General features: G+C 38.7%; 1 protein-coding gene across 1 annotated transcript; it reads right to left on the bottom strand.

Annotated features, from left to right (window-relative positions):
• Window positions 1–31,653: 31,653 nt before the first annotated feature.
• Window positions 31,654–60,028, bottom strand: LOC114085856 (uncharacterized). The gene is made up of 5 exons (XM_027927178.1): window positions 59,834–60,028; window positions 57,801–57,891; window positions 57,161–57,251; window positions 32,153–32,255; window positions 31,654–31,931 (listed from the first exon to the last, which is right to left on the bottom strand). Exons 1-5 carry the CDS (start codon window positions 60,026–60,028, stop codon window positions 31,785–31,787), a joined length of 627 nt encoding a protein of 208 aa, XP_027782979.1. The 3' UTR covers window positions 31,654–31,784.
• Window positions 60,029–60,948: the final 920 nt, after the last annotated feature.

Here is a 60,948-nt window from a genome sequence, read left to right on the forward strand (position 1 = left end):
AATACATAGACCTTCTCAATTACTAATTACCATAGTTTATTATTATCCATGCATTTAGGGTTATGTCACTGTACACAAATTAAGTATAATGGTATGCTACTGCGTGTTGGTAGCTTGAAATTGCCCAGGTGGAAATATTAATACTACAGAAATTAGTAAACACCACAAATCAGTGATTGATTTACTGTTTGTGGATTATCCAGACGTAAGAATATGATAGAGAAATGTTGATAATGAAGACTTAAAGTAAATTGTGACAATTGCCATTCACTGTAAATAGCACAGAAATTGAGTAGTAGCCTTTCAAACTTGTGATAAATTTGGCCAGAAAGTTACTCGTGTCACTTGAGAAAGAAGTGAAGTTCTGAACTACAAGTTCATTATTTCATTTCATTTTACTGGTCAGAGTAAGTGAAAATATCAACTAATATTTATTCATAGCAGAATTGTACTAGGAGAGTGTTATGGTTTGGATGTGAGGTGTCCCCTAAAATCTCATATGTGAGACAATGCAAGGTTTAGAGGACAAATGACTGTGTTATAAGAGTTTTAATCCAATCTGTGAATTAATCTCCTAATGGGATTAACTGAGTGGTAATGGAAGATGGATAGGGTGTGGCTGGAGGAAGTGGGTCCCAGGGAGTCATGCCTTTGGTGTATATATATTTTGTATCTGGCAGGTGGAGTTTCTCTCTGCTTCCTGATTATGATGTAACCTGCTTCCCTTCACCACACTCTTCCACCATGTCCTGCCTCACCTTGATCCCCGAGGAATGGAGCCTATTGTCCATGGACTGAGATCTCTGAAACTGTGAGCCCCCAAATAAACTTTTCCTCTATTGCAGTTTTTTTTAAATCAGGTCTTCTAGTTTCAGCAGCAAAAATGTTGACTAAAACAGAGAGCAAATGGTTAAATATTTGCTACACAACATTGGTCCTAATCTAGGGTCTGCAAACTGCCCCCCCATCATCTTTGTTCGTGGATCCTTTTCAGAATGTTAAAATATATGTAACTATTAGCAGCTAGCTTTCTTTTCTGAGAGATGGCCCATGGCATTCAGCAGATTCTCAAAAAATATAAACAAAAAAAAAATTTTTTTTTTAAGAAATCACTGAGTGTAAGAGATAATGTATCCAATTGGACACTTTTTAAAGAGACATGTATTCTAAAATCCAACTGTATCCATTATTAGTCCTAAGTTTGGGCTAGTTATTTGGCTCCTCTGGGACCCATTTTTCACATGTATGAACTACCTCTTATGAGAAATAGGGAAGAATACACAGACAGCGAATTCAGAAGCCTAGGTTCCCTGCCCAACTACTTACTGTGTAGCCTTGAACAATCGTTTAAGACAACCATTAGGTCTCTCTTTCCTCCTGATTAGCCTACCTATCTCCACGATCTCTTGGACTCTAGAAGACACAGAGTAACGGCCCATTCAAGTCATGCCTGCATTTCTGGAGGCCCCAAGATGTGGGGACTGATACAGGCCCCCAACTTCACTCGTTGCTACTGTTGGGTAGGTGAGCTGTGCTGACCAGCTTCCACGCAGAGTTTTATGTTTCACTCTTGGAGTCAGAGTTTTAACCTGTATTAATCATGTTTTTGTTTTTTATATTTTATAATGATTTCACATCTTGGGGCCTCACAGACTCCACAAATGGCAGCCTTAGCTAATTCCTAAGGGTGGGAAACAATATACCTATGAGCACGCTTTTCATATGCAAGCCTAAGCAATCCTGGTCTAAATCCCTGGTCTAACACATCACAGACCTTAACCCGTGGTGCCCGACCTCCAGGAGCTACTGCTGCAAATGGTGATGAAATCCTGGTGTAGGGCAAGGCTATGAGAGTTGCTTTAATCCACAAAGGCAATTCTAGGATGGCTCCTAGGATCAGGTTAGGATACAACAGGTGGTGTGGGCCACATGGTAGGTTGAGAGAAGGAATGGATTGGACAGCTGTGAGCAGGTGCTGATTTGAATATGGTTTGTCCCTTCTGAAACTCAGGTTGAAGTTTTCTGTAGTGAATAGGCTGAGAGCTGATTAGGCCTTTAAGAGATGATCACGTTAATAGGAATTAATCCCTTTCTCCTGGGAGTGAGTTTTGGTTTTTTTTGAAAGTGGATTATCATAAAGTAAGACCACAGCTTTCATGGGTATTTTTGCCCACTATGATTTCTTCCACGTTGGGAAGCAGCACATGCAGCTGCCCAATCTTGGATTTCTTAAAGGTAGAGGCTTCAGAAATTTATGAAGACCCAGATTAATATTAGGTATTGCTCCTGTCTTAGGAGAACTCTAGTTTCAGGTGTGATATGAGTTTAGCCTTGGGAAGGATTATAAGGTCCCCACCAGTGAGGGTGCTTCTGTTGAAGTGAGGGTTAGGGTTAGGGTTAGGTCTAGACTCCTTGGGAAGATATTACTTGCATTCCAAAGAGCCTCTGCTGAAGGAGGTCGGAGATGCTGCTGGCCCTGTGTGGAGGGTACGTGAGAACACTGAGACCAAAACACTAGCGCTCCCTGATCTTCTAGGGATTTGTAGACACGGAACAACAGAAGATTATTTATGAACTTCTTGAACAAGTGGAGTCAGCCCAGCTGAACTTTCTCAGCACTCAGGAGAGAGAGGGTAGAAGGGTCCCAGCTGCCTGTCAAGACCTAACGGATGCCAATGCCCACAGATGGGATAGATTTAGAACCCAGGCCAGGAATGAAAATAGTCCTAGATCAAGGTATACCAAAGGCAGCACTTTGAATGTTTACTTGGCTTGGGGCCTGCCATTTTCCTGCCACTTGCTTTTCCCCGTCTTCTGAGGAACTTGGACTTCTAAATCTTCTATCAGCATGTTGACAGAAAGCAGAATTTGATTCTCTCTCTGGTCTCCGTTTTAAGAAATAGTTTGCTGAAACTTCTTTTTCCTGTGAAATATCAGAAAGAAAGAATATGCTTTTATGATTCTTGAGGGTTAACGGTGACTTGATCTCAATTTCAATGGCATCAATACATTTCCAAAGTCACAAAATAAACAGCAATTAGAATCTCTGCACTTAAATTATTTCTGTTCACATTTATCATGATCTGACCTACATTGTGCTGACTTGTGTATCTCAATCCTCACCCTTGAGAGCCCTGGAGGTCAGAGGTCAGCACTGTGCCATATTCATTGTGCATTCCCGTTAGCATCCAGCCTAGCACCAATCTAGAAGCTCAAGAAATGCTCGTGAGTGTGGAAAATGGTCCATGTTGTTTCTCTCTGACTTCTATATACAGGACATATGTCAAGGAAGGATGACATCGACCTAGCTTTGATGCTGTTTATTGCTACAGTGAACAAGAGCAGGTGGACAGAACGTCAACAAGCCAAGGCCAAAAATACAGAGGGAACAGTGTTCTAAGGCTGCCAGTTATCTGGGAGCACTAAGGCATTTAAAGAGCTATATTCCTCATTGCCTTGTATAATTATTTCCAGGATTTGAGATAATGCAGTTAAATCCCCGAGCAAAAAGCCCTGCTTGTTTGCTGAAGAAGCCCCAGTGATTATTACTGTCGGAATTAGTCATGAATTAATAGCAGTGAGCCACCTGGTATAATAATAGAATGCTGGAAAACAAGTTGGCCTCTAGCACAGCCAGGAAAATTCTTTTTTGAGTAACAGTGTTCTGGATTTAATAAGTGGCAATCAACTGGGCAGAAGGAGGATAAAGTCATCTATGAAGGGTACTTCCACAGGCCCACACTTGGCTGAGGAAATCCTACATGTCCTCTAAGATTCAACTCCACAGCCTTCTGAAAACCCTCCCTCATCCTCCTCTGCTCTCCTCCATGGTGGTCCCCAGGGCACCCCTTCCACCAACCCAGCCAGCTCTGCATGTCCGAAGTCATTGCCAAGATCTCATCACCCCCTAGGGGACACTTCATCTCCAATTCTCACCAAACATAGCCATGCATGCTTGGACATTTTATAACCTTGGCAGGGATGGACAGGAGAAGACAAGCACTACTGAACTTGAACGTGTCTCCCAAGAGATTCTAATACACCCACACCACCAGCCCATTTTGAGAAACGCTGCTTTCTTCTGCCTAGTCCTCTATCAAAGTCTTTTTTTCAGCTTTATGTTATTAAACATATTAGTTACAGTATTTTGTTTTGTACTATTATCATGCACTAATGTTATGGGTATATAATAGCATAGCAATACCTTAGTTATAGTTAACAAAAGCTAGACTCAATCCAGTTTTTAAAACATGCTTCCTCCTTGGCTAATCTGCTAGTGCAAGTGGTGTCCAGATTCCAGGAAGAAACAGCATGAAGCATTTCATTTAGTGGCCAAATCAATTTGATGCTAAAAGCATCTATCCAACTTCTAAAAGGCATCTAGTTCCTCCCTAGGTTGAGCACTAGTGTGTACGACTGGTCTTGAGGGCGAGTCTTCACCTTCAAGCCCTCTCTTGCCTCACCCTAGTGGCTACAGGAAGCACTGACAGCATCCCAAGTCCCCCCTCTCCCCTCTGGCATTCTGAGACATGAGGCTCCAGAGTGCATCTTCTGGCCTCAGTGTGCTCTGAAATTTCTTCTGTGTCTTTCCTGGTTCCTTTCAGACGCCCCGTGGTATTCTGGCCCCGCAAGGCAAGGCAGGCAGCGGGTAACATTAAAGCCTTACGGATGTGTGCAGCTGCTAAATTTGGCGGGTCTGATCCCATAGACAATAAAGACACTCTCTGTATGTAAGATAGTATTTATTTTAGTTATAATATGAAAGCGAAAGTGAAAGGTGACAAAGAAAAGAACATACATTACTATATTGGGGGAAACACCAACCCCTGAAGCCACGTAGCTGGGGAATCCCGAGCAGGGCATCTTCTCCACAGGTGAGACTCCAAAGTCTTATTCCCAGTGGGGCTCTTTAAATACAAGTCAGAACAAAGAAAGCTCCTTCTAACAACCTGTGCAACCTAGTGATCCCCTCAAGGACACTTCATCCCCCCAAGGACTGGCCAGACCCCCAAAGGGAGGGAGTGTTTGTCTCGAGATTAGTGGACAACTTGGAGTTCCTGTGAGTGAGCCAATCCCACAGGGAAGTCTGCATTCTTTACAAGTTCCATCCAGGTATGCAAAGGTCATGGCAGGATCCTGGACAGGGAGGATCTTTAAAGTGTCCTTAGCCCTTTACATAGAGAAGGAGCTCAGAATGTGGAATCTTCAGAGAGGCTGATAGACTGAAAGGCTGGCTCCTCCACCGGGTGCTTGTGTGACAGTAGCCCAGCTTCTTTATCTGTAAAATAAGGATGAGCATCCTCTTGCACTTAAGACGCTGTGCAGGTTAAGGGAGGCGTGTGTGCGGTAAGGCTCTGCTTTCTCCCCACTCTGTCCTTTCTCTGCTCCCCAATCGGGTCCAGTCTTGGGTTTCTGGCTGCCCTGGCCTCTTCTTGAAAGATGCCTACCTCACCCTGGAACTCTCTGTGGCTTCCGTGCCTGAAAAACCTGGCACTTCTCACCCTGGGGTGGGGTGTCTTTTGCAGTGCTTTCTAAGATCTAGAGATGAACAAGATGAAAGAGGTTGCCTCTGTCCTTGGGGAACATATAAAGACTAAAAAAAAGAATACGAAAGCCACGGGATATTAATATAATACGAGGCATGTGTGCGGTAAGAAACGGACCAAGTACTATCCAAGCACAGGAAATGGGAACTTTTCATGGTTGGAGGTGGTTGAACTGAGTTTTAGAGGACGGGCAGATGTGGACAGACAGACAGCAGAATGTATTCTGTTATGGCGGGGGGCAAATGCCCACAGATACAGGAAAAGAGAAACAATCAACAACCAGCAAGTCTGGTTTGGTTGGAGGGACTTAAAGGGCCCAGGGAAAGATTCAGCTCAAGAAGTAGGGTGAGGCCAAATCCCATCAGGCCTTCCAAAGCCACACCATTGCCTCTATCGAGATACTCACCTACCCCTTTCTTCTGTATCTGAATGGACCATGTTGTTTGCCCATCCTGCAGAGGTCGTTCCCCACAGGAAATCTCCATGACCCCTCTTATGTGTGCATGCCGCACTCCTATTTCTCCCTCATGTTCCCATACCTTCTTTCCATCGTCTTTCCTGCCATTCTGTGAGCTACATGCTGTATCCATGTCCAATGCCTCACACAACGTCTGCCAAATAACAGGGGCTCAGGAAATATGTGCTCAGCGAATGAAACTCAAAGCCCTGCAGAAGTTTGGACATTGGAGAAACCTTTTTTAAAAAAAATTCAAAAAGCTTTGTTCAGGAAGATTTCTCTGGAAGGATTATATAGAAATGGTTTAGAATTAAAACAAGGTTAAGATGGAGAGAATAGTCAATGCTACCACATTTCGGGAAGAAGAGGAAAGTAATTTGGGGAGAGAAAATAGCAGTAATTCAGACAAGAAGCAAAGGGTGATTAAGCAAGGTTAGTAAGAGGAAGAAGGGACAGAGGAGGGGAACATTGATGAATAGCTTTCAAGCCTGAATGACAAGAGAATTCTGCATAAATTAAACTAGAAAATGCTGGAAGAAATTCAGCTTTATCAAGGATGATGGGCTTAGTTTCAACAAGGTGACCATGACGGGGTAGAGGGACATCCACATGGAGATGACCATCAGGAGTGTAGGAGAGAGGTCACTGGCCAGCCCAAGGAAGAGATAGCAATGAGAGAGAAACACAGAGCAAAAAGAAGCTCTTCAGGTAACTAAGTCATGAAGGGAGAAGGTGCAGAGAAATCCACTGAAAGAGACTCAAAGAAATGGTAGGCAAAGTAGAGTGATGGGTGTCAGATGCAAGGAGAGTTCTGCAAAACAAGGAAGTCAGCTGACAATGTTGAAGGAAACTCCTGGAGTGGCAATACTTCTATGAACACTCCTTAGAGAGTCAATTCTACAGAGAGACCAGAACCAAAACCAGAAGGCAAGGGGCAAGGAACGAATGGGGTTTTCACAAACGAGGTCAATGGCCTCTGGAGAACTTTGCCAAGAACTCAAGGAGGGAGGGAAGACAGCAACCCAATGGGTAGGTTAAGAGAGGTCAGATCCTTGTTCTATTTTAAGAAAGAGGGATTTGTGTACACTTTTAGGCCTACATATTACTGGAGGGAAAGAGATTGATTTCAGAGAAAACATGGAAATAATTGAGAGAGAATTGAAGAGTCGTGAAATTGGATGACACGCAAGTGTGGGGAAAATATACAGTCTTTTTTTTAATTTTTATTGTTGGTTGTTCAAAACATTACATAGTTCTTGATATATCATATTTCACACTTTGATTCAAGTGGGTTATGAGCTCCCATTTTTACCCCGTATACAGATTGCAGAATCACATCAGTTACACATCCATTGATTTACATATTGCCATACTAGTGTCTGTTGTATTCTGCTGCCTTTCCTATCCTCTACTATCCCCCCTCCCCTCCCCTCCCCTCTTCTCTCTCTACCCCCTCTACTGTCATTCATTTCTCCCCCTTGTTTTTTTTTCCCTTTCCCCTCACTTCCTCTTGTATGTAATTTTGTATAACCATGAGGGTCTCCTTCCATTTCCATGCAATTTCCCTTCTCTCTCCCTTTCCCTCCCACCTCTCATCCTTGTTTAATGTTAATCTTCTTCTCATGCTCTTTGTCCCTACTCTGTTCTTAGTTACTCTCCTTATATCAAAGAAGACATTTGGCATTTGTTTTTTAGGGATTGGCTAGCTTCACTTAGCATAATCTGCTCTAATGCCATCCATTTCCCTGCAAATTCTATGATTTTGTCATTTTTTAATGCAGAGTAATACTCCATTGTGTATAAATGCCACATTTTTTTTTTATCCATTCGTCTATTGAAGGGCATCTAGGTTGGTTCCACAGTCTTGCTATTGTGAATTGTGCTGCTATGAACATCGATGTAGCAGTGTCCCTGTAGCATGCTCTTTTTAGGTCTTTAGGGAATAGACCGAGAAGGGGAATAGCTGGGTCAAATGGTGGTTCCATTCCCAGCTTTCCAAGAAATCTCCATACTGCTTTCCAAATTGGCTGCACCAATATGCAGTCCCACCAGCAATGTACAAGTGTACCTTTTTCCCCACATCCTCACCAGCACTTGTTGTTGTTTGACTTCATAATGGCTGCCAATCTTACTGGAGTGAGATGGTATCTTAGGGTGGTTTTGATTTGCATTTCTCTGACTGCTAGAGATGGTGAGCCTTTTTTCATGTACTTGTTGATTGATTGTATGTCCTCCTCTGAGAAGTGTCTGTTCAGGTCCTTGGCCCATTTGTTGATTGGGTTATTTGTTATCTTATTGTCTAATTTTTTGAGTTCTTTGTATACTCTGGATATTAGGGCTCTATCTGAAGTGTGAGGAGTAAAGATTTGTTCCCAGGATGTAGGCTCCCTATTTACCTCTCTTATTGTTTCTTTTGCTGAGAAAAAACTTTTTAGTTTGAGTAAGTCCCATTTGTTGATTCTAGTTATTAACTCTTGTGCTATGGGTGTCCTACTGAGGAATTTGGAGCCCTACCCCACAGTATGTAGATCGTAGCCAACTTTTTCTTCTATCAGATGCCGTGTCTCTGATTTGATATCAAGCTCCTTGATCCATTTTGAGTTAACTTTTGCGCATGGCGAGAGAAAGGGATTCAGTTTCATTTTGTTGCATATGGATTTCCAGTTTTCCCAGCAACATTTGTTGAAGATGCTATCCTTCCTCCATTGCATGCTTTTAGCCCCTTTATCAAATATAAGGTAGTTGTAGTTTTGTGGATTGGTTTCTGTGTCCTCTATTCTGTACCATTGGTCCACCCACCTGTTTTGGTACCAGTACCATGCTGTTTTTGTTACTATTGCTCTGTAGTATAGTTTGAAGTATGGTATCGCTATACCGTCTGATTTACACTTCCTACTTAGAATTGTTTTTGCTATTCTGGGTCTTTTATTTTTCCATATGAATTTCATGATTGCTTTCTCTATTTCTACAAGAAATGCCATTGGGATTTTGATTGGCATTGCATTAAACCTATAGAGAACTTTTGGTAATATTGCCATTTTGATGATGTTAGTTCTTCCTATCCATGAACAGGGTATATTTTTCCATCTTCTAAGATCTTCTTCTATTTCTCTCTTTAGGGTTCTGTAGTTTTCATTGTATAAGTCTTTCACCTCTTTTGTTAGGTTGATTCCCAAGTATTTTATTTTTTTTGAGGATATTGTGAATGGAGTGGTTGTCCTCATTTCCATTTCAGAGGATTTGTCGCTGATATACAGGAATGCCTTTGATTTATGCATGTTGATTTTATATCCTGCCACTTTGCTGAATTCATTTATTAGCTCTAATAGTTTCTTTGTAGACTCTTTTGGGTCTGCTAGGTATAGAATCATGTCATCTGCAAATAGTGATAATTTAAGTTCTTCTTTTCCTATTAAATATACAGTCTTGATCTTGACAATTGTGTCACATGTTTCTGGAGAGACACCTTGAAGGAAATTTTATATATATATATATATATATATATATATATATATATATATATATATATATATATAAAAATTTATTTATTTGATTCCCACTGCATCATTTTGAAAAGATGTCATTGTCATTTATGTTCCTGCCACTTCTATAAATATACATGACAACACCGCATCAAATTTCACCTGAAGCCAAAAATATACATACTTACTCATGTTTATTCAAGCATATCTGATTCCTAGTACAGTCATTTCATCTTTATTGAATGTCTGCAGAGCATGTAACACTGCCACTGTGTTTGACTGCTTTTCATTATGCTCTCAAGTGACAAACTATATAAAACAAAACTATATAAAACTATATAAACCAATAAAAACAGGCTACATGTTTCTCTTTCTGTATTGATGTGGATATCTGCTTTGGAGCTAGGAACTGAATTACAACCGATTCAAAATAAGAGAGGAAATGAATAAATCCTACCAAAGAACAGTCATTATAGCACTTCCCTTACAAAAGATAATTGTTCCCTTGTTATAACTTAAGCCCCATGCTTTGACTACAGAGGTTAGTTCATAAAGCCTGGGCTAAGACCATCTGTCCTGTGAAATTCAAACAGGTGCAATATAAACAAAAATCTTAAGTACAAAGAGAATCTGAAAGGCTAGAAAATAAACTAATTAATGTGGTTACCCACATCTGGAAGGGTTAAAAACCTGGATTCTACAGAAAATTGGTGCTTCTTTAACGTATCTTTCCAATGTCCTTCATTGTTAAGTAATTTACTATATTATTTATAAGGTAGATTAAAAATATAAGATAAAACCAAAAAAGAATATCAATAGTATTTTTAGCATCTCACTCTTCTTCCGTGAAAGCACAGTATTAAGGATAAAACAAATGATAGTCCTTCACACAGAAGGGTAAGCAGGATTCTGATTAATGAACCTATCAAGTGTTCTTACCTATTAAGCACAAAGTACCATCTTCCATAATAGCATACACCCAAGCCCTGAATAATGATAAGAAGAATAAGTTGTTAGTTATTATTAGGATGATGAAAACCTAGTCCTTTAAGATGACTGTCTAAAATAAAGTTCTGTGTGGAGCATTCATTTAAGATGATTCAGTGCTGTGTCTCTGGGATCGGCGTCTTGCAGAGCACACTCAAATGCATACCTCTTCAGAGACCCAGAAAGAATCTCATGGAGATGAGAGATACTGCCCAGATTACTGTTGTTCTTGAGAACTAGAGGAAGGGTTGTCCCCGACTGTCACAAAGAAGAAAGAGAAAGGCCATGATATGGCAGAGGCTCATGGGAAATGTTGGATCTTAAAACAAATACTTGCAATAATGTTGTGTGACTCTATCAATCTTCCTTTGAAGACTAGGGTTGTTTTTAGGAAGTTGGATTCCTGCAGCAAATAACAGCGATTTGCTTCTTAAATTGTTCATCCAGGAGCCTGGTTAAAATGACCCTGGAAGAGAGTCTTTGTGAAGGGAAGAAATGTCCTAAAATGCAAAAGAACAAGGCAAGACTGTGAGGTATATTCACTCCTACAGCTGACTTTGTTCCTGAGACCTCTCTGACTTGATGCAGCCATTTGTCCCCTGGAGATGAAGGAGCTCAAAGCCCTGGACAAGCGCTCACCACAATTTCTTCCTTCAACTTTATAGGTTTGTCAGGTAAACTGCCTTAATCTTGGAAGCTCCAGAGTTTCTAGGGTGAGAGAAGCATGGATCCAGCAAGGGGAAGTATGGGGTAGCTGAAGGTTCCCCAAAGGCAAGATGGCGCCCAAGTCTTGAAGCTGGAATAAGGGGGATTCACAAACAATGCTTACAGTTTATAATGTGTGCTTGTAAATTAAGAAACTAGATTGGTTTAAATTTAAAACCAATTTTAAAGGTCTAAAATCCAGAATCCATGGTTTACTTTGCTTATTTGACTTAGCATCCTATATACTGTCTCTTACCACTGACTACGAAAACATTTCTTTTTAAGTTTGAAAGAAATTCTTGAGTGGTAAGGAGATAAAATCTTGGTTAAAACAAACGTCTTACTAATGTCTTCTGAGAGTTTGGTTAACATGAGAAGGCTACTTGTGTTTTTGTTTGCCATGTATTTCAAGTTCATTCAATTTTTCATTCAGTCACCAATGAAACAGTAAGTACCTACTATGAATGAGCCAAGCTCTAGTGAGATGCTGGGAATTTCTTGGTAAATGGAGCATGATCCCTGTCTCTCAAGAACTTGAGGGTCTAATGGAAGACAGGCTGGAGTTAATTATGGTTTTAAATAATGTGCCAAGAATGGAAAATACAAGGTGCCCTTGGGCTGTTTAATAGGTATGTCAACCTTGTTTGGGGATCAGGGAAGACATCCTTGAGAAAGGCTGATTGAAATGAAGAGTTGAAAGATAAATAGGAGTTATCCAGGTTTAAAAAAAAAAAAAAGAAGAAGTGGGAAAAGAAAAGGAGAGAGTGCATAGGTCTGGGAACAGCATGTGCAAAGGCCGGAGGCGGAAAGGAGTTGGAAGAAGGGAAAACTGAGAAAGTCAGTGTTTCTGGAGCCAACTGCAGGAAGGCACCAAGGCATTAGAGGATCCTGGAGCTCAGGCCTGGGAACCGTCCCACAGGGATTTGCATTCCATTTGGACTTTATCCAAAGATCAGTGGAGGCCACTAAGCAGTCTTACTCATGTCTGACAGTCTTTCCCAAGCCCCAGTCTGGAACACTCACTGGGAACAGAGGAGGAAAGTGGGGAGAGCACCACAAATCAGCTCTGGATGGTGTTTTCTCAGAAATCTCTACCCACGTACAGTTCAGTCTTCTGAACTTTGAGACTTTCATCTCAAAGTCTCTGAAAATAAATATATTATCACTCAAAATGTTTTTGCTCACTCTACGTGTGTGTGTTTGTATGTTATGTGTGTTTGGGTATGTTGTGTGTGTGTGTGTGTGTGTGTGTGTATGTGCATGTGTGTTGGCAATATTGGAAAACATAACTCATTCAGGAACCTGGAGAGTTCAAACATTATTCCCAAACATGAGATCTCTTTCTGGCCAGCAAGTTCATTCCAGATCCTAAGCCTCCGTTTACCTTAAACGCCCTGCCTCCTGGCCTCTCCAGATCTAAGCATGTCAGGCCTTGTTTAGGACACATCTCCCCCACGTTCCAACCATGCCAAATTTTTGCTTTTCCTAAGCTCCAGTGGGCACTGGGGTTCCACTCCTTGTTTGGCTGGACCTTAAACGCTTTGCATTGTTTCAAAAACACTTGGGCCCCTCTGATGGATTACAGGTGTTCAAGAGACACCAGTTACTTAATTGATAAAAATGTAAATAAAGTTGTCCGGGTTCGCTCATGGAATAAAACTGTACTACAAACAGATGATTCCCTGCAGGTTAAAACAACAAAAAAGTACTTTCTTTTAAGTAAAAACACACCAATGAAAACCAAGGGGTTATCCATATCATTTAACTATAATTGTAAAGAATAAGATAAAATTAAACTGTATGACTTTAAAATATGTAGATATAGACTCCCCACCCCCCACCCCCGCACACACACTTTTGGTTAAATTTACTCTTCTTTATTCTAGCTCCTTAAGGCAGAAAGTAAAGTAAGGTAATTGATTTGCAACATTTCCTCTTCAAAAATAGTATTTAGTTCTCTAAATCTCCTTGTAATTATTGCTTATATCTCCCAGAAATCATCTGTATAATCAATATGTGAACATATCCATTACCCTCAAATCAAATAACATTAATCGTCTTTTTATGAGCTTACTTATCATCTGTATTTATTTTTTGGGTGGGGATTGTTCATATCATTTGCTCATTAATTTTTTTTTTACAGATAAAGGATTTCTATAGGTCTGTGATTCATTTGAGTTAAACTTTTATATATGCCACAAGAAATAGGTTAAAATAATTCTTTTTCATACAGATACCAAATTGTTTCTTCATCATTTGTTGAACATTCTTCATCATTCTATACTCAAATTTCTTCACTTTTGCTTTTTTTTTTTAATTGATTATGTGGGTGAGATCTCTTTCTTAAAACTTTTTTTGTTTCATTGACCTATTTGTCTACTGGCTTGATTCCTGTAGCCTTACAATAAGACTTGAAGTCAGGTGGTATAAGTCTCCCAACTTTATTCTTGCTTTTCAAATTGTTGGAACTGTTCTTCATCCTTTGCATTTCCATGTGAATTTCAATATAAACCCGTCAAGTTCTAAAAAAATATCCTGCTGGGATTTTGATTGAAATTGCCTGAATCTACAGATCAATGTAGAGATCTATACGATATTGCCTTTTGATCTATGAACATGGTATACATATTTATTTATTTAGATCTTCTTTAATTTCCTACACCATTTCATGATTCTTAGTGCACAGGTTTTACACGCTTGTCAGATTTATTCCAAGTAGCTCATATTTTTGATGCTATTGGAAGTGATCTCCTTTTTAAATCCAACTTTTCTTTGTTCACTGCAAGCATATGAAAATACGATTGATTTTTGTATATGGTTCTTGATTTTGGCAATCTTACTAAGTTTATTTATTAGTTCTAATAGCTTTTTTATAGATTCCACAGAGATCACATTAAATTCAAATGCAGACAGTATTGCTTCTTTCTTTCTAATTTGAATGTCTTCTTCTTCTTTTTTTTAATTCTGTTGTACCACATGGTGAAAATCTCTAGAAAATGTGAGAATGACTTACTTCCTATGTTTTTGTTCTGAAGAAGAAAGTACTTGCTAATATCATGATATTAGTACTTCATTTCTCCAACTGTTTTAGAAATGATCACATTTTTACAATCTGTTTATTTGAATTGAAACCCAAATAAGGTCCCTACATTGGGATGGGTTGGTGCACCTCTTAATTCTCTTCTAATATATAAGTGCCTTATTGATTTTTTTTTCTTCCATTTTTTTGTTGTATGGCCCTCCAAGAAAATTCCATGTGAAAGATTGCAACATGCTGTGAAATAAAGACTCAGGGTTGTACAGAGTACAAATTTGGGGGGACTTACTGATAGAAGCATGGTCAAAGACAGTGGCAAGAGCAGTGGATCCCCATGATTGGAGTCAGAGGAAGGAGACTTATATAGTGATCAAGACAAAAGTGGCTTCATCCAAGCCAGAATATGTCTAATCTATCTCAAGCTAACATCATGTCACTGTAGTCCTTGGTTTAGTAAAAGCTCAGGCTCGGGTGGTCCCAACAGACAGAGCTTGGCTATTTGTCACAATTTGCCCATCAAAGAAATGAGGGGTGAAGGACAGGAAAGGAGATTCTAATCAGCATGGCCCCTCTGGGAAGAACATATATGGGTTACAGTGGCCCAAGGTCTGTCTTCAAGGGACTGACAGAAACTTTGAGGTTTCACAGAAAAAGAGAACACAGATAAAGCTCTTAGATCTCACCTGGTTTGGGAGCATTCGCTTTTCTTTCCTAAGATGTGGAGAGCAGGCTCTGCTCTCTCTGAGTCACTCCATGGTTATAAGAGAACTGCAGTTCTCAGGCTGTGCCAGAACCTTTGTTACTCCATTTTAGACAGCAGTAGTTTGCCATGAGCTACTCCACTTTGAATTTAAGTGCTGAGGTGGAATGACTCCACACTTCATGCATGTAAACAACCACCATCTGTCTGGCACAACCATAGGCATAAACTGAGAAATAAATTGTGCTAATAGGATGACCGCCTGTGAACGCATCAAATTAATCAGAAGTTTTGGATGCATGGGGATATCAAACTCATACTGGAAAAACAAGGTCCAAGTGCTTCCTGAACACAACCAACCACCAAATGATGCACACCTCTCACTGGAGACCCATGAAAGGAGGGACACTCCGAGACTGGACACACTGGCACCCTGACCTTGTCACTTGGACACTCATCACAAGACTTGCCCAAGAAAATTGCCACAGTGACAAACCTCCAAATCTGTCCTTGGGTTTCAGCAGGGTACAGTTTCTCCTGCCCATGACAACCATGCAAGTCCCACTCCAAGCTGGCATCTCAAGCAGACATTCCAGGCTGATGCCGAAACTGCCCCCTATCTGTACCTTGGCCTGGAATAAGTTCCTGTGCTTTGACAGCTGTGGGACCTGAACAAGGACTTTAGCTGGTTAGTAATCTTACATGACCACCTACAGGACTGGGTTCATATCTGCTCTCTGCCTTAGATCTCAGTTCAGCCTACTGAACCCTGTGGCCGTTTAACCCCTTCTTAGCCTTTCTATGTTGTGTGTGTGTGTGTGTGTGTGTGTGTGTGTGTGAAGTGTAATGTGTGACTTGAGTGTTACAGGTATTAGAAATTAAGATTGGAATAAAAAAAAAAAATCCTGTGATTGCCTGGCTTATGACTACTGTGGCCCACAAGTGTTCAATGAGAGTGGTGTAGTTTGAATTTACTGTTATTCAATAAATTCAGACATTGTGAAAAGATATGAATGTGTTTAGTCTATGCTAATGACAGAGCTTGCTCATGACAGAGGCCCTGTGCACACTGTTCATCTGTCAACCTTTTCTCCTGTTAATCGGCCTATTGTCCTAAGTCAGTTTATGGAAACCATGGGCGGGTGGAGGGAAAACCTTCCCTTCCCTGCAAAATTCAGGTGGGAGTACTCAGTTATGACTAACTCGCTTAATAACCTTGGATAAAAAAGTTTATACAACAAATTTAACACAGGGATGTGTTTGTGTGTGGTTAGGGCTTTTAGTGGCAAGGTATGGAAGGTTCTGTTGGTCTTTTTGATGCTAATAGAAATCTGACTCCATGGCAGCTAAAGTCCCTGTGAGGGAAGGGATTAAGGGAAGTTCATGTAAGATTTCTTTCTGTGTCTTAACTCAAATGTTTTTAGTTTAAAGTAAGCTTTATATCATTCCAGGGAGCTGAGTGGGGACCCCCAAGTGTGAGTGATAGTCAGCAGGGAAGGATGGCACACAGGCCAGTCCCACCCTGCTCAGTTCCACTGGGATAACATGATGTAAGAGACAGAATGTGCCAGCTCCATTTAAATTTTTAAATTCTTTTTTAAAAAAATTTATTTGTTCTTTTTAGATATATACATGACAGTAGAGTGTATTTTGACATATTACACATACATGGAGTATAACTTCCTTTCTTGTGACTGTACATGATGTGGAGTTACACTGGTTGAGTTTTCATATATGATCATAGGACAGTTATGTCCAGTTCATTCTACTGTCTTTCCTATCCCCATCCCTTCCCTTCATTCCCCTTTGTCTAATCCAATGAACTTCTATTCTCTCCCTCCCTCTTATTGTGTGTTAGCATCCACATATCAGAGAGAATATTTGGACTTTGGTTTTGGGGACTGGCTTATTTCATTTACTGTGATAGTCTCCAATTCCATCTTTTTACCTGCAAATGCCATAATTTCATTCTTCTTTATGGCTGAGTAATATTCCATTGTGTATATATTCCAACCTAGGTACACTTCAACAGATGAATGGATTTTCTTTACCTATTCATCTGTTGAAGGGTACCTAGGTTGGTTCCATATCTTTGCCATTGTGGATTGAGCTGCTGTAAACTGATGTGGCCGTGTCACTGTAGTATGCTGATTTTAAGTCCTTTGTGTATATGCTGAGTGGGATAACTGGGTCAAATGGTGGTTCCATTCCAAGTTTTCTGAGGAATCTCCATACTGCTTTCCAGGATGGCTGCACCAATTTGCAGCCCCACCAGCAATGTATGAGTGTACCTTTCCCCCCACATTCTAACCAACATGTATTGTTACTCATATTCTTGATAATTTCCATTCTGATTGGAGTGAGATGGAATCTCAGTGTGGTATTAATTTGTGTTTCTCTAATTGCTAGAGACATTGAAAATTTTTTCATATATTTGTTGGCTGATCATATTTCTTCTTTTGTGAAGTGTCTGTTCAGTTCCTTTGCCCATTTATTGGTTGAGTTATATGCTTTACTAGTTTTTTTTTTTTTTTTTGAGTTCTCCTAGAGATTAATGCTCTATCTAAGGTGCAGGTGGCAAAGAGTTTCTCCCACTCCGTAGGCTCTCTCTTTACGTTCTTGATTGTTTCCTTTGCTGTGAAGAAACTTTTTAGTTTGATACCATCCTTATTGATTCTTGATTTTACTCCTGAGCTCTGGGAGTCTTGTTGAGGAATTCGGTTCCTAAGCCAACATGATGGAGAGTTGGGTCTACTTTTTCTTCTATTCGGCACAGGGTCTCTGGTCTAATGCCTAGATCCTGGATCCACTTTGAGTTGATGCTGCCCCCGACCTGTGCAGGCAGCTGAACTCAAGGTCACTCCTGTGAATTTCCAGGGACACCAAATAAAACACAGACACACACTTTACCTTTAAACAAGCTTCAGGACAGCTTCTCCACTCTCAGCCTCAGGCTCCCCAAATGGGAGAGCAAGAGAAAGTCACGAGAGGCTGGGGAGAGAGAGCAAGCACGTTCTGAAGTGGGCTTTTATTGGTGGGGACCCTTGTTTTTAGAAAGTTCTATCCAAAAAAGGCCAGAAGGGGCAGGGTTACAAAGGACAGGTGGCTGTAATTCAACCCAAAGGATGACACCTACATCTGAAGACACGCCCTCGATTTCCTGAGCTGGAACAACTCCCAAGTCACTTGGAAATGTAGGGATCAGTCAGAGCCTCTTGCTTCAGGATGGAGGCGTGGGTCATTCAGAGTGGCTCCCCACAAGTTGAGTTTTGTGCAGGGTGAATCATAGGGGTCTCATTTCATTTTGCCACATGTGGATTTCCTTATGGATTCCTTTGAGAATAGCTCTGAAAACGGGGAAGTTGCTTTGTAATGGAAATTTGCATTGATAACCAAAAGTTCTCCCTGGAAAAGGCTGGGATCTGAATCTGCCTAACACTCCTGCCCTTGTTTGCTATAATTTTTCTGGTCTTCTCTCCATAACTGGCCTTCCTGTACTTTTTTTCTTTGTTTCATTTGAAGATGGATATTTAAGCCAGAAGTCTAAGCCCCCTCTTGGGGATTTACTCATTATCCTTGGGTTTGGTCCCTGCGTACATGAGGGATACAGGTGAACACGCTTCTGTTTGCATTTCTCTTGTTGATGTAGCTTTGGTTACAAAGATCCTACCAAGAATTAGAAAGGGCAGAGAGAAAATTATTTTTCCTTGGCTACCCTGGGCAGGCATGGGAATTGCCATGAGAGGAAATTGTGACTTTAAACCGTCTGTCTGGATTACCATTAACTGGAAAAATCAACATTTGTGTTTCTCGTGGCGTTGGTAAAGACGGGAGCTTTAGGAGAAGTGACACCGCTGGTTACTGGTGACAAGTTCTGCTTCCCCACATGTTGAAGTTTGAACATTAGAGAAGCGTGCCGAGGCAAGCATATAAAGCAGGGTTTATTTAAAAGGGGTAACATAGACTTCTTTGGAAGGGAGAAGGGGGCCATAGCTGGTATACTGGTATCCCAAGAAGTGAGCCTGGTCTACCTTTTTATGTACCCTAAATTTTCTTTGTTCTCCTGCCCTCTTCCCCTTCTCTCTCTCTTTCCTGTATATGTGACTAGGCCCAGGATATGTTCCTGGTGAGATAGGCAAAAGGCGAGAAGCAGATGGACTGGAGGGGCCAAGGTGGAGTGATCTGGGCAGGAAGGGGGTCTAGGGGGGCATTATATAACAACTGTAGGGAGGGACAATCCCTGGGACAGGTCACCTTAGCAACAGGTTGGAGCAGGGGCATTTTGATAAGGGTAGAGGAAGGGCCCTGAAGGCATTAACATTTCAATCCCTCTCCAACTTCCCTGACCCAAATCGGCCTCCTTGATCAGATCTGACCCGATTTATCTATCTATACTGACTGGCTCTCTTAATTCTGGCTTCAGAAGCAAGCAGTCATGGGAAAAAGAGAAGTTTCTACTCTTTCCCAAGCATATGAAAATTCTTTGTGGGCACTGAGGTCCTCTTAGATCACAAATCCTCCCACGTTGGTGAAGAACAAGGGCATCTCCTCAGGTGATTCCTTTAAGAAAAACTTCCAAAGTCAGGAGCCTCCCCCCAGAGGCCAGCAGGGCCTTCTGGTGTCCAGTAGAATAATTAAAAAGATCCAGAAAAATTTGAAAATCGCTGAAGTCTATTTTGGTCAATTTGTGTGCAATGTGTCAAGGTGGAATTACTGTTAGAAAGCAGCAGCCCGTCTGGTTGTTTCGTCTATGGGGACAAATTGTAGCCCATGGGAACCTTCAAACCATGAAATCCCAGCATGAGCATCCATGTCCTGCTTCTGGACCCTGGGATTCCTCAGGTGGGCCCAGGCCAGCATTCACTTCTCCCCTTCATACTTCATAACAAAGTCTGAGGCTGTCTCAAGGCACAAGATTTCCTAGCACACAACTGGAAGCTGCTCTGTTTACGTGTTCGAGGAAAAATGGAAACGATCACGGTCCAGGGAGCTAGCTTTTCTTTGGCCTAAGAACTAGACATTAATTCCAAAGGACTGCCTTAGCCTCCCAAGATGTTTGTGGAAGGAAAAATATTGCCATGCTACTTTAACTCTTGCTTTGGTGGTTTCTCCAGAAAATTCTGACAAAAGTTGCTTCTCCCAGACTGAATGTGAAGAGTAGTGTTAAAATAGTAAAATTCCACTGGGAGAGAAAGGTTACTCCCGGCCAAATTCCTTCTCATAACTCCTGACTGATTTGCATGTGACTCCAGCTGGCCCTACAGCAGCATGTGTTATTGGTAATGGGGAGTTTCCTGCAGAATTATCGAGGTTACTGGGATTTTTTCTCACACAAAAAGTTCAAATAGGCAAATGGCCCCACCAAAATCAATAATTGATATCAGCTGGGGCCCGTTGTATGCTGTGATTTTCAAACTTTATTACATTTTAGAATTATCTGGGAGATTTCACAAATTCCGGTGCCCAGCCCCACCTTACAAAAGCTAAATCTTTATCTGTAGGCTGGGGTCCAGGCCTCTGCGTATTTAAAGATTTCCCCAGGTGACTCCCCTGTGCAGCTACATCGGGTGCCCTAAGAAGGACCCCTGGGAATGAGGATACCGAATCAACATGTGAGTTTCTTGTGGAATAAAGGATGGAAGAGCTTCTCCATCCTTCAGAAAGAAATCAAGGACACATTACAGATCCCTCAGGACACATTACAGCCACCACCATGTGATCAGACACAGGCAGGTCTGGGAGCTCCATAGACACACTCTGTCCTATAGTTAGAAACTATAGGGTAAATAAGGAGGCTAAAGACTTTTGTTTCCTGGCCTTTCCCAGGTCTTTCAAATAATCAGTCAATAGTTACTTGATCCAACCAAGGCGGTATTACAGCCACAGGATGCAACGGTCTGGGTTTTGCTGAATTCAAAGACAGGAAATGCTCCTTGTCCACCTCGGTGAGTTGATCAGTGGATTATAGGACCTGGCAGAAAAGGCTTCAGCAGAGAACATAACCACACCACAAGTGCACGCGTAGAGGTGACCTGGGTGTCCTCACAGTCAGGGTTATGTAAAGTTAGAGCAGGGACAAGGGATGGCACTGAGGTTTCATGGAAAAGGGCCCAAGCTACAGGGACATGCCTCAGTGAAGACATGGCATTCCTGGCTCTGAACCATTGCCCAGCCACTGCCTTCTGTACATCGGAGGACATAAGGCATACTATTTCAGAATAATGCAAACATTCATGGAGCAGTAGGAGGCATTGTTCTGGGACTCCAGGACACAAAGTCTGCAAAACACATAAAACCTCCCATCTCCAAGAACCTCAGAATTGGACTTCTCCCCACCCCAATCCAATGCCCTGAGTCTGAATTACCCGAATACCTGCTGTACTAGATTGAAAAATGGCCTCCAATATTGGTCACCTAGAATCTCAGAACACACCTTTGTTTGGAGTAATTTGATTATTCCAATGTAATTAAGCTAGAGATTTGCGATGAGATTTTCCTGGTTTAGAAGTCCAAGGAAGAGTATTCTTTTATGAGACAGAAAAGAAGAGACACAGAGAGACCCTGCTGGGAAAACCACAGGAAGAGGGAGTTAGAAATTGGAACAGAATGTCTACAATCCAAGGAACACCAAGTGTCACCGGCCGCAGCCAGCTCTGAGAGAGGTGTGGAACCGAACCTCCCACAGAGCCTCTGGGAGGAACTAACCCTATAGTCCCAGGGTTGGGACTTCTGGCTTCCAGAACCGAAAGAAAATAAACCTTTCTTGTTTTAAGCCACCCAGTTTGTGAGAGTTTATTGCACAACCCTAGGAAATTAATATATCCCCCGATGCTGGGATTCTTTCCTGCGCCTTTGTGTAAGGATGGCCTTGGCCTAAGCAACTCCATTTAAAAATAAACCTGCAGTCCCACCAGGCACAAGTTTACAGAGCCCTCCAATATGTCATCGGGCATAGCCTGATAAAAACGAGTCACTTTCCACAACCCTGATAAGAGTCAGGGTGAAGTCACAAGTCATTTGCCTTCACCCTGATAACAGTCAGAGGTGTAAGATCCTTAGAACCATATGTCCTGGCTCTAAAATGTAAGATGTCATCAAGAACCCTGGTAACCGCTGATAGGGACCTAAAGGACGAGCAGAAGCCCCCAAATTTAGTATAAATGATGGAGCAAATGAACAGACATTCAGGAGAGCCTGATGAGGACCTGGACTGACATCCCAACTCTTCTCATCATCTGCCTGATCCTCTGCATTGTCCTCACTAATCTCAAACTCCTGACCCTGGTGAGAATGGCGACTTCTCCTTACGACCATCTCCTCAACCAGCCGTCAACTCCACACCAGGAGAAGCCTCCAGTGGTTCCTGACCTGATTGCTGCGGTCTGAGTTAGTGTGCATCTGCTGGACTTAAGGCCTAAGACTTGAGACTCTAGATCTGGCACTTGAGCTTAGCGTGCAGAGGGAATGCCTGTATCACGTCTGTGATGATTAAGTGTGTTTCCAGTGCTTAGAGTTAACTCAGAACTGTTTGCTTTCAGTTGATTATGTCTATTGCAGTGCCCAGCATTAAGGATTGTCATTTTCTGGATTCAGAACCTACTGAGTGAATCGTACTGAGTGATTTGGGGTGGATAGAACATTGATAAGGGCAGAAGCGTGTGGACAGACATTCTCTCTTTCTCTGCTCAACTGCGTAAGTCGCACCTTCCCTGCCTTGGATGATCTGCTTCATCTCTCCCATCCGTCAAGTCTCTGCTCAGTGTTGGACGAGAACTGTTTGGCCCACCCTGTCAAAACAGTGCCACTCTTCTCTCTTCATGCCATTACACTAGACTTCACGTCACATTTGATCAACATAAATATAAACCTAGGTAGAGATTCAGACAGAAGGTTTCTTATTTGTACACAGTGTCTTTCCCAACTGTGTGGCCACCACCCCGAGGATGAGGGTTTGGTTTAGTCCACTACTACATTCCCATTGACCCTCTCTGAAGTGTCATATCCTTGAGCTTTTGCCTGTCGTTGGGCATATTGCACATTATTTTATATTAAGGATATTTCTTTCTTTCTTACCTCTACTTAGACTGGACTGAAAGCTTCTTGAAGATAGGACCTGTTTTGTACTTGTCTCAGCTTCTCTATGCCTGACTATGACAGTACTTTGTAGCTATTCAATGCTCAAGAGAAGTTAATTGTTTGCAACATGCTTTTATTAAGCTGATTTTTATTTCTGATCCAGTCTTTTAAGGTATAGATCTGTACAAACTAAAACTTAAACTTCCTCTTCTTTTAAGAGTTTTAAGGATAAACACTCCCAAATGATCTTGAACTTTCATGAGCATGTCTTGGGAAGACAGCAATCCTATAAAAAGGTTGAAATCCAAATTATACTTTGGGTGAGAAATGTTCTTATTTTCTTTGACATTTACTAAATGTCAACAGTACATCTAGTACTGAGCAATCAGATTTTGTTTCTTTAAAAATGCGATGGATGATGTAGACTACAAATTGATTTTGTTACTTCTGACAGGGAGGGGGTGATAATAAACAGAAGTTGTTTTTTTTTTAATCTAGTTTACAACAAAAGATTTGTTGGGATTTTAAGTAAATCTTAGGGAAGCTGAAACACTTTCTAAATACCATACTTATAACTTCTTTGGATCCGTTATCTAAAAATAAACTGATACACTAATTAAAAGTATTCTTATTTATTCACTAATGGATGTCCCAAAGCATTCCTTGAAAGTAGGATTCTTGCCTATTGAAACAGAGGTGCTAGTAAGGCAGAGACTTCATCAGGGTGATTCATCCAATGAGAGAACTTACCTCACCCCTCTGTTGTGCAAGGACACAGCGAGAAGGTTCTACCCACAGACCAGGAAGAAGTGGGGCCTCACCAGACACTGAATCTGAAAACCCCTGACCACAGACTTTCTAGAATCCAGATCTGTGAGAAGTAAATTTCTGTTGTTGATACACTACCCAGTTGACGGCATTTTGTTATAGCATGTCAAAGGTACTAAGACACACAGATATGCTAAGTTCATCTGTAGTGAGATGTTTCCACAGTCCAGTGACCTCTTCTGTGCTCTCGTGGTGTGTGTATGTGGCTATGGGCCTGGGTATGTGCAAGTGCACATGTGTGTTCATAAGTGCATTCAATAGTCCTTTGGCTATCTATTGGATGTCCCCTAGATACATGAAATTAAATACAGTACCAAAATTCATATTATTTTTTCCTCCCCCAAATTGTAATGCTCCTCACCCTGTATTCAAAACATTGGTGCCTGGCATCAAAGTCTGGCCATTCACCTGGCTGGGAATTGTCATTCTGGCTATACCCTTACCCTGTCTCCTCACTTCACATCTAATTAAGTTCCATAAGTGCAACTTCCATCTCAACATCCGTATTTCTTTAGCCCCCGTTTCTGTGATTTCAGTTCAGGTAATCATTATCTTTCACTTGATACATAGGAATAGTATTGTAACTGGTTCCCTGGTATATCTAGCACATAATTATGTCCATCTCACTCTCCTGATTAAAATTCTACTTAAATGCATGTGACCTTCCAAAATTCATATATTAGAACTTGATCCCCAGTGCACTAGTATTAAGAGGTAGGGTCTTTAGGAGGTGATGGGGTCATAAGGCTCCACCCTAATGAATGGGATTAGAATCCTTATCAAAGGGCTTTTTTCCTCTTTGCCCTTCCACCTGGTGAGGAAGCAGGAGCAATGTTCCATCTATGGAAGAGAAAGCAGCCCTCTCCAGAAACCTAACCCAGGGGTACCTGGACCTGGGACTTCTGAGCCCTCGGAACTGTGAGCAAGAAATTCCCAGTATTTATAATTTAGGTGTGTTGTTACATAGTGTGAAAAGATTAAGACCTTTATCCTGTTACCTACAGAATAAAGTCAGAACTCTTGGGCTTAGAGAAAAACAAGTCAAATGACAGAATCCTAGGAAATAACAAAAACACTGCAAATCAGTACTTACAGAATTCAGTTAAAAGAATGCTCAGAAAAAAAGCTTATAGTTCAAGTATTTATCTTAATACATAAGGAATAAAAATAAAATAAATGAAGCCTATTCAGGAGATTAGATAAAGAGCAAAATAAATCTAAGGTATACAGAAACAAGAAAGCCACAGAGATAAGTGCAGAAAGTGAATCAGCAAATTTTTAAAAATAAAATAAATGAATTTACAAATTATGTCTTTTTATAAAGACTGAATGAGTATGCTATTAGTTCAATTAATTAAATAAAAATCGAAGTGCATAAATTCACAGAATAAGAAAGAATATTAGAGAAATAAGTATAGATTTGGAGAAATTTAGATTATCATAAATAACCACCAGAGACTAATAGGCTGAACTCTATATAAGTTAGAGAACCTCAGTAAAATGAATAATTTTTTAGAAAAATATAAATCATAAAACCCCCATAAGTCTAATGCAGCTTCTATATTAGAAATAATTTTCAGAGAGGTACATCCCTAAAACACTAAAAACAATCAACTTCACAGGTTTATCAGGAAATCTTAACAAAATTCATCACACTATGTTGAAAATGAAAAACAATATATACAATTAACTCCATAGACACAAAAAAATTCAAAGAAAATTCAACATCCTTTTTTTTTACTTTGAAATATCCCTTAATAAAATAGAAATAGATGCATACCTTTGTATTAATAAAAAAAACTATATACACATTAATCAAAAAACAATGTGTATATGAACCTCAGAGCCAACATCAGTATTGTGCTTAGTGAGAAAATCCTAGAAATATTTCTATTAATGCCGGGGGAAAATAAGATTTTCTTTCATCATTATTATTATTGTATAATGTTTGGTAGTTTCAGAAAATACAATTGCAAGTTGTTTTTTTTTAAAGTCTACATAAGCATTAGAAGGCAAGAAAAATTATGAATACATGAAAATGAGTTACCTTAAATAGGTTACCTTATATAACTCGCATTATTATCTGCAACAATACTACACCTTTCTTATAGTTTGGATCTGCAATGTTCCCCAAAGGGCTCATTTGGTGACGTCTTGGGCCCAGTGCATCAACGTTAAGAGGTGGGGCTTAAGAGGTGGGGAAGTGACTGGATCCTAAGGGCTCTGATTTCACCAACAGATCAGCCCATCCAGGGGCTCGGAATTGAATGGGCTATTGGGAAGGGGTGGAAACTGTGGGAGGTGGGGTCTAGTTGGAGGAAGTAGGTCATTAAGAGCATGTCCAGCCTCTTCCTCACTCTCTTTCCTTGCCTGTTTCCAGGAGGTAAGCAGCTCTGCTCTAGCAACCCTCTCTGCCCATAAGGCTCAGCCTCATCTTAGATCCATAGTAATGGAGCCAGCCGGCTGTGGATGGAAACCTCTGAAACCCTGAGCCAAAATAAATCTTTCTTCCTTTCGGTTGCTTTTCTCAGGTATTTTGTCACAGCAATGGAAAGCAAACTAACACACTTGGTATACAATTCACTATGGTAGAGGAGGTGATTTAATATACAAAAAGTCTGTAGCTTCATATAAGCAAACAAGTTGGGATACGGAATGAAAGAAACCACTCTACTAACAGCAACAAAAAGAATCAAATACCTAGAAATTATTTTAACAAGAAATATGAATAAATTTCCAAATTGTTATTTTGGATGCAAAAGAAAATGAACAAATGGAATAATTCCCATGATCTTGATTAAGATTGTTGGTTTATGATAAAATGTAATTTTTATCCCTGTGTTAATCCATGTATTTTACATGAAATCAATAAAAAAATTTTAAGAAGAAAAAAATTTGCATGTTTTTAAAATCACATAGAAAATAAGAAGGAGAAAGTTTCTGAAAAAATAGGAGGACTGGGGGTGTGGCTCAGAGTAGAACGCTTGCCTCACACGTGTGAGGCCCTGGGTTCGATCCTCAGCATCACATAAAAATGAATAAATAAAATAAAGGTATTGTGTCCATCGACAACTAAAAAAATATTTGAAAAAATAAGAGGAGTGTACGAGGTGAACTGTGTCAAATATCAAGATGCAACATAAGACAATCATGATTAAGAGGGTTGTCTAGTGCATGAAAGATAGATTAATGGAACAAAAATAGATACACTACACATATAATTACTGCATATCTGTGTATATATATTTAATATGCATATGTATATATAAGATATATTAACACTCAAATCCTTGGAAAAGAATTAGATCACTTAATAAATGAACAAGTGAGTAGCCATCTGGAAAAATAAATGATCATTATTTCATATCTTAGACCAAAATTAATTACACATGGTTTAAATATTTAAAAATAAAAAAGTGAAACCATAAACATGGTAAGAGAAAATATGAAAGTAAAGTAAAAATAATATTCTTGGAGTTGGTAAGACATTCCAGAGTATAAAACAGAATCCAGAAGCCATAAAAAAGATGAAGATAGACAGCTACATTTGTTTAAAACATTCCTGTGTGGCAAAAGAGGAGAGAGAAAGAGAGAGAGAGAGAGAGAGAGAGAGAGAAAATCAAAGAGTTAATTTTCTTTGTAAATAAAGAGCACCCTCAAATACATAGGAAAGTCTAGCAAATTATTAGAAAAGTAGAAAAATATATGATGATATTATCAAGTACAGAAATATGAATGACTTTAAAATTTATGGAAAAGATGTTCAACTCATAGTCAATCGTAGTAAAAGAAATATAAGCTAAAACTATAAAGAGGTGATATTTTCAAAAAAAGAAATTTTAATAGAAGTGGTATTGATTACAGTGTGGAGAAACTTTCTCTTACATTGCAGGCAGGAGAATATATTGTAAAACTTCCCTGGAGGGATATTGACCAATATAGTATATTTTATTTATTTATTTATAGATGGACAGAATGCCTTTATTTTATTTGTTTATTTTTATGTGGTGCTGAGGATCGAACCCAGTGCCTCACACATGCTAGGCAAGCGCTCTGCCACTGAGCTACAGCCCCAGCCCAATATAGTACATTTTGTAAAACTAAAATTTAATTTTTGCTGAGCAATACTTCCAGATATTTATCTTACAAATCCTTATATATGAAAATTTATAAAAGTGCATACACATTAGTTACAGCATTATTTGTAATAATAAAATATTGGAAACATTTTATAGTAAAGGGTTAAGTAAATCACTGTTGCTATATGCTGTCATTTAAAAATAATAGCTTTATAAGTATTAATATGGAAGTTCTAAAATATATTAAATGACATAGTTATAGAATAGTATGTGTTTATTACCATTTGTGTGTGGAAAATACATAGATCTATATATTTTTGGGTGATTTTGCTTACAAAATTTTTTGTGTGTAAAACACTGACATAAAATTATATATATTTACTATACATAATATGATGTTTTGAAGTATATATACATCATATGGAATGACTAAATCCCTAATTAACATGTATTATCTTATATAGTTACCATTTTTGTGGGAGAATACTTTATATCTACTCTCTTAGCATCTGTAAAAACACAATATATGGGGCTGGGGTGGTAGCTCAGTGGTAGAGCGCTTGCCTAGCACATGTGAGGCACTGGGTTTGATCCTCAGCACCACATAAAAATAAATAAATAAAATAAAGGTATTGTGTCCATCTACAACTAAAAATTAGAAAAAAAAGAGAATGCAATATATTAACCATAGTCACCATGTTGAACAACAGATTTGTTGAACTTATTCCTTCCACTTTCCTGAAATTTTTTAACCTTTGATTAACATCTCCCTACTCCCACCAAACACACCAGCCCCTCTTAATTATTTCTGTGACCCAACAGGCATATCGCCTCATCCCAGTTAGAATGGCTATTAAAAAGACAAAAGTATTGGTGAGGGTGTGGAGAAAAGGGACCCCTTGAACACTCTCAATGGAAATGTCAACTAGGACAGTCATTATGAAAACCTATACGGCAGTTGCTCAAAAATTTAACAATATGACCATATGATCCAGCAATCCCACTACTTGGTATATGTCCAAAAAAAATGAAATCACTTTGTCTGAGAGATAACTGCACTCTCACGTGGTACAACTATTTATGATAGCCTAGAAATGGAATCCACCTTAGTGCCCCTCAACAGAGGAATGGATAACAAATGGGATGTGTATATCTCCTGTATACACAAATATCACATATACACATACAATCAAACTATTCACCCATAAAAGGAGGAAATCATCACTTGTGATAATACATATGAAACTGAAGGACATTATATGAAATGAAATAAGAAAGAAAAATGTCGTCTAACCTCATTCATTTGTGGAATCTAAAAAAGTTGTCCTTGTTGAACTCTCATTTCTGCCAGATCTCTCAGCTGCTGGTAGCAGTAATTATTTCTGGGTCAGGGAACAGGATTACCGAGAGACAAAGGTACGAAGGAGACTATTTTTCACTGGGTCTCCTTATGTACCTTTCAAATTTGGCATCCACACCTGAATTATTTGCTTAAAATAAATGAAAATCATAATTTAAATTTTATCTGATTTGAATATTTGTTCCTGAAGAAAGACATTGACTGGAGGTTCCCAAATGAGGTGCTAGCCCTGGAAATGAGTAGGGATGATAAACAACAGGGAAATATTTAGGGCAGTGGCGTTGCTCCTGGGGAGGGAAGTGTGGAGCAGTTGTTCTGGATCACGGGCAGAGAGCTGCTGGAGAATAATGGGGACCAGCTGTGAGTCATCCCTGCTGGGCCTGCAGCAGGAGGAATCAGGGCAGATGGGACTGGAGTCACAGAAAACAGAATTGTTAAAGCGCTCCACGGTCTTGGGGTCTTGGTGGGAGCTCCCAACTAGGTCACTGGACCACGTTCTCGGAGGCAGGCACTTCCAGACTCTTCTTTATTTTATCTGTGTGACTTCTTCACCAAACACACAACTATGGGTGGTTTCACCCACCGGGCTGATTTCCACCTGAGGTCTGGCTGGGCACTGAAGGATGGGGAGGTTTATGGCCACTGTGGGAGGACGGGAGTTGGCAAAGCTGCTCTCCTGGCCAGGTGGGACTGGGCTCTGAGGATCAGCAACAATAGCCGCAGGGAGGAAGGCCAGCTGACAGCGGGGAGTCACGGGGGTCATCTGGGGAGACTGGACCACAGAGAGGCCATCCTGCAGAGATGTTTGAGAGCTGGCTCCTGGGCCACCCTGGATGAATGGCATAAACTAAGGGATCGCTCTCAGGAGGGAAAGGAGTGAAGGAGAGTTGGCAAAGACGTAGCAGGAAGGCAAAGTAGACCGACTTGTGAATATTTGTGATTAGGTTTCCCCGTCAAAATACTGAAAAGGTGAAGGCTTTTATTTACCTTTCAGTTCTCTGAAGAGCTTGTGTCTTGGGTCCCTGCTTCTAGATGTGATTTTCTCTGAGCTTCCTTGTGCACAGACCACCTGCAAGTTGTATCCTTTGTTTAGAGCTCCAGAAAAAAAAATTTCCTGTGAGTGAGGAGCTTCTGCAGCTTCTTTGGGGTGGTTTGAACAAGAAGGCTCCCTTCTGTTTGGGGCGCTGGCCAGGACTAAATGGCTAAATAGAGGATGTGAGTTAAGGGGTGGAATCACCTTAGGGAGAATAAACATTTCTCAGTGGCTGAGGATGTAGTTATTTCTCAACGTAATAAAACACACTTGACCTATTGCCAAAAGTTTTGAGGCACCTGAAAATAAAAGTTTTTTTGCAAAAAAAGAGATTAATGGGAAGGAAAATTTCCGTCAAATTTTACCACGAAAATAGGGGAGTTTGAGTAAACAGAAAGACATGGCATGAGGTCCTGCATGATAAGTGACAGGAAGCCAAAATTCAGCCATCTTCTGGCAGCCAAAATAAGGCAGCTGAAATGCAAACGTCCCCGAGGGAGGTCACTCACTGACGTGGATGTGTAAGTGACCAAGAGCAGATCCCTTTCTGGGAACTGGATTGGACTTGAAGGGAGAAAGAACAGGTTTCTTTCTGTGCGTCTCCTGCCAACGATGATTTTCAACACGGGAGTGAAGCTGAGTGCTACCCCGAGCTGTGAAGGTGGGTGGGGGAGTGTTGGATTCCGGAGACCTGAGCTCCCATCTGGCCCCTCCTACCCAGTAGCTGTGCACCTCGGGAGAATCATTCTATTTGCCTGTGACTTATATTCTAAAATTGGGAAAAACAGACTAACTGCTGGGAGGCAGGGCAGAATCTCAACCAAGGATTAGAGCTCAATCAAGTATCATTAGAGCTCAATCAGGTGGGCCTGAGGAGCAGTGACCCTATGTACAAAGTGGAGCTGCGCCATGGTCAGTTCCACAGAACCACTCAGGACCTGGGAGAGCCTTAGTACTCACACTTGTGGACATCCTACCCCGACCACATCATAAAAATATCGTAATGGATTCTTAATACACATTAGGCACCATTTTTATATAAAAGTGAAATTGTTATATTTGTACTACTGATTTTTTTTCTCTGAATAATTTGCAAGAGACTCTGATAGTCTGGTACTTGTTTACATAGCTCATGAATTCTTTTTTTTTAAACATTCATTTTTTAGAAGTAGTTGGGCACAATACCTTTATTTAATTTATTTATTTCTATGTGATGCTAAGGACAACCCAGGGCCTCACAAGTGCTAGAGGAACGCTCTACCTCTGAGCCACAATCCCAGCCTGCGCATGAATTCTTATAAAATGAAAAAAATACAAATCTAACCTGAAATGGTTGTTTGAAAGTAATGAAGTTTTTAATAAGTATTAAATTCAGCATTTAATGAAGTTGACATATTTGTGGGCATTTAATTATGGTATTTTTAATTCTGATTGTAGATTCCTTAGCCTATTTTGAGGCCAATAATTCTATTTTCAAGTCTCAAGATTAATAGGCTAAAACCTCTCAGCACTGTGAGCCCTCCGGCTGTCTGGTGTCACAGAAGGATGGGCCAGGGACTGAGGAAGTGCTCTCCATTTCAGGCTCCATTCCCAGCCTAGTGTCCTCTTCATCAGCCTGACTCCAGTGCTGGGGCTTCGAGCCTGGCAAGAAGGAGATGCAGCTTCCAGTCAGGTGTCCTTGATATCTTTGTGAGTTTCAGCCCAGACTAAAAGAAAGAAAGTAAACAAACAGCCAGCTCCCATCAAGCTGTGGAGGAAGCAACTCTAACCTTTGGACTGGGAACCAGTGGACTCAAATCAGAGGGAAGATTCAGGGAATAGTATAAACCAGGATAATAGAATCCTAGTGGAAAGAGACGTACCTGGAATATTCTGTAGAGAAACTTATAGCTCAGCAAGTTACGGGAGCCTGAGAGATGAACAACTTGCCTATTGAATATTGTTGTATGATGAACTCCCCTAGAACTTGGTAAAATAAAACAAATTGTTATTTTTTTTTTAATCTCACAATTTTGTAGAGCAAAATTCAGAAGGAGTTCAATCCGGATGGTTGAAAGTGGGAATGGCCGGGGGTTGGGACAGCTGGGGCTAGCCAGGACTCTCTCTTCACACAGCATCTCTGCACGGCTAGCCTGGGCTTCTCCATGGCACGGTGGACCCAACGTGGTCAACCTTCTCACAGAGCAGCTGACTGACCTTCCCGGACACCAGGGGGAAGCCACATTTCTTTTCTGCCATATTGTATTGGTTTCAACTGAAACCAATTAGAAGCTACAGAATCAGCCCAGAGTTTGAAGCGCAACACAAGGGTGTAGATTCTACGAGGCATGGTACATTGAGGGGCCATCTTCAGAGCCATCATACCACTCCAGGTGTCTCATGTTGCCTAAAAAGCTCTGGATGGTACGCACCTCAAGTCCCTAAGGATGGTGACCCCAGTTTGCCTCAACAAACGTTAACCCTGTAAAATCTTAGAATTATGTATGTAGGGGCAATAAAATAAATCAAGCATCTGGTGATAATTTGGAGATAAATTTAGGTATAAGCCATGCATTTGGTGTTTAAAGTGTTACACTCAAGATAATTCTACTTATTTTTGTATCTGACAGATCAGCTTTGTGATTCCAATGTAAAATGTGGCCTTAATTTGTTTTTAGGGCTTCAGATTTTTAGTTGAAGAAAGACAAAAGGACAAATTTGTGAACAAAATTAAAATGTTTAAGGAAACTTAGAATTCCTTGTATTTTTCAGAATAATTTATTTAGATTTAGGAAAGTGGCTAGTTAACATAGGTGCTGCTGTTTAGGCTCAGCATTCCAAGACCCTTGAAAGAAATCAAGTCCATTATACTTTCAAAAGCAAGCTTAAAATGTTTGCAAAATATACTTAAGTCATAATAGCGTTGATTATTTGAGATATTTCATCATTTCAGTATGCATTGATTGATAATCAAAAACTGCTGTTAAAGGCAATTATTAAAATTCATTATACTTAGAATAATGAAAACAAACTTTAATTTCAACTAGGCTCAAAGAATAGGATTTAAAAATTATCATAACAATAAATTAATGATCAATTTTGTTCAAATTAGCCACACATAGTCTTTGAAGTTCTCAAACAAATCTAGGCAAACAGAGCATGATCTGATTTTGTCTTGCTCTTCCCCACACCTCTGAAACCCAGATTTCTGTGCCTATCTCAAAATCATTAACTCTAGTGCTAATCACATTAATCTATTAAGAACTAAAGAATTTATTTTGGACATTTCTTGAAGATTAAAGTGGTCTCATAGGCAGACACTCAGAAAAAAAATGTTTGGGAAACTACACTTTCCAACACAAATCCAGTTTTGGGGGCTGGAGATTATACTACTGAGGGCAGTTGTATAAGAAAAACAATAAACTGTAAATATAAAGTTAGTGATAAAAGTCAACATTTATTTGTAGAACAAAAAGTCATAATAAATTTGAACTATAAATATTACAAAGTCTAGAGAAGTGATATGATTTTTATCAACAAGCTGCCTGATATATTTCATAACAATTCTCCTTCCCCACCTGCACTGGAGATCCAACCCAGGGCTTCATGCATGCTAGGCAAGCGCTTTTCTACTAGCTTCAACCCCAGACCCTTTTTAAACCTGACACAGACATATAGGTAAGTAAAACGGAAGAGAGTGTCTACAAACCAATCAGTACTAAGGTATGAGGTTGGTCTTTCACAAATCCTCTAAGGAAAGTCAATGGAGAAAGGACGTCCTCCTAACATGTGGTGAAGGGTTGGGCATCCTGGGCAAATGACTCATCATCTGTGTCTTGTACCGCATACAAAACTCAAGTTGAAATATAAAAGCATAAAAATCAAAATCACCAATCTCCTGGAAAATAATAGAAGGAAAATTTTATGTCTCTATAGGTTATAAATATTTCATATATAGGATATGAAATTGTGAAACAAAATAGAAAACAATATAAACTAGTCACCATCAATGAATGTTAAAATTGCTGCTCTTCAAAAGATGTTATTGGAAACAGAAAGCAAGAAGGGAAACCAGTAGAGCAAAGTAAAGAGATTAGGGGGAAGGAGGAGGGGAAAGAAGGGAGAGGTACTGGGCAAATTAAGCAAATGATGTTTTGTGCACGCATGAATGTGTCACAAAGAATCCCACTTTTATATTTAAATTATTATGCACCAGTAAAAAATAAATCATAATCCATAGCCCAGATAAAATATTTGCAAATCACATATTGGATAATGATCTTAATTCCAAAATACATAAATGCACACAAACATAAATGTTCAAAGAAGAGATAGAGATTGCAAGATGCACAGGAAGTCACCAGGCATTATAAAAATGAAAATAAAAATCCCACTGAAGTGCCACAATATACTGCAGAATGATAGCTTAAAACAAGAATAAAAACAGCCAGCACTAAGTACTGACAAGGATGTGGAAAAGCCAGAACTCTCACATACAGCTGGCATGAGTGCAATAGTATAGTTATCCCAGAAAACAATCTGGAAATTCCTTTTATGTTCAATGTAAACTTACCAAATAACCTGGAAATCTCACTTTTTGCATTTACTTAAGATCAAAAATATGTGTGAATGTTTAAAACAACTTTAACCCAAAGTGCCAAAATCAGAATCCAAATGCCATGTGATAAATAGATAAATTATGGTGTAGTCATACGTTAGTATCCTGATCAACATTCAAAAAAAAAAAAAAAGAGTATGCATACAAAGTGACATGAGTGATTCTTACCAGCATTGTAACAAATGAATGGAGCCATGTACAAAGTATATATACCGTTCCATTTGTATGATATTTGAAAAAAGGAAACTCTATCACAATAGAAGTACTACTATTGCTTATGAAAGGCTGGGTATTGATATTGACCATTAGGGATAGTTATTGACTTAAAGGAGGCATAAGAAAATTTTTTCAGATGGTGGAAATATTTCATATTTTGGTTACATTCCAAATCATATACTTCTTGAAACTATTTTAACTATATTCTTAAAAATTGTACCTCAGTAAACCTAAATTAAAAAAATAAAATTCTCAGGAAGATTAAAAAACTAGACCATGAAACAAAAACAACAAAAAGACATTATGGAACAAGAATAGGTAGTTGTTAAAGAGAGATAATGGATAGAAGGTATTGGATAGAATGGATAGAAGGATAGTGATATTTGCAGAATTTTTCCAGAATTAAAGACATGAATTTTTTTTTTTTGATACTGGGGATTGAACTCAGGGGTGCTTAACTACTGAACCACATCCCCAGCCCTTTTTATATATTTTTTTATTTAGAGACAGAGTCTCTCTAAGTTGCTCAGGGCTTGCTAATTTGCTAGGGTTGGTTTTGAACTCAGTCTGCCAAGTCTACTGGGATCACCAGGGTGCGCCAACCTGCCAGGCAAAGACATGGATCTCTATATTGACTTAGTCTCACTGAAAGCCAAGAGCAATTAAAAAATACATTAATAAGTAAGAATAATCATAGCGCAATTACAGAATTTGAAGAATAAAAATAACTTCTTGCAAATTACTATTAACAAAAAGGTCACACTGACAACTTTATAATTAGAGAAGTCAATAGAGAAAAACTCAAAATTAAGAGAAAAAGCACAACAATTAAAGGATTCTCTACTCAATTAAACTCTCAGTTAAGTAGAATCATAAAAATAAGGTATTTTTGGTACATGTAGTAAAACAACTTTACTGTCCATAAGATGTTTCTGAAAGAAATACTAAATAATTCATTCCATCAAGAAGAGAGATGAAAGCAAAAAGAATGGAATCATAAGCAATGACTTGGAGAAAAGTACACACATGCACAAGCACACAAAAGAAAAACTCAAAATATAAGATTAGGGGCTGGGAATATAGCTCAGTTAGAGCGCTTGCCTCACATGCACAAGGCCTTGGGTTCGATCAGGGGTAGGGGGGATATATATATATAGAAGTTGAGGCAATAAGTTTGGGTATTGGGAGTATTTAGACCCAAAATTTATTGAATTTTTTCAATATCAAATTGTATAGAAATTTTACCATTCTCTGACTTTCATAAATTCTGACTATTATAAAAGAAAATAATTGAATTATAAATTGCCATCTGCAGTGTTCAGTATTATGCCTTTTACCTTTTTTTTTTTTCAATTTTTTTTTGATTGTGGCAAAATACACCACATCACATAAGACTTACTGTCCTAATTACTTTGAAACATTTAGTTCAGAGGTATTGAGTAATTCACATTGTTGCATAGTCACCACCAACAACCATCTCCAGAATAATTTTCATCATGTAAAACTAAGATCCTCTACCCATAAAACAAGTCTTTATCTTCCCCTGCCACAGTGCCTAGAGATCAGTATTCTACTCTCTATCTCTATGATACTGACTACTCCAAGTACCTCATACGAATGGATTCATAATCATACAACTTGGTGTCTCTGACTGGCTTATTTTGCTCAGTCTAATGACTTCAAGTTTCATTCATGTTGTAGCAAATGTCAGAATTTCTTTCCTTTTAAGGGCTGAAAAATAATGTACCATCTATTCATGGATGCCTGGGTTGCTTTCATGTTTTAGCCCCTTTGAATAAAGACGCTTAGAAACAGGTTATAGGGATATCTCTTTAAGACTCTAGTTTTGATTCTTTTAAGTATAGGCACAGAAGTAGAATTACTGGATAATTTGATAATTCTATCTTTTAAAAAAAAATCACATTGTCTTCCACAGCAGCTGTACTATTTTACATTTTTACCAACAATGCATGAGGATTCCAATTTCTCCATGTCCTTATGAAAGCAATTATTCTCCATTTTTTTATATTAGCCAATCTAATGGGTATGAGATATGTCATTGTAGTATTGATTTCTTTTTTCCTAAGATCAATGAAATTGAGCATCTTCATATTCACTGGTCATCTGAGCATCTTCTTTAGACAATTTGGTTTTTTAAATAAATTTACTTTAATTTTTTTTTTAGTTTTTGATAGATCTTTATTTTATTTATTTATACACGGTGCTGAGAATTGAAACCAATACCTCACACATGCCAGGCAAGTATGCTACCGCTGAGCCACAGCCTCAGCCCCAATGGATAATTGTCTATTTAAGTTCTCTGTGAATCTTTTGATGGTGTTGTTCATTTTGTTATCGAGTTTTGCTTTTCTATATATTCTGAATATTAATCCCTCATCTGTTATGATATATAAACATTCTCTTTAATTCCATTGATTGTCTTTTTTTAAATACACATCAGAGGAATGCATTACAATCCTTATTACACATATAGAGCACAATTTTTCGTATCTCTGTATATAAAGTATGTTCATGCCAAGTTATGCCATTATACATGTATTTTTTTGCATTACAATTCTTAATATACATATATACCACAATTTTTCATATCTCTGTTTGTATATAAGGTATGTTGGCCCCAAATTCAAATCTTCATACAGGAAGCCATTGCATGGGTGCATTGAGATCATCTTATAGAAGGAAGGCTTGCATTCTTTAATATCATCATGGACCAAGAAAACAAGGGTCTGTTCCACATGGTAGAAAACTGATGGAACATGACAACCAAGTGCAGCACTAGTTCCTTTGCTCAGGATCCTGAACCTAAAAGGATGTTAGTCCTTGAGGTGACTAGAAAACTAGATAGGACAACTAGAAAAAATTGAAGGGAGTCTGTGGATTGAATACTCTTACTGTAGTAATGTGAATATTCTGATTGGGAGAACCACAGAGTAGCAATGAACACTAGTGTATGAAAGTGTTTTTGTTTTCAGTCACATACTCTAATACTTAGAAGTGATGAGACATTGTGTCAGTCTGTGTGTATGTGTATGTATGTATACACACACACACACACACACTCTTATAGGAAGAAAAGGAGGAAGAGGAAAGAATTGGCAACATAGACACTAGAGTTCTTGTACTACTCATGCAACTTTTCTGTAGATTTGAAATTATTTCCAAATTAGAAAAATAAACTTGACTAAGAAAAAAGCAACAAACAAACAAGAAATCACGATCCAGGTAATACCCAAGTCTCATTAAAAAAAAAAAATCATATATAGAAACTTGGAGTTCCAAATTAGGCAAATAAAACATTTTAAAAAGGTGCTGAGATACATTTTGAACTATAAAACTATTATTTTATCCATCTATTTTTAAGTCCCTTCCTGGCTAGATCTTTTTCATGATGAATAAAACATAAACCTCCTTTTGGGGAGGTAGCAGTGGAATGAAGAAAATGGAGGTGCTAACCACTGTGTGGTCAGCAGTCCTAGCCAAGGTGACCCAAGAGATCCATGTTAACATCATCCCTTTGATCCACAGATATAGTGATTACTGGTAAAATGAAGTAGGAACAACCAAGGAGATGTAGCTGGGCTCAGAAACCAAACATTTCTATGAACCAGAAGCTGAGAACAGGGAGAAGGTCAGGCTCTGGGCCCGGAACAGGGACAGGAACGAGAGCTGAGATGCTGCCTGGAAAAGAGGACTAAAAAGAAGCCCCCTCTCAAGAAGGAGGGCTGGGGTGGGAGGACAAGGGCTCAAGTTCACTGCTAGAACACGGGATGGGGGGCTAGGAGGCCCCCCCACCAGTGAAGGAAGTTACTAACAACAGAGAAGTTTGAACTGGGCGACCAGGAGAAGGGTCATCAGGAACGTGCCCGTGCACATGCTGTAGATGCTCTGCACAAATCAACTGACTGACGCCCTCAGAGCCTCTGAGGGAGGAGCACATAAGTATGGGAGGTAACTTACTTCCCCATGGAGACAACGTGAGTTGTCAACCACTGTTCTGACGGACCACAGGTCCTCCTTAAATAGGCTGAGAATTCCAGCCCATCTCCCTTTTCACTCTGAGTTAAGATGCTCTAGGTTCTATTAAGTATCTTCTCCTAGGCAGGTGGTCAGGTAGGAGTGCAAATCCTTGGTAACTGCAGTAGGGGATCCCTTCTTCTCCTCAAGGCATGTGTTCAAGACCCCACGCGGGTGCCTGAACCATGGATAGTACTGAACCCTACATGATGTGGGTCTTTTTTTTTTCCAAGACGTTATCTATGATAAAATTTAATTGATAAATTAATACTATTCATAATAATTACTACTAATTAAATAGATCATTATAGCAATATATTAAAATAAAATGTGAATGTAGTTTCTCTCTCAAAGTATCTCACTGGACTGTGCTCAATCTTCTGATGATGACGAGGTGCCTGTATACTGAAGTGAAGGTATTGTGACATTGAACTGCTGCCTAAGGGTTACCTGAACCCAAGTACTGCAGTACTGCCATGGACAATCTGATAATCAAGCTTCCAAGTGGCTAAGGGCAGGCAGCACACAGTGTGGATACAAAGGGATGATTTGCATCCCAGGCAGGATGGATTTCATCATGCTACTTATAAAAGTGCACAATTTAAAACCTTTGAATTGTCTATTTCTTGCATTTTCTATTATTTTCAGGCTGCAGTTGACCCCAGAAAGCCAAACAGTGGGTTAGGAGGACTACCTTAGTGTTTTGGTTTGGTTTTGTTAATCCCATGAGGTACATTTTTTTTTTCACACATTAACATATATCTCCAAAATCTCAAAGTTTCCCAGGATTTCTGTTGACCAGAAAGCATTTGTGAGCTTGCTGTTTCTAGGAGAACACAAACATCAGAATGAGAAGAATGGAGGTCATAGACGTGAAGAAACCCTGAAGACGATATTTTAAGGAATGCTGCACTCCCCACACTCCTACTGGACGGAGACCAAGGTGGGTGGAAATCAGGAACATCACTCTCTGAACCAAAAAAAAAAAAAAAAAAAAAGAAAAGTTCAAAAGAGTTGTGCTATTATGCTAAGACATTCTAGGAACACTTTTGCTGTTAACTTGTACTTATGCACAGAGGGATATATGACAAAAATTAAGTCAGTAGAACTCTTTTTTTAGAAAGTATAAAATAAAAATGATATTTTTTGATAAAGTAGTGTGGCAAGGTTTAATTGATAGTTTTCTTTTCCTTAAATGCTAAATAAAATGGCGAGCCTCCTATAACCAGTGACATCCTGGATTTCATAAAATGTGATAAGCTAATTTTTCTTTAACTGATAGTTGCCTACTAGGAAGGGATTGGTTCTGATACTACCTTTGATAGCTCTAATATCAATGCAAGGCAGGAATGGACCCCAATTTAGCATTTAAAGACCTACTTCTTTGTTGGAGGTTTGCAAGGCAGGAGGGAGGCAATCACACAACTATTAGACAAAAAAAAAAAAAAAATGAGTCCAGGGTCAGGATCAGTGTGGAGTAAGAGCCGAAACAAACAGGCAAAAATCTCAAAATAAGCCTGTTACTCAACATTCCAAAGCCCATGACATTTAGTAGTCAACAGACCCAAACAAATCAGAACAGGATTTCTTTACAGATGACATTTAGTTAATGAAGCAATATGAAATTGACTTTAAAATAGGATGTTTATAATGTCCAAAAGAGATAAATGAAGATGTAAATGAAGACCAAGAATGTTTTTAAAATGGCAGATAAAAGTGTAAAAATTCTTAAAATTAAGCAAATAATTTTGGAAATCAATTTAAATATTAATAATAGCTAATATTTATTACACCAAGAGCTACGTCCAAATTGGCTCTTCTAACAATCACAAACACTATCAAGTAAGTACTATTATTCTTATTTTAGAGATGAAAAGATGAGACCCTGAGAAGCTAGCTATTTGTCTAAGCCCAGAAGCTAGTGAATAGCAGAGTGGAATTTGAAACTCATCAAGCTGGTAACAGAGCCCTATCTCTTAAATATCCCCTAAGTCTGCCTAGGCCTAGATTTTGAATGAGAGGATTTGTGAATTAGAAGGTTAGAAGATGGCAGTGCTATTGTATTGTGGTCTGTTTGACTCTTGAAATTGAGAAGGGTTTGTTTGATGTACACTGATGCTCCATTGTTTGGGACATAAATATTTATAATTGTTATGTCCTGCTTATATATACTTCCCTTAAGGAGTAGGAAATGTTCTTCTTTGTCTCTTCTGATTAACTTTGGTTTGAAGTCTACTTTATCTGAGATGAGAATGGAAACCCCTGCTTGTTTACGGAATCCATATGAGTGATGAGTTTTGTCCCACCCTTTCACCTTCAGCCTGTGGATGTGTTTGCCCATGAGGTAAGTCTCTTGGAGATAGCATATTGTTGGGTCTGGCTTTTTAATCCAATCTGCCAGTCTGTGTCTTTTGATTGATGAGTTTAGGCCGTTAACACTCAAGGTTATTATAGAAATATGATTCGTATTCCCTGTGATTTTGATTTGTCTTAGTTTCTCATTTGGTTGAATATCCTTTTAGTGTAGAGCCTTGCTTTGCTGGTTTTCACTTTTTTTCCCCCACTTCATCCTCATGGAATATTATGTTGAGAATGCTCTGTAATATAGGCTTTCTCGTTGTGAATTCTTTTAATTTTTGTTTATCATGGGATATTTTAATTTAATCTTCAAATCTGTAACTTAATTTTGCTGGATACAAAATTCTTGGTTGGCATCCATTTTCTTTCAGAGCTTGAAATGTATTATTTCAGGACCTTCTAGCTTTGAGGGTCTAGGTTGAAACATCAGTTGAGATCCAAATTGGTTTCCCCCTAAACATAATTTGATTTTTCTCTCTCACAGCCTTTAAGATTTTATCTTTATTCTCTGTGTTAGTCATTCTCATTATAATGTATCTTGGTGTGGGTCTGCTGTAATTTTGTACATTAGAGATCCTGTCAGCCTCTTGTATTTGATTTTCCATTCCATTCTTTAGGTTTGTGAAATTTTCTGCTATTATACCATTGAAAAGATTGTTCATTTCTTTGGTTTATATCTCTTCTCCTTCATCTATTCCAATAACTCTTAAATTTGATCTTTTAATGTTATCCCATAATTCTTGGATGTTCTCTTTGTGGTTTCTTACCATCTTCTCTGCATGTTCAACTCTACTTTCAAGATTATATATTTTGTCTTCATTGCCTGAGGTTCTGTCTTCCAAGTGATCTAGTCTGTTGGTGATACTTTCTATTGAATTTATAATTTGGTTTACCTATTTCTTCATTTTGAGGATTTCTGCTTGATTTTTTGATTGAAATTGTCTTTCACTTCCTGTATTTTTTCTTTGATTTCACTCCTTGTACTAATCTTCACATATCAGTTTAACTATATACAATCTGAACTCCTTCTTGGACATTTCTTCTACTGTGTTATCAGTGGCTTCTGTTGTTGAAACATCTTTTTGTTTGGAGCACTTTACTCCCTTGTTTTTTCATGTTGTTAGTGTATTTTCCCATCTAGAAGTATAGATCTAAGGCAGCATATATTCTACCCTGTAGACCTATAATGTCCCTGAAGGTTTCTAGCGCTTTGCCTTTACTGGTGAGACCAATATCAACAGCACCCAGTGTACACAATATATAGCCTTAAACCTAATAGCTCCCACTAAGGTGTCTACTTCTTTCTCACATTAAACCAAAATGATGAGTTCAATAACTACCTATAGTACAAACAGAATATTTGTTAAAAACAATTTACAATTTCAAATGGTGGATGAGAGAGCAGAGGTAGTGTAACATTCATTATTTACAAGGGAGGAAGAGAGAAGCTAGAAGTAAAAATTCACAGGAAGAGTGGAAGAGGAGCTGACAGAGATTGGCTGTTGGTTGGAGAAGTGGAAAGAAAATTCAAGAAAATAGACAAAAGAGAGGAAGAATACAAACAAAGAGAAAAAATACATAAGAATACAGCAAAAATGCAAAACACCATTTATATACCATTCATATATCCTCCACACACTGATGCATAAAAAGCATTCTGTTCCAAATAGGGTAGAGAGAGTAGTAAATCAAAAAGTAAAATAACATAAATCTTGCTGTAAAGTCGAATCATCTCTGTCAGTGTTCAACAGTTTCTCAGCCCTGTCTTTGAGATCTCTCAGGATCTCAAACCCAGATCAGCCCTCGCAAATCCAGTCTCTATCCCACCAATCTGGGCTTCAGATACTTCAGGATGGGCCACACTATAGTCCGAGGATCTCAATGTTGCTCCTACTTGCAGAGAGACCACCAGGGATACAAAGGAGCAACCCCAAGATGCAGCAGCACGACAAGGGTCACCAGCACTCTCAATAGAAAGACCCCAGGCTCCTCCAAACCCACAGGTCTCAGCTGGAGTCCCCAGAGAGAGGCTATTGTGGTGGTAAACCTGCTGGCACTCAGGCTCCAGGCCCTGGCTGGTGTCCCAAAATGGGTGCAACCACTTGCAATCAAACCTGGAGTCTCCCCTGAAGCAGTCCTCTAGGCCGTGTTAGCAGTGGTAGTGGTGGCTGTAGCTAATTAAAATCAAAGCTGAAATTAATGAAATTGAAACAAAAGAAACAGTTGAAAAAATTGACAAACAAAAAGTTCATTCTTTGAAAAAGTAAATAAAATAGATAAACCCCTGGCCATACTAATGAAGAGAAAAAGAAAACTCAAATTACTAAAACACAAGATGAAAAAGGAAATATCACAACGGACATGTCTGAAATACAGAAGATAATTAGAAACTATTTTGAAATTTTATACTCTAATAAAATAGAAGATATTGAAGACATCAACAAATTTCTAGAGACACATTTGACTGAATGAGGAGGTTCTACATGATTTAAACAGATCAATTTCAAGTAATGAAATAGAAAACACCATCAAAAGCCTACCAACCAAGAAAAGCCCAGGATCAGATGAATTCTTAGCCAAGTTCTACAAGAATTTCAAAGGAGAATTAACACCAATACTCCTCAAAGTATTCCATGAAATAGAAAATGAGGGATACCTTCCAAACTCATGCTATGAAGCTAATATCACCCTGATACCAAAACCAGACAAAGACACATCAAGAAAAGAAAACTTCAGACCAATATCCCTGATGAATATAGATGCAAAAATTCTTAATAAAATTATGGCAAATTGCATACAAAAATATACTAAAAAGATATTGCACCATGATCAAGTGGGGTTCATCCCAGGGATGCAGAGTTGGTTCATCATATGGAAATCAATAAATGTATTTCATCATATTAATAGACTTAAGAACAAGAATCATATGGTCATCTCAATAGATGCAGAAAAAGCATTTGACAAAATATAGCACAAAAGGCCAGCCTCATTCTAAATGGAAAAAAATTGAAAGCATTCCCGCTAAAAAACTGGAAAAAGCCAAGGATGTTCTCTTTCACCACTTCTATTCAACATCATCCTTGAAACTCTAGCCAGAGAAATTAGGCAAAAGAAAGAATTTAAAGGGATAAATAGGTAAAGAAGAACTCAAACCATCACTATTTGCTGATGACATGATTCTATATCTAGAAGATCCAAAAAATTTCACCAGAAAACTTCTAGAATAAATGAATTCAGCAAAGTAGCAGGATATAAAATCAACACCATCAATCAAATACATTCCTATACATCAGTGATGAATCCACTGAAAGAGAAATTAGGAAAGCTACTCCATTCACAATAGCCTCTAAAAAACAAAACAAAACAAAAACAAACAAACAACAAAAAAAAAGTAGGAATCAATCTAACAAAAGAGGTGAAAGACCTCTACAATGAAAACTACAGAATACTAAAGAAAAAAATTAAAGTAAACCTCAGAAGATGGAAAGATCTTCCATGTTTCTGGATAGGCAGAATTAATATTGTCAAAATGGCCATACTACTACCAAAAGCATTATACAGATTTAATGCAATTCCTATTAAAATCCCAATGACATTCTTCATAGAAATAGAAAAAGCAATCATGAAATTTATTTGGAAGAATAAGAGACTCAGAATATCTAAAGCAATCCTTAGCAAGAAAAGTGAAGCAGGAGACATCACAATACCAGAACTTAAACTACATTACACAGCTATAGTAACAAAAATGGCATGGTATTGGCACCAAAATAGACTTGTAGACCAATGGTACAGAGTAGAAGACAGAGACAAATCCACATAAATATGGTTATCTCATATTAGACAGCCTATCTCATACTAGATAGCCTATTCAACAAATGGTGCAGGCAAAACTGGAAATCCATATGTGGCAAAATTAAATTAAACCTCTATCTCTCACCCTGCACAAAAATCAACTTAAAGTGGACCAAAGACTTAGGCACTAGAACAGAGACCCTGCACCTAATAGAAGAAAAAATAGGCCCAAACCTTCACCACATTGGCCTAGGATCTGTCTTCCTTAACAAGACTCCTAAAGTGCAAGAAGTAAAATCAAGAATCAACAACTGGGATGGATTCAAATTAAAAAGCTTCTTCTCAGCAAAGGATACAATAACATGAGGAGAGAGCCTACAGACTGGGAGAAAATCTTTACCACATTCACCTACGATAAAGCATTAATCTCTAGGATATATATAAAGAACTCAAAAAACTTAATACCCAAAAAACAAATAACCCAATCAATAAATGGGCTAAGAAACAGACACTTCACAGAAGAAGAAATACAGTTGATCAACAAATACATGAAAAAGTGTTCAACATCTCTAGCAATTAGAGAAATGCAAATTAAAACTAAGATTTCATCTCACTCCAGTCAGAATGGCAATCATCAAGAAGACAGGCAACAACAAATGTTGGCGATGCACTCATACATTGCTGGTGGAACTGCAAATTGGTGCAACCGCTCTGGAAAGCAGTATGGAGATTCCTCAGAAAACTTGGAATGGAATCACCATTTGACCCAGCTATCCCACTCCTGGGTTTATACCCAAAGGACCTAAAATCATCATACTACCATGACACAGCCACATCAATGTTTATAGCAGCTCCATTCACAATAGCTAGACTATGGAACCAACCTAGGTGTCCCTCAATAGATGAATGGATAAAGAAAATGTGGTATATATACTCAATGGAATGTTACTGAGCTTTAAAGAAGAGTGAAATTATGGCATTTACCAGTAAATGGTTGGAGTTGGAGAATATCATGTTAAATGAAATAAGCCAATCCCACAAAACCAAAAGGCTGAATGTTTTCTCTAATATGTGGATGCTAATTCACAATAAGGAATGGGGCACTAGGGAAAAATAGTGTTACCTTAGTTTGGTAGAGGGAAGGGGTGGGAGGGAAGGGGAGGGGATGTGGGGATAGGAAAGATAGTAGAAACAGATATTATTACTGTATGTACATATGTGACTACATGACCAATATGATTCTGCAACATGTACACTCAGAAAAATGAGAAATTATATCCATCTATGTGTGATATATCAAAGTGCATAAATGCATTCTGCTGTCATGTATAACTGATTTAAACAATAATTTTTTTAAAAAAAAGAAGAAAATGGCAGTAAGTCTAAACTCAATATAGCACAAGAAAGACAAAAGAAAGAAACAAATGAGTACCACCTAGAAGATGAAGGATAGATAGGGCCCAAGACATATCTGATAGGACCTCTGAAAGGGCAGAATGAAGGAAATGGTGGAGAGACAGTGTTTGAAGAAATAATTGATAAGAATTTCCTCAAATTAAATAAATAAAGATCCTCCGATTGAAAGTGTTTAGGATTGGCAGGATAAGAGGCAGAGAATTACAAAGACAATCTTAAAACTACTGGAAACAAAGGACAAATTGCCCACAAAGAGCTGGATGAAGAGTATTTCTCAGCAGCTACAGTAGGTGATAATGGAGCTATATTTTAAAGTATTAAGGGAAAAATGATATTAAACAGGATTTGGGGTCCATAAAACACCATTAAAGGTGGGAATAAAGGTATTTTTAGGTCTAAAAAATTGAGAATTAAGAGAATCAGCTAATTACAAGTGTCCTCTCCTTGCAGAGGGAGATTTGATGCTTGATGGATGAGAAAAAGGGAAGGAAAATGAGGGAGGCAGAGTTTGGAGTGATATGGCCACGTGCCAAGGAGTGCTGGTAGCCACCAGAGACTGGAAGAGGCCAGAGAGGATTCTCTCTGTAGGGAGTTCAGCCTGCCTACCTCTTGGTTTTAGACTCCTGTCCTCTAGAACTACAAGTGGATAGATTTCTTGTGTTTCAAGCCTTAACCTTTGTGGTCATTTATTATGGCAGCTACAGGAAGCTAATAAACCTCCAAAGTGAAAAACAAACAAAAAAACTTTCTATAGCTTTGATTTGAAACAGCAGGGGTTCAAAAAAGTCCATATGCAATAGCAATGAAAGTTATGCAACAATAAATAAGTAAAATATGAAAGACCTCAATGGAGAAATTTTCAAAATATTATGAAAAGAAATAATGAAAGATAGACCAGGTGAAGGGCCTTAAATTATAAAGATTTTCAGTCTTCCCAAATAAATCTGTAAACTGAATTCACTTTCCATCAAGATCTCAGTAGGATTTTTCAGGATCCTAAAATTCACAAGGAAACAGAAGAAAATTATCTAAGACAATTTTCTACTAGAAGAATAATACATGTATGTTGTGGGGAAGGTTATACTACTAAATGTCAAGACTCATATTCATTGAGAATATTTCAAAGATAGACAGAAAATGAGACGAAGCTCCAACAAAGAGAATCTCACATACTTGGAAAGTTGATACATCACACAGGTGGTATTATAAATCAATGGTGAACATATATATGGTTTATTTAAAAAATCAGTGCTGGGACAATCTATCTATATAAAATAAAAGTAATTCTCTACTTTGTACCATATCATTTTAGGTAAAGACTTACATATGAAAGACAAAGCTTTAAAATATTTAAAGGAATATGTAATATAAGAAGTTTATGACCTCAGGATAAGAAAGATTCAGAAAGCCAAAGCCATCCATTCCAATAAAACCTTCTGCATAACAAGATATTACAAAGTGTAAAGACATATCACAGGTTTGGAGAAAACAATCGGGTAATGAATTAATACCTAAAATAAGTAAGCAACTTCAAATCCATAAGTAAATGATAGGCAATTGGCCAAAGAGGAAATGTGAGTCGCCAAAAAAAAAAAAAAGACAGAATGATGCTCAATTCCTTGAGCAATTAGAGACATACAAATAAAACTACAGTGAAATTCCTATTCATACCCAACATATTGATGAACAGTAAGAAATATGGTTTTGAAGAGGATGTGAAGAAATGGAAACGCTAGTACAATGCATGTTGGAACTAAACTAGTAAAACAAATTGCTGAGAAGTTTGAGAAGATTAATCAAGTTTCAACATGGCTCACATCCTCTACATTTATCTCCCAAAGATAATATTATGTAGTGATATGTAAATATGTTTAGTGTAGTCATTTTTAGTAGTGAAAAATAGAAAATAATCTAAACTTAAAGGAAAATAGATAAACATATCAAATTATAATATCCAAAGAAATGCTATAGCTGGTCATGGTGGCTCATGCCTATAATCCCAGCAACTCAGGAGGCTGAGGCAGGAGGATTGCTAGTTCAAAGTCAGCCTCAGCAATTTAGTGGGGCCCTAAGCAACTTAGCAACACTCTGTAAATAAAATATAAAAGGGGCTGGGGATGTGGCTCAATGATAAAGCACACCTGGGTTCAATCCCTGGTGCCAAAAAAAAAAAAAAAGAAAAAAGAAAAGAAAAGAAATACTGTACACTGTGTATCAACCTGGAAAAATATAAAAACTTAAGTACAAAAGCAAGGTGCAGAGGGTTGTAGACAATGTGCCATCATTAGTGTACCATTTTCAAACCTGCAAAACCATATGTAGTTTTCTATTAGATAAATAAATAATTTGAAGCTAAAAATATGAGTAACATCCAGTTCAAGGAGGTAGTTACCTCTAAAGAAAGGAAGGGATCAAGCTTTGACACTATCTGTAATGCCTTATATCCTCCTTAAAAAAATTAAAAAGTCTGAAGTAAAGATTGCAGACATTAAGGGCCCTTTAAGTTCAGTAGTGGATATATAAATATTTTTATTTTGTTCTTGCTTTTATATTTGAAATTTTTTATAATAAAAATTTTGAAGAAAGAAATAAAAAATAAATAAAATACACTGAGGTCTTTTATATCAAAGTGGAAAGAGAACTTAAAAGATAATGTTATATCTTCCTGCTTGGTTTTTGTTTTTACATGAGGCCTTGGAAGCTGTTGACAGGAATAGCTTTGCATGAGTTTGATATCATCAAGGGCACCGGGATCTGGGCAGTGACCAAGGGTGGAATCTGGCAGAGGCAGAAGAAATAATCCCTAAGCATGAGGGAAGGTGGATGTGCCAGCCCGGAGGTATCATGTGTTCTCCTCTTACTTTAAAAGAGGTTCCAAAGCGTGACTCAAACAAATACTTTCAGCAACACCTTGTTGTTGGTGGTTTTTGAATGCACCTCTTTTTCAGGTAACTTGGAAGAGATAAAGATATTACCTGGACTCTCTAGTGACTGGAACCAGATACGTGGGGAAAGAGTGGCTGGCTCTAAATGCTTGATAAGTTATGTGACTTGGAGGAAGTATCCAGACCAGAGTCAGGGAAATCTGGTTCCAACCTTAACCAGCTGTGAGCCATCTACAATTTCATCCACTCCCTGAGCCTGTCTCTTACCTGTGAAATTAAGGAATAAGTTCAACAAATCACTAAGGTCACTTATGGCCTTAACATGTTATAGATAACCCTCAGGGTTCTGTCTTTTACACTCTAAATGAGCCAAACAATTAAAAGCACTTTTTCTTTTTCCTAATGTTGTTTGGGGATAGATGAAAAGTGAGAAGACTGGACTCTGAGACTGGGGTACTCTGTTTCTGCTTTTTGATTCATTTTGTCAACACTGTCATTGTCATTGAGAAAACAGGAAGACTATGTGAAAACTCCTGAGATTGACAACACTTTGCTCAGGCAAATTAGGAGTCAGGATATTTTTACAGATATTTTTTATATATTTAAACTGTATTAGGAGAATTCTAGAAGACCTCTACCCAGAGAAGGAAACTGAATAAATATTATGAAAGAGAATCTGAGGAAATGATTAATAATAATGATTAATAAGCTGAATTGTTGTTCACATGTTGAGTCTTCAGGGAGGAAAGGAACGACCTCGTGGGATGGTTGTGTCACAGACCACTAATTGCTCTCTATGTACATTCTCTCCTTACTTTTATTAACACAGCCTTTAGAGTTTTAGCTGGGCAACTGGCTTCCCAGCTTTTGACCTTTTTTCCTTAGTTTGCTTTGTGGATAGGTGTAGGGTCTGGCCAAGGGTGCAAGTAGAAATTATAAGAGCAACTTCTAGGTCTCATATTTTAAAGTGGGAAGTTGTATATTCTTGACCTTCTGATTCCCTTCCAGCAGGCTGCAATTTGGATGAGGCAGCTTTGACTTTGAGAAGAACAAAAGCTTGTGGATGACCATGATGGAGTAACAAGATAGAAGGAGCATGGTCCCTGAGTGACCTTGTGGAGCAGAGCCCTACACTGAGACAGCAGCCCGCTTGCTGTAGACTGTTAGGCATGAGAGAGATCTAGAGCCATCTTGTTTGTGCTCCAGAGGTGTGGGTATTGTTGCTACATTGGATCAGCCAGTTCCCTGATCAATGTGTGACTGAACAGAGCCTGAGCCTTTCACAGAGGAAATGGAGACTTATCAACCATCGGTGAATGCCAGGAAAACCAGGAACAGAAACTAGCTTGAACCTAAACATGAGCAAATCATCAGAAAAAGGCACATAGAAGAACATTCTGCAGAACAAATGGCTTTGCTTCTTGAAAAAGATATGTCATAAAAGATAAAAGGAAGCTGGGTACCAAATTTAAAAAGCCTAATGGATCATGACAACTGAATGCAATGAACAATCCTTAACTGCACCCTTGGGTCTAAACAAAAAGTATACATAAGATATTATTGATACAACTGGAGAAATTAGAATATAAAAATCATATTGAGGGCTGGGGATGTGGCTCAAGCAGTAGCGCGCTCGCCTGCCACGCGTGCAGCCCGGGTTCGATCCTCAGCACCACATACAAACAAAGATGTTGTGTCTGCCGAGAACTGAAAAATAAATATTAAAAAAAAAATTCTCTCTCTCTCTCTCTCTCTCCCTTCTTTCTAAAAAAAAATCATATTGACTAATAAAATAATCATACATAGTAAAACATGAAATCTTACTGAAATATTTGGGACAAAGTGTTCAATGTTTGCAACTTATTCTCAAATAGTTTAAAAAACTAAAAATAGTAGTAGTGGTAATAAAAATTTATGTATATGACAAAATATTAGCAATTAACAAAAATAAATGAATCCAGGTGAAGAGTATACTGATGTTTTTGCACTAATCCTACAATATTTCTATAGATTTGAAAATTTAAAAAAATAAATATTGGGAGACCTGTTTTTTAAATTCCTTTTTTCTCTTTAGTTTCTACATATGAGAGAAAACATTTGACTCTTGACTTTCTGGGTCTGGCTTATTTCAGTTAGCATGTTGTTCTCCAGTTCCATCTATTTGCCAGCAAGGAACATAATTTCATTCGTCTTTATGGTTGAGTAGAACTCCACTGTGTATATTATACCACATATTCTTTGTCCATTCATCTATTGATGCATATATGAATATATCACAATGCATTCCAATCTTATATGTAACTATAACACACCTATTAAACAATAATTATATAAATAGTAGGAAGACCACTGGAGTAGAGCAAGGGGATTAGGGGGAGGAAGGAAGGAGGTAAGGGGGCAGAACTGGGGCTAGAAATGAAGAAAACCATGTGATATTTGTTTATGAATATGTCAAAATAACCCCACTTTTATGTATAACTATAATGCACTGAAAATAGGAATAGTAAAATAAAAATATTGGGCAAAATATAAATTTAAAGATACATGGATTTTTTTTTTTTAGACTTTGAGGTAGAAATAGTGTCCTTTAAAAAGACACACATAAAATGATTACATAAGAAAAGATTGATGTATTTGACTATATTATAATGAAGTTCTGACCAGCAGAAGAATCCTAATCCAACTCTATCTTACTTCCAAAGCACATCCATCTCCTCACATACTGTAGGTTTTACTTATTTATTATATTGTAGTGAATCGTCTGACCATCCTCATCAGAAATGTAGACTCTATTAAGGCAAGGGTTTTTGTGTTTTGTTCACTGGCTTATTCCCAATACCTATAGCACTTATATCACACAGTAGGTACTCAATAAATAATGTTGAAGTAATTATTGAAGGAATAAATGAATGGAATTGAGTAAGGCAATAAGTTACATAATTCAATTCTAAATATCAATTTTAAAACTAAACTCTAAAACATAATGGCTCAGTGAACTTGAGTAGGATCCGATTTTGATGAAAAATTCTGCAACTCTTAACTCAATCATATCATTTCATACTGTCACCGAATCCCGAGGACTACTCTGATGATAGGATGCCTGGATTCAAATTCTGACGATCTCATTAGTTAACCAAAGAAAAGTGATCATAGACAAGTCATGTGAATTAGGGGTCCGCCATTTCCTTATCTTTAAAAAGAGGGAAAATAATAATAGCCAGTTCCTAATGTTGGCCTGTAGAGTCCATAGAAGAACAAATAAAACAAAGAGGTGGGTTGGTACTGTTACCGCTTTGACCGGTGACGAGTCCTTGCTTCCCCGATGTTGAAGAATAACACCAGAAAAGCACAGGCCGAGGCAAGGTCAGAGTAGAAATTAGAAGTTTATTAAAGGACAGCAGAAAAGACTTCTCCCGGAGGAAGAAGGGGACCCAAGAGGTGGAATCCAGTTGGCGGGCAAATGTGTTCCCCTTTTTATAGGTTTGGTGATGGAATGCAAGGGGGAAGGGTTAGGACACAGGTGGGCCAAACGGGCAGGAAGGACTTTTGGGATGGGCTTATCACTTCTCTGGGATGGGCTATCTCCAAATCTGTTGGGGGCTGTTTCCTGGGCTCTACTAACATTTCTTTGGGGTGGACTTTGGCCTAGAGCCTTTTCTGGACTTCATTAACATTCCATGAGTTGTCCTGTGTTTCCCGGGATCATTCTCAGCATGGCCTCCAAAGATTTCACTCGATATTAGACCTGATTTACCTAACCACACTGACTACCTAATTTTAAATCTGGCTTCAGTACCAGCATTCCGGTGATGAGAACTGCTGTTGCTTATGTCACTCAATAGGCTTGAGTGGGCCTGGCCACCTCCTCATCAGCATCTAGATTCCTTCTTTATGTTCTAAGCTGCTGTCACCTTGAACTTTTTCCTAAATGTTCATATTTTCATTCACTTTCAGGTCTTTGCACATACTACTCCTACTACTTAGAACACCCTTTCCCTAATTTATCTGTTACTCATTGTGCACATCTTATCTCTGAAATCCTCCCCTCGGAGGATTCTTCTTCACCTCTTTTGCACTCCTAGGATCCTTCTTCACCTCTTTTGGCATAAGAATAAGCACCCTTCCATACACTTACATGGGCCCCCCATGGCTGGGCACCATTGAATAAAGGATCGATATCAACTGAATGAATTGCAGCACTATTCCTAGCATGACTAGACAGCTTTCAAATCGTACTCACTGGCACAAAAGTGATCGATTGCAAAGCTTGGAAATTAGCAGAGACTAAGAAGTACTTTTCTTCCTTCTCACACCACAACATTCTCTATCACCTTCATCCTTCATATCCATGTTACTTGTCCAAGTTAAAGGGAAGACTGATTCACTCATGATCCAATCCCAGGAAAAATACCACATCTCAGAAGGTTTTATAGACAGCTTTTTGTGCTGTGAGTTGAGGCAGACCTTCTTCATAAGGAATGCTCAGGAAAACCTTCCAGCCCACCCTCAAAGCAGGAACTCACAGCTCTGGGATTTGGAGCTGTTGGAAAGCTAGCAACCACACAGCTAATGCTACCATTTTTTTTTTCCTCATGGATCTCAGATATACCTTGCACCAGGCCTGGTTATATCTTATTAATATCAGGTATGAGTATCCCTGGCACATGAGGGTAAGGCAGGATCTCCATCCCTTTCACTGTAACCTTGACTAGAAGTAGCTTTGAAGATGACCAATAGCCAAGTGGTAGAAAAATGTTGGCAAGATGGAGTGTTTCCCTCTGACCATCCCATTCCCTCCACTGCCCTCTGGCTTGATTCCCATTCCCCGTGTCATAAACACGTTGTCCTCGTTCCCTTTTGAGTACAGCTGGTGTCATCTCTGTCCAGATTGCCTTCCAGGGCAGACACCCAAGCTTCAAGGACTCACAGTCTGTACTTAGACCATCTTTTGGGCATGTGAGGTGGGGCTCACAGACTCCCTTGGAGCTGAGCTCTGCTGGCTTTGAAGGGACAGCACATCTGAAGAGTATAATAAAGCTTGTCTTCTTAGAGCACATAATAAGTATTAGCCACAAACCTTTCAAAATATCAAAGGAAAGGCTGGGGCTGTAGCGCAGTAGTGGAGTGCTTACCTGGGATGTGTGAGGCACTGGGTTTGATTCTCAGCACCACATAGAAATAAATAAAACAAAGGTCCATCTACAACTTAAAAAATATTTTTTAAAAATAGATGTTCTCTCTCTTAAAAAAAATCAAAGGAAAATGTATTATAAGAGAAAATATGCACATTAGAAGGAAAAGAATCTTTTCCTCCAAAATCAACAGAAATGCCAGATTGTATAATCTACCATATCAATCTCATTCTTTCATTAGGATTTGTGGAGATAGGAAGTTCTTACATTTGGCTCAATTCTAGGAACTATTAATGAGCAACAATTGTATACTAATGATATGTACCATGCCATAGACTTTAAAAATGGACAAATAAAGTCTGCCTACCCTTGAGAAACGAAGACCCGTTGTTTAAGCCATAATTCCACCTCTATCATTTAATCAGCAGAAATTCTCATATTTTTTCCTCCCTTCATCTAGAGGTTACCATTTCTTTAATGAATTTAGTTTACCATTATCTGGAATCTTTCTATCCAGTGCTCTTAAGACTTTGTTAAGGCACATCCTAGAACTGTATAGATAGTCGTCAAGATTTAGACAATACATAATTTTCTCCAAGGTGAAGTTATATTTTTGCTTATTTCTCATGGTTTATAGGTGATACCCAATGGCAAGTTAACTTTTGTTGACTTTAGCAGCACAATTGGAACAACATAATCAATGGTGTCTATATTGACTTTTTGGACTATTAACTATCAGGCATAGTCTAACATTTTCCAAATCTCTTTTTGATGCCCAAATGTGACAAAAGCATATTTATATATAACTATACCAAAGCTCCATATTATTTTCCCAACAATTGAGATAATTTTATGGGGGTGATCTTACGATACATTCCTTTGATTTGATAGTTTGAACTGTTCTACTTAAAATTTTAATAGCTCAATGAGAATTCTTTTTTTATTTTTAAGAATTTCCTTTTGAAAAGAAAGTTCCATGATGAAAAGCTGTATTAAAAACCATGGTGTAAAGAGAGGATTTAGGAATTTAGGAACTAGACTATCTTAAAAAATTTTTTGTGTTCTATCCCTGCCATTTACTCTGTATGTGAATTTGACCTCATCACTGAATCCCTCTGAAATTCAGTTTCCTCAACAGCTGTATTAGTCACAGTTTCATTATTATAACAAAATGCTGGACACAGGATATTTATGAAGCATAGAAGTGTACATTTAGCTCCCAGTCTTGGAGGTTCAAAGTCCAAGATTGGGAAGCTCCATTTGTTTGGTCTTTGGTGAGGGAGATGAAAGGTAGCACATCATGGTGGCAGCATGGTCAGGGGCAAATGGTCACATCTTGAATAGGAGGAAGGTGGGAGGAGGAGAACAAGCTCCCACAATCTCCTTCAAGGTAAACTCCTAATAACCTAAGGAACTCCCACAGGATACCACTTCCTAAAGGTTCTACAACTACCCAATGGCGCCATCCTTTAACATACAGATCTTTGAGTGATACCGTGGCAGTGAAAGAGGGGTGACAGTTTTTACTGTAGACTGGCATGAAGATTAAGAACAATGCCCAGAAGATATTTAGAAAGTGCCCATGGCACTATCTAACAACTTTCTGCAATGATGAAAACTCCTCCTCTTGCCCTATTATGTAGTAGCTACTAGACACAGGTAGCAACTGAGTACTTGCAATATGTGACACAGGAATTTATTTTAAATTAAATTAAATTTATATTTAAATAGTCTCATGAAGTTACTGTATTAGACACCACAGTTCTACACTGCAGTAAGTCCTCAGCAGATGACAGTCATTGGTAGGATTAATAGTGGGAAGTTTGGATTTCCTATCCAAGATGGTCTAAGAGAGAGAATAAATTAAAAAAAAAAAAACAACACTCCAACAAAAGAATTCTCATTAAAAATTTCTGAGAATTTTCTGAGATATTTTATGGCATATTGACCTAAGAATATCTAAATATGATCTGAAGCCCACCAATGTTGTGATTTTCCTATAGTATAAATGCGATCTTTTAGATACTCACAGCCTCACATCATTGGGAACCTTCTTATCCATGTGGGATAAAGAAGGGTCCTCCTAGCTCTTAAGTGGAGAACCATGTATCTCTTGATACTTAAACCCCTCAAGTTTCCAAACATTTTTTTAAAGAAATTTCTATCAGAGAATGCATTTCTTTTTTTTTCTTTTCTTTCTTTTCTTCTTCTTCTTCTTTTTTTTTTTTTTGTATTTAAGATCAGCTCCATCCAGAAGCTGAAGAAAAAAAAAAAATCTCTGAATGCGACAGATCCCAAATTCCATACGCTTTGTTCACCTTGCCATCAAACATGAAACAGAATTGAAGACTACTCAGTTCAGTCAATAAATACTGCTGCAAGTAATTTTATCATGCATTTCTCAGTAGTAACTCTTTGCCAGTTTCTAAAAATACTTACCATTTTGGGTCAGGTGGCCTTGGAGACCTCATGGTTTGAGTAACTTGGACTTCAATAGCTCCAATGGCTGCACTCCAGTGACTGTCCAGATCTAAAGAGATGGTTTAAAACATGAAAATTCCTTTGTTTATAGTTTAGAACCTTGATTTTATAGTCTGAGTAATTAGGATGCTTCTAAAACTAGCAATTTGAAATAGAAAACTAGAAATTAGTGGCATGCTTTATAACCAGACATGAAGAGACTGATATATTGGTATTTTCCAGCCAACCCAAACAGTGATGAGAAATTAGCCAGAACCTTAAGCAAGTATGAAAGCTTAGCTAGGTGGACATGAGGCTTTGAGGCAGACATATTCTTTGAAACCTATAAACCAGTACCAAATAGGACAGGAGCACAGGCAAATCGCAAATAATAGAATGTTGGTGCTGGAAGGATCCTAGGGATAAGCCAGTTGAACTGTTTGTTCTACAGAAAAGACTGAAGCCCACCAATGTTGTGATTTTCCCCTCGTCACACATCATCAGCTCATGTCAGAGCTCAGAATTGGCTATCACCTGGCTCTCATGATAGTGTTCTTTCTAGTAGAGCAAAGTTGCCCAACCTGGGGGTAGGTCCTTTCCTTCTTAATAGGCAACATACCCTTGCACGAAGAGAGGCATGTTCCCTGCTCACAGAGATTCTTCATCCAGTCCACCAATTCTAAGCAGTCCCAGAGCTCAAGAGAAGGCATCTGTATGGGTGGACTTTCAAGTTATGTTAGCAGAAACACCTGGAGCCCCATCTACTTACTGAGTCCTACCAGACCAAGTTTAGGGCCCCTAGTAGGAACAGAAGGATTCAGCTCCCCAGGGATATAGAGAGTGCTGAGCAGATGGCCTCAGTCACCAAATGATGCTGAGTGTGTGGTTGACTACACAAGGGAAGAGGGATGTAGTCACAACACAATCCTGTCTTCCCTGTGCAGGAGCAAGCTCCTGATCCACAGTCTGCAAAGGTAAATTCCTGCTACAGAATCAGCTGGGTTCACAGACTGTAGAAGCCAGAGTGCCCACCACTACCAGGCATTCTCCTAGCCTAGGAGGCTGGGATGACACTAGAGAGTCAAGCATGAAGTTTAACTTCAGAGCTCATTTACTCACTCCAAAAACAATTCTTGAGAACGTATCAAGTTCTATTCAAAACAGACAAAATCTGGACACCTTTAAGTCCATCGTAAGTATTTGCTAAGTGCAGACAGTGCTGTGGGTGCAGAAGTTACAACTTGCTTGGATCCTGCCATGTTGCTCCCACCTCCACCATCCTGTGGGGGCATTGTTTGCACCTCTGCAATGGCCCAATTCTATTTTTGATATTTCTTCCTAAATATCTACTTTCCTTTTTCTAGAATATTTTATAATTACTCCTGGGCAAGGAATGGAGATTGCTTTGTGATCGCTGAGTGAAATATAAGCAAATCTGTTACTGATTGCTAGAGACAGACAAAATTGACGGTGATCACTGCTGTAATTCAGTTGTTTTCTACAATTCTGTCCTCCTAGTTGCTTATCTACAATGTGTTTAGCACTGTGCTCTGTGCACAACCTAATGCTGTATGCCCTTTCTTCCAGATATTTGCAATCTTTTTTTTTTTTGCAAACTAGAGAAGGGATAAAAGGTAAATATCCAAACAATCCAATGTTAAAGTAATTAAACAAGGAAATGCAATATTCCAACCAGGTGGTTGGTAAAGGGAGCAAGAGCATACAGATGAAAGGCTTCACGAGGAAGAAAGGATGCAATTGGTCTTCAATGATGAATTGATGAACAGAGAGAGGGAAGAGGGGTGGGCAGCTTGGGTGACAGATGAAGCATGAGGAAGGCACAGAATCAAAAATAAAGGCAAGTTGAGTCTAAAGTGGAAGTAAGTGTTAGGCACTTCAGAAATTTGTTTTGCCACTTTTGCTAATTTTGGAGGTATGAAAAGATCAGGTTATAATTTCTTTTTCTGAATCTACTTGCATTTCTGGTGGCAGACAAAAAATTTTTTTTTCAATAGCCAATCTGAAATGATTCCATTTGAGACCCTACCAGTCAAAAGGTATTTAGGGGAAATAACGTTGCCTTCTATAATTGGGGAAATAGTTTAGTCTTTAGTCTTCCATATTTATACTCATGTGTTTTAGTCAGCTTTTTTTTTTTCTGCTCTGACTAAAAGGACCTGACCAGAACAGTTGTACAGGAGGAAAACGTTTATTTGAGGGCTCACGGTTTCAGAGGTCTTAGTCCATGGAAGGCCGGCTCCATTCCTCAGGGCTCGAGGTGAGGCTGAATATTATGGCAAGAAAGGGTGGCAGAGGGAAGCAGCTCACATCATGATCAGGAAGCAAGGGGGTGGGCAGATTCCATTTGCCAGAAACAAATATATACTCCAAAGACATGACCCAATTCCCACCTTCTCCAGGTACACCCTATCACTTCAGTTACCGCTGAATAGTTAATCCCTATCAGGAGATTAATTCACTGATTGGGTCTAGACTCTTATAACCCAATCATTTCTCCTCTGAACCTTCTTGCATTGTCTCACTCGTGAGCTTTTGGGGGACACCACATCTAAACCACAACAAAGTGGTTCTCAAACTTTAGTTTTTATCAAAATCACCCAAAAAAACTTAAAACAGATGACTGCACCTCACCCTGAGAGTTTCTGGTTTGGTAGGTCTATAGTGGGGCCTGAGAATTTGCATTTCTAACAAGTTCCTGCGATGCTGACATTGCTGATTGGGGACAACACCGAATACACGGATTAAGAGGACGATGCAGTGAGCTTTCCCATCCTTGCCTGTGACACTTGGAAGTGACACCAGCCCAGGTATGAGGAAATAGTTCATATCAACAACCTGAATATAAAAAAAGAAATAAAGTATGTCAGTGATTAAATGCTCTGAGTTTGTTTTTGAGATTGTGCAATATAAAAGACAAACGTTACAACACGACTTCTAGGTATACAAAGGCTTTTGACAGTAAACGGAGTCATATCAACTTTAGTCAGATAAAAAAAGAAGGCAGGGTTATTGCCACTGATTCTGTGTTTGTCCTTTGACATGGTATGGATGTATTTATCAGGGTTCTCCAGAGAAACAGTGAACAATAAGGTGTGTGTGTGTGTGTGTGTGTGTGTACAAAGATTTATTTATTTTACAGAGTTGGCTTACATGATTATAGAGGCTTGATGACCTCCAAATCCAATGGTGCAGGTCAGCAGACTGGGGAATCAGAGAAGAACTGAAGTTCAGGTTTAAAGACAGCCTTCTGGTGAGCCAGGAGGAGCTGGGAGGAAGTCCAAGGGGAGTCCGCTAGTGAGTTCCCTCTTGCTTATGGAGATCAGTCTTTTGTTCTATTCAGGCCTTCAGTGGATTGGATGAAGCCCAGCTATTAGTGCAGAACAACCTGCTTAACCCTAGGTCCACGGACATAAATGCAAATTTAATTCAAAACACCTTTGTATAAATGACCTGAATGATGGTTGACCAAATATCTGGGCACCATGGCCCCGCCAAGTTGACACATAATATGAACCTTTGAAAGAGGTTTATTCCATTTTATATGTTTACTTTGCTTTTGCTTTCAAGTTGGGTTCACTTCTATGTTACACATGCTTTTGCTTGCCTAAAGTTCCAGCGATTGTCACTGAATAATGGGATCTGTAAAGATATCATTGTGAAAGAAGGAGTTTATAGCTTATTCATTTCTTCATTCAGTGAACACCTAGTGTTAATTTTGTGAAAGCCTCTTGGGATGGATTGGTTTT

The sequence above is a fragment of the Marmota flaviventris genome, chromosome 3 (genome assembly GCF_047511675.1).
Source record: "Marmota flaviventris isolate mMarFla1 chromosome 3, mMarFla1.hap1, whole genome shotgun sequence".
NCBI classification, from domain to species: domain Eukaryota; kingdom Metazoa; phylum Chordata; class Mammalia; order Rodentia; family Sciuridae; genus Marmota; species Marmota flaviventris.

Coding starts and splice junctions, on each gene's coding strand:
- LOC114085856 (XM_027927178.1), bottom strand. CDS start 60,028: ATGAACTATTTCCTCATACCTGGGCTGGTGTCACTTCCAAGTGTCACA. Junction 57,252..57,800: donor ATGCCTCTCTTCGTGCAAGG/GTATGTTGCCTA, acceptor CCATCTCTTTAG/ATCTGGACAGTCACTGGAGT. Junction 31,932..32,152: donor TTCTCTACAGAATATTCCAG/GTACGTCTCTTT, acceptor CCTTCTTGCCAG/GCTCGAAGCCCCAGCACTGG.